This window comes from Amblyomma americanum, chromosome 4 (genome assembly GCF_052857255.1).
Source record: "Amblyomma americanum isolate KBUSLIRL-KWMA chromosome 4, ASM5285725v1, whole genome shotgun sequence".
NCBI classification, from domain to species: Eukaryota; Metazoa; Arthropoda; class Arachnida; order Ixodida; family Ixodidae; genus Amblyomma; species Amblyomma americanum.
In genome coordinates, this window is record NC_135500.1 from 5,059,552 (window position 1) to 5,131,640 (window position 72,089).

General features: G+C 46.3%; 1 protein-coding gene and 1 long non-coding RNA gene across 2 annotated transcripts; one reads left to right on the forward strand and one right to left on the reverse strand.

The window, feature by feature from the left end:
* Positions 1–5,440: 5,440 nt before the first annotated feature.
* Positions 5,441–9,914, reverse strand: LOC144127782 (uncharacterized). The gene is made up of 3 exons (XM_077660679.1): positions 8,845–9,914; positions 8,438–8,606; positions 5,441–8,161 (listed from the first exon to the last, which is right to left on the reverse strand). Exons 1-3 carry the CDS (start codon positions 8,996–8,998, stop codon positions 7,834–7,836), a joined length of 651 nt encoding a protein of 216 aa, XP_077516805.1. The 5' UTR covers positions 8,999–9,914; the 3' UTR covers positions 5,441–7,833.
* Positions 9,915–9,976: 62 nt separating this feature from the next.
* On the forward strand, positions 9,977–26,838 carry LOC144130035 (uncharacterized). The gene is made up of 7 exons (XR_013313937.1): positions 9,977–10,255; positions 10,663–10,733; positions 15,023–15,129; positions 17,732–17,846; positions 18,089–18,244; positions 25,178–25,285; positions 26,760–26,838. It is a non-coding gene; the product is annotated as an uncharacterized LOC144130035 (long non-coding RNA).
* The last annotated feature ends 45,251 nt before the right edge of the window (positions 26,839–72,089 follow it).

The window sequence follows — 72,089 nt, forward strand, 5'->3', positions numbered from 1 at the left end:
GGCAACAACTAGACACCAACTTTTTAAGCAACATCACAATAAGCAATGTGCCTTAGCTTTCCTTCTGTCCAAAAAGGAGTTTCATTTTCTATGTTCTGTGTACACACAACTGCTTGCATGTGCACATTTTGGCTTGCTGGGAGGTGCTTTCCTCTGTTAAACTACAGTTTTAACTCTGGCCTCAGTCTTCTGCGCCTTCTTAATTTTTTGCTAGCGTTCACCTTAAGTCGCGTACAAACTCACGCAGATCTCCACTTTTCTACGTTTCCAGCTGTCACATCTTCTCTGCCTTCGTCATGTCCACCACTGCATCTAATGCCTTCAAGTCTGCTGTGTATAATCATTTTAATTAATCTGCCTACACATGTATTTATGTTAGTTGCTCTCCTCTCTTCGATGCCAATTGGCCCTGAGAGTAAATAAGTGAAATGGTAGTCTAATCTAGGTCTGAGCAATCACGCATTATGTTGAGTTTATTTTACCACGTTGGCCAGTAGAGAGTGGAAGGAAAAAAAGCTGCTAAGTGGAGCTCGACATGCCTCTCGACCCCTACACTGGAAAGCAGCAGACACCAAGGCATACGTAATCACTAACGACCACAGAACATGACAAGTGTGAAGTAATTCAGTAACGTTGGTCGCATTTACCACAGTGCATACTCGCTGCTCAGTAATTTATTACCTCATTAGACATTCTTCAAAGAGAGTGTACAATTATGTTTTGTTTGAACATGGCACCACAGTACAATGACAATCATTAACCTTGTGCCAACACAACATAAAATAAACTTCTGCCCAGTAAATGCATTGCTTACAGTGCCACCATGGCACCTGTTTAGAAAATAAGCTCAAAATATTAGTGACATTAAATTTGAGCAGACGGTAATTCCCCTACCCCCTCCCTAAAAAAATGAAAAAGGGTGCTCTTCCGACGGTACGTTTGTACGCTGTAATATTTGCGAGTCCAACTACGTGTGAAATTCAGATATAGATAATTAACGCCAAAGCATTTGGTTGAATGCGAGGCGCCAGGGCGCGGGCAAACAGTAAAGCCTGGACTCCATGTACGCGAAAACTCACGCGAACGCGAAGGCGACGGCGGCGGCGACGGCTGGCGTTCGCTCCGTCGCCCACCGGCCAAGCTCCATGCGCAAAACAGACGCGAACGCGAAATGGCGACGACAATCAGTGTTGCTGGCATAATACACCACAACGCTGTTTGCGCCTATAACAAGAGTCACATTATGTGCAAGGTTTAAAATATTGCGCATGAAATTCAAAATAAAATGTGTTTACAGCTTTGTGCATTGAGTGTAGACTGTTTAACTGAACACTCACGTAACTTTTTGGCACTTGGTTGTGGAGTTTGTTTTCGGCTGTTTTCCCCGCGCGCTTTTCCCCGCGCGCTTTTCCGCGCGCTTTTCCCCGATCGAAATGGAGTGGCAGCAGAAAGTAGCAGCTCTACGTTTGCGCCTAATTTTGAAAAGAAAGAAGGCCCTTACACGCAAGTACTGGGTTCCACCAGTCTGGGAGCGGCGCGCTGAGGAAAGCGAATTCTTTACAGCGGTAAGTTGTTCCTGGCGAAGAAATCAAAGCAGCGCAACTGCATATGGTTCAATGCATTCTTGCAGATGAAGGTGATGCAAGACGGGGACCCATCGCTGTTCCACAAGTTTTACCGCATGTCCCCGGAGACATTTAACCTCCTCCACTCAATGGTTGCAAGTCGTCTAACAAAAGAGTGGCTGTGCAGAGAGCCCATATCGTCTGGCGAGCGCCTCGCCCTGACGCTGCGGTAAGGACGTACTGATTCTGAAGGGACGCTGTGCGACGAGCGCCTCTGAGCAGACGACGCTTGTTTGGGGACATTGTACAGGAGATTTCTTGCCTGTAATAATTCACAGAGTAGCACAGCGCGCGCGCGTGTGCGTGCGTTTTGGAACTTCATGGAATTCTTGTTATTGTCTATATTTTCAGGTACCTGTCATCAGGAATGTTGATTAAAGATGCCGCAATGGCGTTCAGGGTGGGGATCGAAACAGCCAGACGGGCAATCCATCTGACATGCACAGTGCTCTGGGAGGTGCTTGCTCCAATTTACATGAAGGTGTGTCAATTAATTTTGCCCTCTAGTACAGTACAGCTACGATATAGGCATTTCAGTTTTCATTAACCACTAGTCCTCCGTATTGCAGGCTCCAACAGAGAACGAGTGGAGGGAAATTGCCGCAGACTTCTGGAGTCTGTGGCAATTTCCAAACTGCCTGGGAGCCGTTGATGGGAAGCACATTGAAATCAAGTGCCCCAAGAATGCTGGAAGCCTTTATTTCAACTACAAGGTATGAAAGCAAAGTATTTGTATGTTGTGATGTAAAAAAGGGAGTAATCCACTTGTTGCACTGCTGTCAAGGCCCAAAGAGCATTGTGGAAAGGGTCACATCTGACTGTGAAACAGTCACACTGAGCTGGTGTTTTGTGTAGCGTGATTGCAAGTGTGTATTCTGAGGAGGCAAAGTCTTTTTTTTTGCGAAAACTACTGCATTGCAATAGTAATTGTAACGCACTGCAAGAAACAAAGTTCATGACGTTCCAGCAGTAAACTCAGTACGAGGGGAGGGTCAACTGCTGTGGGTGCAGAGCGAGCATCAGGACGTGGTAGAGGGTGGGATGACATGCCAGGTCACCGCACTTGCTACTGCTCACTCTGGTGAAACCTGTGGACCCCCTTTAGTGTTTGTATTCGCACTTATTCGCAGGGTACCCATTCCATTGTTCTGCTGGCCGTGGTGGACAGCAAGTATCTTTTTCGGCTGGTGGACGTGGGCGCACCTGGAAGACTCAGTGATGGGGGCATCTTTAAAGATTCCCTCATTGGGCAACATCTGCATGAGGGCAAGCTCAATCTGCCTCGTGCAGCTCGACTGCCAAAGTCGGAGAAGGTGTGCCCTCATGTTTTCGTTGGCGATGAGGCCTTCCAGTTGCGCCCAGATTTCATGCGGCCACTGCCAGGGAGCCGCACAGACGCCAAAGAGGTGGTGTTCAACTACCGCCTCAGCCGAGCACGGTATGTATCACTCAAGTGAGAACCTAACAGTAAATTTAACTGTGTTTCTGGCCTCACTCAGTCACCAGTTAGCATCGTAGACTTGCAGGCATGCGATATTTTATAAGTGCTAAAACCAGCCTATTGAGTCACAAAAAGGGCTTTGCTTGGTGTGAGAAAAGTGAGACGCATATTAGTTTTGCAAGCAAAATTGTGATTGTTTCTTTTACAGAAGATGTGTTGAAAATGCATTCGGCATCTTGGTGTCTCGGTGGCGCATCTTCGAAAGAAAAATCAACCTCGAGCCCAAAAATGTGGACAGTGTGGTAAAAGCAACTTGTGTGCTCCATAATTTTATTTGTATGGAGAGCAGTTCCGCAAGCTATTACTGCCCTCCTGGCTACGCTGACTGTACCGACACGTTCGGAAATGTTTACGAGGGCTCCTGGCGAGAGGCTGCGTCTACCTCTGCAATGTTCCAGTTGCAGAGAACGAGGGCACGCAACTGCACAGAGTGCCACTGTTGTGCGCAACACATTTTTGGAGTTCTTTGGTACTGAAGGCCAAGTGCCCTGGCAGTGGAGCCTGCCTGGTGTCAGCAAGCCGTAAGGCTTGGGCAGTGGCTCAGCCATGTGTGTGTCGAGTGCAGACTACTAATTGTAGTTGCATGTTTCCTTCTCATCCATTCTCTTAGATGACAGTCTATCATCATCTTGCATTAGCTTTATGCTTTTATGAGGGTTTAATGTCCCAAAGCGACTAGGGCTATGAGGGACGCCGTAGTGAAGGCCTCCGGAATTATTTCGACCACCTGGGGTTCTTTAACGTGCACTGACATCACACAGCACACGGGCGCCTTGTGCATTTGCCTCCATTGAAATGCGGCCGCTGCGGTCGGGTTCGAACCCGGATACTCCGGCTTAGTAGATGAGTGCCTTAACCACTAAGCCACTGCGAATGGTACCATTAATGATTTCATTGTTTGATCTGCCAAAATCTGGCATTTTTCTAGAAGGTGGTCTGCTTTTCATTGATAATGAAAAAGTGGTGTGATAGAAAAGGAATAGTGATAGAAAAAAAAGTGATACGTTGCTTAAACAATGTATCATATTTACATCCCTCAGCCGAGCTATTTAGTCAGCATCATATAATCAATATTCACTCCTTTTATAATTACCGTCTCCTCCACCAGTTTCATTTTGGTAATGCAAAGTATAAAGAATTCTTATTGACACTTTCAGGTGCAATGTTAGGCTGCAATATTTTTAAAACGCGTGCCTGAAAAATGGGAAATTGCACACCGCCGAACAAATTACCTTCTACAGTCATTAAGCTATACATGCCAGTGTTACTCAATAAGCTCAATGTACCCAGTTCTTTTAATCCTTTAATAACCCGAAAAGTTTTGCGTTCAATATTTCTAGAATGACTTGCACTTTCGTGCTATAAACATAATAATCTTAGCTTTATGTCTAACTTGAATGCAGTGATCGGGTTTGTTGCAAGCTTGTGTGCATGCATACGCTAGTCTTTGTATAATGGCTTCATGTCTTTTTTTACTCTTACTTCTGCTCTTATTTTTGTACATTTAAATGTGTCTTTTTCGAAGCAGCAGAACATGTAGAACTTTTCTTTTGTATGGCTGTCACTGTTGCCTGCCATATCAAAGGAGTAAAAGTAATATCCGATCTGCTGGGAGAGTTTTTTTTATGCTTGTTGATACGATAGGAAAGTTGCTGCTTTCAATGTTTTCCTTTATTTATGTTTTGACATGTGACCCTTACATATGTGTGCAAACCGCAATTAACTTCAGTTGACTGTTTGCGCACCAGTGCTTGTGTCGCCCCTGTTGTCCCCAGTCAGTTCAAAAGCGTAATTATGTTTGACCATCTGCATTCTCTGTATTACATTCTTTTTTCTTTTTCCCCAGCGAACTTTGTTGGATATCGATAATTTACAGCCTCAAGTGTGTGTGTGTGTAAATATTGGGAAATTATTTTGTTCCATTTGAAGACTTTCTTTTATTTTGCATGTGAGCCTCTGCATTCAGATTATGTACCTTTACATCTTATGAATATGTCCTTGTGTATTAAATTTTTGTACCATAAAAGCTCTGCACACTTCATTCTTTACATTGCCATGCAAAGAATCCATTATGCCATTATGTTTTCCAACCTCTTCAGTAATCAGGGAGTTCGAAAGCAGTAACTTGCTAGATGCCACGACTAGTCAAGCTGCTGCTGCAGCTTTTTGCTTCGCCCCGTATTTCTGATGGAAAGAAATGAATTTGTAAACACACTGTTCTCTTTGTGATTGTAATAGATCACTGTATCCACACAGTAAATTTAGAAACTTTAAAGACACCTTTTATTTCACAAAAATGCGGACATGTAAGCATTGAAAATGACCACTGCAACTGCAATGTCTACAGTGGCAAAGCTGACTATAAATAAAAAATGCATAGCAGAATGTAACCTTGATTGCACAAAAGTGTAAAAGCTGCTGCATTCACAGTTATTGCAGCATCACTGCAGTCAGATATCACTAAGCGCACAATAAAATAAGAAACTTTAAAGACACCTTTTACTTCACAGCAATGCAGACATGTAAGCATTCAAAATGACCACTGCAATGTCTACAGTGGCAAAGCTGACTATAAATAAAAAATGCATAGCAGAATGTAACCTTGATTGCACAAAAGTGTAAAAGCTGCTGCATTCACAGTTATTGCAGCATCACTGCAGTCAGATATCACTAAGCGCACAATAAAATGAGAAACTTTAAAGACTCCTTTTACTTCACAGCAATGCAGACATGTAAGCATTCAAAATGACCACTGCAATGTCTACAGTGGCAAAGCTGACTGTGAATAAAAATGCATACAGGAACATAACCTTGATTATTGCACAAAAGTGTAAAAGCTGCAGTATTCAGTTATCACATCACTATAGTCGGGTATGACTAATCATACACTAAAATGAGAAAACTTGAACTTCACAAAAATGGAGACTCCTAAGTAATCAAACCAATCATTGCAACTGCAATTACAGAGTTGACTTTAAAATAAGAAATAAGTACAGAAACATAACTGATTACTGTGCAAAAGTGTAAAAGCTGCAGTAATCAGAGTTGTCACAGCATCACTATAGTTGGGTATTACTAATCATACACTAAAATGAGAAAACTTCAACTTCACAAAAATGCAGACTCCTAAGTAATCAAACCAATCATTGCAACTGCAATTACAGAGTTGACTTTAAAATAACAAATAAGTACAGAAACGTAACTGATTACTGTGCAAAAGCTGCAGTAATCAGAGTTATCACAGCATCACTATAGTCGGGTATTACTAATCATACACTAAAATGAGAAAACTCGCACTTCACAAAAATGCAGACTCCTAAGTAATCAAACCAATCATTGCAACTGCAATTACAGAGTTGACTTTAAAATAACAAATAAGTACAGAAACATAACTGATTACTGCGCAAAAGTGTAAAAGCTGCAGTAATCAGAGTTGTCACAGCATCACTATAGTCGGGTATTACTAATCATACACTAAAATGAGAAAACTTGAAATTCACAAAAATGCAGACTCCTAAGTAATCAAACCAATCATTGCTACTGCAATTTAAGAGTTGACTTTAAAATAAAATAAAGAAACCATAAAGGAATATAATTTCAATTATTGCACAAATGTGTAAAAGCTACAGTCTTCAGAGTTATCACAGCATCACTATAGTACAGTTCAAAACGAGTGACACCAACAGTCACCGAAAGCAAGGAAAGCATAGTGAGTTTGTATACATATACTGTTCTCCATTTCTTCGTATTGTGGTACTGCTCGCTTGGAAATAAGTACTGTAATCTCGTTATGCCTGAAAGGTAACTGATTACAAGTCGGATCAAAAACATGAATATGCCAGCAATGGGAACCAAACTCGCGACCGTACACGACATGGAGGTCGTGGGTTCGGATCGCAATGGTGGCAATTGCTTGCCTTTGTTCCAATTTGTAATCCAGCCGCCACGGTGGCTGAGTGGTTATGACGCTCGGCTGCCGGCCCGAAAGATGCGGGTTCGATCCCGGACGCGGCGGTCGAATTTCAATGAAGGCGAAATTCTAGAGGCCCATGTACTGTGCAATGTCAATGCACTGCGCAGTGTCAATGCACGTTAAAGAACCCCTGGTGGTCCTTTTAGGGAGCCCTTCACTATGGCGTCTCTCATAGTCTGAATTGCTTTGGGACGTTAAACCCCCATAAACCAAACCAAACCAATTTGTAATCTGTTATCTTTCAGGCATAACCATATTACAGTAATAATTTCTCAATGAGCAATACCACAATATGAAGAAATGTATATGCATCTAATTCCCTATGCTTTCCTTGCTTTCAGTGACTCTTAGCTTCCTTCATATGATCTCCCATGCATGATGTATAGCTAGAAGCAATATAAGAGGGAACATGGGAGCGTGTGGCCTTCTTGCTTTGCAAAGTACTGTCAGGGACAGAAGGCGAGAATTGCCAGTGTAAAAGGCGCACGCAAAGTAAGCATGGCCGCCTATCCTTCCCGAGCATGACCCTGATGCCACCTGTTGTAGTCTGTTGGTGGCTGCACTTTGCAAAGTACGGAGGCCCCATGTTCCTGTGTTCCCCCTCATATTGCTTCCAGCAGTTCACAGGATAAATCAAGTAAATTACTGCTCCGGTATGAATTCAAATGCACACTGCAATAACTTCATCTGCATTTCATTGTGCAGCCTCTTGGGCACTTCCCTCATTTTGTCGACTAAGTATGCTCCGAAATGATCGAGGCTGTCCGGTTTTTTTTGAGCATTTCTCCAAGCATATCAATCTGACTATCATACTTCTCTATTCTGCTCCTTTTTTTACGTGAGCCTGTGCTGGGCATTTCAGCCACAAGCTCAACACTGGCACTTGGGGAATTTGGTGTTGGTGCTGCGCTTGTCCCAGGACTTGATGGCAAAGAGGCAGACTCGACAAACATTTGTTGAAAAATCGCCTCTGCACTTCCCTGTGGCGTGTCGCTGATGTTTTCTTCGGGCACAATATATACCGCTTCCGCATGCGGCAGCGGTTCCAAGTTGCCCGAGGTCCTACAGTAAGGTAAAAGATAAGTAAGTACCTCCAGTTTCAATCGGGAAAATGAGGCCCTTTAAAGTTTTATGCACTTGAAGACAATGGTCTGCTCGAATTATTTAAGAGGCAGCAAGTACAAATAATTTGCTACAATAATTTTCAACACGGCAGACAGGAAATAATATTGGGCCTTGGTTTTCTTGTTCTGTGCAAAACGGTAAATCAGCGGCGAAACTGCACATAAAACAGCATACATTCAGTGAAATGTAATGATAACCTCCAAATGGACTTACGGTCTGCTGAGCATCGTGTCCCGCAGGAAGAGCAGCCTGTCGAAGAAAGGCCAGGTTGTCTCTTCAACCTCGTCTGCCCCAGTCCCGCTCTTTTTTGATTGGCGGAGCCCTCTAAAAACCCTCCTGAATGTGTCGCGCAGATTTTTCCAACGGTGCTTCACGTCAGGAACTGCGAAGGCATGAAAAGCGCAATAATAATCGGCTATCAGGTGAAAGCCTGTATCGATTTGGCATGCAAATCTGCTGCCCGGCAGAGTGCATTTTCTAGCGAACGATAACGATCGCTCGACGTTACACAACTTGCCACGTCGTAAAACACGGCAATTGCGAAACGCGGCACTCGGCGTACGGTCAGCATTTCGTATAGTCAATGGCACCGACAGAGTGCTTTGTTTACAAAACCTCACCTGTTGCACCGACGGCTTCGGCTACTCGGCGCCACGCCGCTTCCGAAACGTTGCGGGCCTTATAGTTTTTTTGCTGCAGGTCCCAAAGGACCCGCTCGAACTCCACGGCGTCAATGAGTTTTTCATTGAAGGCTTGTGCTTGAGCGTGTGCCATGGTAGCGCAAATGTGATACACCTACGAGCACTCGAAAAAACTTGCCAACAATGCGGCACTTTCGAGAAAGCGCGCAAAATTACCGGCAGTGACGTACGCTGCCTTAGCTGCTATTGGCTAATCGCGTAAGCAACTTCCGGGCGATGAGCGAAATTTTCTGTGGGTGCAGATCCGAGCGACAAGGCAAGCGACACATGCATTTGCTTCGCGCGACGGCATCGCTCGTTCGCTTGCCGCCGTCGCCTTCGCGTTCGCGTGAGTTTTCGCGTACATGGAGTTCAGGCTTAATCGTCTTCAGGTATCCACTGGTGCCACGCCCTGAGGGCCACTGCTCGGCGAATACCATTCATGGCCACGTTCACATCCAACAAGCTTGTCACAAACATCACACAGGTGATGATGCAGCAGCAGTTCATCATTGCTGTTGGCCAGTGCTGAATTTTTTGCCGTGGTAAACGGAATCATCCACCGAAACGCGCGTCGACTGTTACTCGCCAGATTCTTGCAGTCCCACGAGGGAGAGCAGCTTTTCCGTCGGCTTCAAGTCTCCTCTTTCGTGCAGGGCCACTGGCATTGTAACGCACATTCTGCATGATCGTTTTACTACGCACCGATGCCGCACGGGACAGCGAGCTGTTGTATGTACACTCCAATGCAGCGTTCCGGCCACACACATACACACACACACATACTAAAGACACGCAACGCGCAGGACGCACGCAGCGAACACGGAAGAACAAAAACCCATTCCATAGCGCCTGTTCATTCAACTCCACACTGCGCTAACTGCGCACATGTTTCCGACTGCGGGCTCGGCTAGCGCTTCGACTTCGCCATGGCTAGCCATGGCCAAGCTGCGCTGCCGCTGGTGGTAATAACGTTCATGCAACGAAAAGAAAAAACAATATATCAAACGATTCAGGTTGTCAGCTAAAAAAGCTATCGTAAAAATAAATACATCTTATATGTTTTTGCCGTTGTGCGCCTTTGCGACATCAGCGACGTGAGCTTGAGCGCGAATACGCGAATGGCGCTATGAATTTCCCGTGTTGCTCCGTAAATTGCAAATGGCGCGGCTGCGCCGCTAACTTTTAGACATGCTTGCAGAGGTAGTCGGTGCGAGCAGTTGGAAGTTCAGTCGACTAGAATTGCTCAAGAAAAGTCAGCGGCACTGCATTTTTATTGTTTCTGTGCATTGCGAGTGACTTTGGCGGCAGCCACTCGGCAACGTCTCCGGTTTGGCGAACTTGTGAGAAGGTGAGCCTTTTGTTCTCAAATTTTGAAAGCGGTTTTTTGTTTGTATTGTAACCCTGCGTCTCGTCGCATGTTATGTTCACGATAACATCAGTACAACGTGCATGCGCTTTCTGTCTCTATTTAGAGTAATATTGGTCGATCAGCGTAAACTTTTGGATTCAATTAAGCATGAACTGTCCATGTTGGTACTGCGTGTCGAATGTGTTTTGAGATGATTCTGAGCGGGAGATGGTGTTCTGATAATTTGTGTACTACCAGATATAGTCTAGACATTTGAAACCATTTATCACACTGAAACAAAGTTGGAAAACTGCTTTGTGTTCATGCATCTGCTGTCCTTAAACTTGACTTTTCGGCAATCATTCGCATGGCTGCTTTGGATCTGGAAAATTGACTACTGTTGCCAGGGGTGCCTGGTAGCAGAGCTCCTGGGGACGCCCAGTGGGTCATTTGTTTGTCCAAGTGCCCAGTACCGAAGGTACCATTCCTGACATTTTTTCCCAGTCCGTTAACCTCATATTCCTTGCAAAGATTACAGTATGTAATCATGTAGTAAAAAAATTGGTAACTTCTGCATATTTCAGAACAGTTCAGAGAAATGCACATGCAGCATCAGTATTCTCTCGGTAGAATTTCTGAGACCTGGATTCATTTCTTCTAGGACTGTGGCAAGCAGTAGGTCAACTGTACATAAGTTTATTTTCCTCTGGTGCAAAGTAAAGAGTGCAAACGTCATAAGACAAGTCTCTAGTCTGTTTCATTCTCACTGCATTTGGCCAAAGCATAATATGAAATGCTGTATGTTTTATGCCCTAGTTTCCTTTACATTGAGCAGTAGATATTGACAGTGAATAGCAAGGCAACTCCACTCGCTGACGGTTTTGCCTTCGGCAGCAAAACAGGGAATACCTTATCCCATGTGTTATCTTGACAGACTGAAAACTGCGATGGACAGCTGCGTCCACAGCTGCTATCACCTCCCAAGTGCATGCGCTCGTAAGACACATAATAACTCTGGATTGCCATTAACATAGCCTTGCTCATTGCAGTTGCCGATAAACACCTCATAAGTGGTACTATTATGCACTCTTTTCTTTGGCACTATGTATGAGCTTCTGTTTTCGCGCTTTCTAGAAATAATGCATGCAGTTTTGAACTGCGAAAAGAGAATTTATGTTTAACTAGATTGTCATGTCAGTATGTTACAGCCAAATTGTACTGTCACGATCACAATATTGCGGGACGTGGGAGAGCGTGGCAAAACTGCGTTCTGCGCCTTCTAACGGCGCCCGTCCGCTCCAGTTACCCTCGCAGGCTTCTCTGTACCCTTACTCCTACCTTGCGCTCAGCAGACGCAGATCGAAACCGGCACCAGGTGACGCTTTGATATCTAGCGATAGCATGTGCCCCAGCCACTGTGATGAGTGAAGCAGATTGCACGCCGTGTTTCGCGGCTTTTTTCACGCTGCAAATAAATCTCGTGTTTCCTTTCCATACATGTTTTGTGTTACTACATTTATCCTAGGTGGCTTGGCATTCGAACGTTCATCGTGACGAGCTGCAGTTGCTCATGTGAACATTCTAATCTTTGTTCTCCGTTCGTTCTGCTTGCATATGGTGAAACCTGAGGAGAACGCTTGTGAAGAGCACAGGAATAAAAACAAAGCATAATTGGACGCCCCTTCACACAGATGTGTTTCGCCGCGAAACACGGCGCGCAATCTGCTTCACTCATCACAGCGGCTGGGGCACATGCTACATGCTATCGCTAGATATCAAAGCGTCACCTGGCGCCGGTTTCGATCTGCGTCTGCTGAGCGCAAGGTAGGAGTAAGGGTACAGAGAAGTCTGCGAGGGTAACTGGAGCGGACGGGCGCCGTTAGAAGGCGCAGAACGCAGTTTTGCCACGCTCTCCCACGTCCCGCAATATTGTGATCGTGACAGTACATTGATGTCAGTGCTGGTGGTTTATTTTCATTATTTTAGGAGAATGTTATAATTTTACCTATAGCAAATAATAGCCCTCACTAATTAGCTGATTTTGTCATGTCCAGTATTCTGATATGCTAAGCCACCAAAGCATGATTCAGAATGTTGTCAGAACTAAAGGCACTGAGTCTTTCGTGTCAGTAAAAAATGTGCTTTATACCCCTGTCACATGGCATTCCTCGAAGGCCTTTCCAGCAAAGGCACCATTTTTCACCAAAGGAGCGAAAGCTTAAAGGAGCAGCGATGCAGCTACACGGTGCAGCCCAAAGGTGAAAGTCGTTCAGGCTTAGCACCCGCTGCTATACTCGAGGTGGCTGAAGTGAGTGTTCTAAAATTAAAGTGGTGTATTCTGTTCATTCGTTGAGCTTTGACAATTTTTTATTCTGATTGCTTCCTTAAAAGTACTGCAACAGCTACTCTCATCAGCAGGAGCAGGTTTTGTACGTGTATTGCCTTGGCCACCATGGGCGCTCGGTGTTGCCGCAACACTTTCACTGTCTTGAAATTTGAACATAAAACATAAACACCCGTACAAAAACCAAAGCCAGACACACCTTTCGTATTTGAAAAAAATGTTTTCAAACATTATTAGCTTATGTATTTTTTTATTGCTTTTACTTTTTGACTTTGGATGGTACTGCGATCACAGCTTCTCGAATGCCGCGTCTTCGGGCTCCGAAGGTCTCGGTTGAGCGCCTTCGCCTCCAAGGCCCTTAGCGACAAAGGCGCAACATTTGTACCGGGTAGCTGCACTCCTTACGCCTTTGGAGATGATTCTCAAAGGCCTTTGCGGTGCCCGTGTGACAGGGGTATTAGTGTGGTATGGCTGCTTGAACACCTGTCCCTGGTATCTCACAAACTGAATAAGGAAGGGAAAAACCCCTTAAGGTGCTTGCCGACGTTTCGACAAGAGGACTTGTCTTTGTCTGGCAAAGTGTTCATCATTGGTGGGGTTTAAATAAGGTTTTCACTTCGAGGCGAAAGGCCTGTTGTATGGGACGAGGGTGCGATATGGGAAGGGCGTTACGATGGGGAGCATGAACCTTGACCAGGCATGATAGCTGCTAAAGAAGATTAACCGGTTGACCTGCAAAACTGTGAAAACAAAAAAGCCCAATTCAGTAGAAACGAATCTCGGGGTATGGAGTGTGGATAGTGGGCTTGAATGGCTTTATGTCCAGCCACAACAGGTGGCTTGGTATGGCTGGCTGCCTTTTCCTGAAAAACTAGGATAAAGGAATTAAGGAGCATGGCAGAATAAAATACCAGGGGGGGTGGGGGGGGCAAAATAATTTGAAGTAAAAAGAGAAAATGAGGGCAGGTTCGGAGAAAAGGCAAAAAGAAGGGGGAGGGGGAGGAGTATGGCAGCCAAGGTTCCGAGAAGTGATGTCAGGAGGTGCAGGGCGTAAGGTTAAAGTATAACGATAAATTAAAGAAAGCAGGAAAGGAGGGGGAAAATGTGGGTTGGGAAACCTCTGACCATGTGCAAGGCCTTTTCAAATAATTATGCCAATTCCGGAATGTACAGAGCTGGCCACATTTAGTGCAAACATGTGAGCGCATGGCCGCACTCTTTAGAGGTCCACTGTGTGCGGCGCAGCCACTCATCGCTGCAAAATGGCGCAAGAGGAGATGCACCTGGATGTGGTGCTTCGTGTCATGTTACACTTCGATGTGTGGCAATGTCAGACACAGTGGCCCAAAGAGCACAGCCATGTGCTCGCGTGTTCGCACTAAGAGTGGACAACCCTGTACTTGATTCTAAGTTTCCTCTGTATATGTTGACCCCAGACGAAAACAAGTTGTCTTGTCGAAACGGCAAGCACCCTGAGATTTTTCCTTCCCTTGTTCCCTTTTTGAGTGTCAAGAAACCATCTGCCTACTCTCTCTGTACCATGCACTCCACATCTTGTACGGTTATCTTTGTATGTATACACCAGTGATAAATCATGAAGGAAATCAAGGGATTTGTATTTGTATTGCTTAACACTTACTTTAAAGCTATATCATGAGGGTATAGTTGAAAATGTGCTACGGGGGCTTGGTTGTGTGTCGTGACTGGTTTCTCTTTATCAGGGCTACTTGACAGCCACCATGAAACGCAGGCTTTTGAAAAGTCGTTCCTCATATAAAAGAGCGTTTCCACTGTTACAATGGAAATGTTATTTGCTAAAAACTTCAATCATTGCAGTTCAGGGATTGATATTTTTCAAATAACTAACCTGAAGTTCAAAACCTGCAGAAGGAACTATGTAACTTTTTTCCTGCCTTAAAAACCCAGTACTTATTTGCCAGTTTCAGCAAGCAGAGGTCTGTTTCATGGCACATACTTTCCACTACCTTGCATGAAAATTGTGCAGTACAGGCCCACCATAAAACTAGGGGCATAGTATACTGCTTGTATGCAACTACTTTGGCGTTAGAGCATGCATAGCATGGTCTTAAAGTTATTCTTTTCATTTGCAACTGGTTCATAAAAGGCCTATTCTGGCAAAAGGCATTTAGCAAAATTATCTTCCTCTGAATGCTTCTAAGGATAACTTTAGTTCATTCAGGAAAATATATATTGACAATATCTCTTAAAGGCATGATTGTCCATATTAGCTCTTGTTACCTCACAGTATTTAGTTTTGTGCCTCCAGCATCACTGACTTGCATCATATGATAAATAGAGTAGTAAAAAGCTCGCTGTTAGTTTAAACCACAACTCATGATGGGGCTGTGCACTTTTTGTTGTGTTACATGAAATATACTTAAGTATGAAACAATTTCTTTCAGCTGCACCTCACATGATTCAAATTCCACCAGAAGAAAGGCTGCAACACAACATTGCTCACTAGCTGTTGCTTTCCCAGCACATAACATGCCATAACAGCACATAGCAGGTAAGATGTGAACAAAAACAGTGCATGTATATGTTCCACACATGCATTTTGTCTACTACCAACACTATGATATGATTAACTATGTCATGTAAGAGAGAACACACAAATCATTTTTTGTATATATTGCAGCATGGTTATTTCAAGTTTTAAACTGGCCATTGAAACGACCCATTGTATCACCGCTGATTACCCGGTGGCACTGGGGATCGAACTCCGCACCTCCTGCTTGCGAGGCAGATGCTCGGACCACTAGGCCACTCCTGCGGTCCCCCCACTGATGTTGCTTACACCAGGTGCTGTTAAAGCCCCGGAATGTATGTTAAATGCATTTTAGAAAGCCATTCACTTCCAAAGTACCATTTCATCTTTATAGCAAAACCACAGTTCGCCTAGCTAGACAAACCTGCTGCATACAAGCCAGCAGAAGGGTTGCACATACATGCTTCGTTAGGAAAACATAAAAATCAAGCAGAGCCTGCCCTTCATGGTGCATTATACCCTGATTTTGAGCAATGATCAAGATAGGCAGATGGTCATTTCATTGAACACTTGCATGATACATTCGTAGAATCGAAAAGACAAGTACTATTGCAAAATCTTCAGTGTTTATTCTCAGAGAAAACATATCATGAAAAAAGTGTTGGATTAGTTATGGTGCACCTTGTATGGGGAAAGGGGCTCCCACTTTGTGAAAGGCTTAATTTTGGAATAGCGACAGCGTTTAAACTAGTTGGGTTACCATGTTTAGATAGTGGATGTGCTCAAAAAGACACTGGAAGTAAGCGCACTGTGTGGAAATCTCTTTCTGTATCCTTGTCTTTTCGAGCGCTTTCACGATCTAAACTTAATTTTGCAAGAGAGCAAGGAAAACAAATATTTAAATTCTGATAATTAAGGATAAAAGATCATGTTTCATTGTGTTGCTTAAAGTGTACATTGTATCACTATTGCTGTATTGCAGCACTTCTGTCGTGGCCTTGCATTGCAGCCTCTTGACTTTTGTTTATATAATAGGCAGTCCTTTTTTTCATTCGATTGCAACACTTTAGGAGTTACTACAGAGTTGCGTGGTAGCGAACTCTCAGATTAACGGTTTGCATTATTACGCCCGCATAACTTGCTAAGTGTTTCACTGCAGTCTTGTTACTAGAACAGCCTCTTGAAAGTATTCAGCCTGGTGGTCATTGAGGGTTACTGTTCACATATCAAAATGCCGGATCAGCTGTATACTCTTTACAGCTACCAGAACTATGGTACATTTCATGACATGCTGGCTGAAGAGTGCTGGAGCACCAGACTGGGGATTTGGATGAAACAATTTTCAAATGTGTGCTCGGTATCACGCTGTTTTGTTCCAGTTGTGGAGAGGTTTTCTTTTCATATTTGTTCTGTCAAACATTTAAATTTTGGGCAATATGTTGTTGCCTTTATCTTGTGTTCTCTTTGTTGTTGAGGTTTAGTATTTTTGGCACAAGCACTCCACTCTATTACTTTTCAGTATAATTTAAAATTTGTAGGGCACGTCATGAAAAATAATACTTCTACTTGAATAATCTGCATGTGTTTATGTTCTCATTGTTGATATAAAAACTTAGTTGAGACAGCTTGTATTTTAGCTCTGGCTAGAATTTTTAGGAGAGCCTCAGTAACATAATCACATGACCAACACAAACTTGGTATTATTGTTTGTGCAATGAAAAACAGTTTTAAAATAGTTATTAACAGCTGTCAGTGTATGACTGGCCTAAAATGTTTTGTGCTCTATGTAGCTCTTCTCTGAGGCAGGATTAATTCATCTGCACCTGCAGCCTGATACCGCCAAGATACCAATTCTTGGGTGAACTTATGATTTTTTTTCACTGAGCAAACTTGCATCATCTTGAAGCATGGAACTTGAGCTGATTCTTAACAGCTCTAGTGTAGCGAATTTCATTATCCTCATTGCTTAGTTTACATTCACCTCAGGACAATGGCCTTTTCCAGTTTAATTATCTGTGTCTTGCACCAGCTACATGCCACACTATCAGAAATCACCTAATCTTATCTAGTGAGCTTATAATCAGCTATCTCCTGCTATATTTTCCTTAGGGTGAAATTCATTTTGTTGGCGTGGTGCTCAACTTATCTGGAATGAAATGCTTGGGAAATGGGTCTCTGATTTCACCTTGAGTAGACGAAATTAACTTGTGCTAAGGCACTCTTTGGCCACAGATGCCCTTGTGCCATTAAAATCCATCAAATTCATTATGTTGCCCTAAGATACCATTGGTGATTCATTCTCTGCATTGTATGCCCTGGCCAGATCCATTTTCTTCTTTTAATTTCTGCCAGAATATTAACAGCTTCCTTGTTCATCCCTGTTATGGTTTCACTCGGTCAGTTGTTCTATTAATAATTATAATCACTTTATTGAAAACATATTTGGGGCTAAATGGCATCAAGTTTGCCACTCTGCATAATGATATATATGTTTGGTCTTGTATGTCTTTACTTGTGTGGTAATGTTTATTTTGTGCTCACTGTCTAAACAACCTTATTTGCCTATGATATCCTAAGCCCTTCTATACCTATTTTCCTTCCCCCTGGCTCTTTTTCTTTTCAGTCATTCCTCCTCTTTCCTTTACGCCAGCCATTGGTCACAAGGCTGCTGTGGGAACGACAGTCAGCACTGGGCCCTTTTTTGTTCATGGAACCTGCACTGCTACTATTAGCACATAGTACGTTATCAGTTTTTTTGTGATACTGCATTTATTGTTATTTATGAAGTAGTTGGCTAAGGCAATGGTAGCAGTGTTGGATATTGCAATATATTAAGCATATATCTCACTTGCAATATATCAGTGTGTTCACTATTACACTACCCTCTATTTCTTTCAGCTCAGTTATTTGGCTATAGATATATTGTGCTGCTTTCCTAGTTTAGTCCACTCAAACTAAAACTTTGCTCTTTGTGTCACAGGTAGAATCTACAATGATTGCTGCTCTGTGTCTTGTAAGCAGGAGGCAGTGTTCAATGGAGCCATGAACTTTCCTTGGAATTGAAAAGCCTTTGCCGTATTATGCGCTGAACCACGAGTGTGAAGAGGAAAATGTCATGCCTTGGATTTCTGCAGAGGTGAGCCATTGCGGTGAATCCACCAGCGCGAAAGACAGGGATGAGAAAGGAGACAAGACAGGTGCTGACTCGCGACTATAGTTTATTGGCGTGAACAGGGAATATATAAAAAGCCAAGCAATACCATAAACCATGTAGTTACAGATAAGCATACAGGACAACATGAGTCAAAAATCGCCCTCAACATTTCCTTGATCGAGGTAGTCCAACTCATTGTGTCTTAACACGATAGACAAAACACACATTCTTCACGGAGTCATAAGATGTGTCTAGCCTCGATAATCTCCCATTTAATCTCTCTGAATTTACTGCCAAAATGCGTGTTGCCAAAAGGAAAGGGTAGCAGACTTCACATCCCGTGCAGTGTACAGCAGAGTTACCCCAACCACCTAGCCAAGCCCCTACCCTCTTGTGTTCCTGTAGTCTTACATTCATACACCTTCCAGTTGCACCTACGTAAACCAGACTACAAGATAATAATATTTGATACCACATTCATTTTACAAGGTACATATACATTTCACTCTACACGTGTACTTTTCTCGAGCCACATTCACAGAATTATTCTTAAAATTTTACATGCTTTAGACAACGTATTAGGGGCCGAGAAAGCCTTTTACATCATACCTTCTGGCCACATTTTTCAAATTTTGCGACAATTTATGTACATACGGTAACACAACTGGTCTTTTGGCATCTCGCTGGCTGGCCCCAGCCAGATTGTGCCGGTCGCCGCAAAACTGTCTCAGCTTCTTTAACAATTTATCATATGCTCTTGCAGTAACAAGGTTTGGAAATCCTGCGTTCGTTAACCTTAAAATCTGCTCTTGGAAACTAGTCGTCATGCTGTGAAAGCATAATTTCATCAATTCTGAGCCCGCGCTAGAAAGTGCAATGCTATCTTTCACTAGCTTGGAATAGTCGACATGTAGCCAGGTAGCAGCTTAACACTCGCCAGCACACATGAAGTGTGCTGAACATCAAGGTAAGGTCCAGAAACCACAGCTGTTTTTCTTGGGACATTTGCTCCAAGGTAAACCTGAGATAAAGGCCTTGCTCCTTAAACAACTTGAGAAGATGTACAGGTCCCGAACTATCACAACCTTTATAAAAGACCAGAAAATCATCGACATAGCAAAAGATTTTTCCCCCAGCCCATGCACATTCTAGACAATTATTCTATCCACCCTACTCAAGAAAATATTGCTTAGCACAAGGTCAACCTTTGAACCACTACATATTCGAGACTTTAGAACACATACCGCACTGCACTACTCTACAAACATGCTCTTCAAATAAATGCTATTCAATAACATGCTCTTCAGATAAATTTCAGAAAAGGATTCATGCAAAATTATCTCTGGTTATTTGCAAAAGCATCTGTCTACTTCGCATCTTGAAGATCCATTTCTTCTACTCGATTCGCAGTGTGGTTGAGTATCTTAAGAATGACAATCCAGCGGATTGTCTTGTGATTCGTGTCAATGTCATCATCATCATCAGCCCTACTACACCCACTGCAGGGCAAAGGCCTCTCCCATGTCTCTCCAATTAACCCTATCCTTTGCCAGCTGCATCCACCCTTTGCCTGCAAACTTCTTAATCTCATCCGCCCATCTAACCTTCTGCCGCCCCCTGCTACGCTTACTTTCTCTTGGAACCCACTCCGTTACCCTTAAAGACCAGCGGTTATCTTGCCTTCGCATTACATGCCCTGCCCAAGCCCATTTCTTTCTCTTGATTTCGACTAGGATGTCATTAACCCGTGTTTGTTCCCTCACCCACTCTGCCCGCTTCCGATCTCTTAACGTTACACCTATCATTTTTCTTTCCATGGCTCGCTGCGTTGTCCTTAACTTAAGCTGAACTCTTTTCGTTAGCCTCCACGTTTCTGCCCCGTAGGTGAGTACCGGTAAGATTATGCTGTTGTACACTTTCCTCTTGAGGGAAATTGGTAAGCTGCCACTCATGATGTGCGAGAATTTGCCATATGCGCTCCACCCCATTCTTATCCTAGTTATCTCCCTCTCATGATCCGGATCAGCTGTCACTACCTGCCCTAAGTAGACGTATTCCGGCACAATTTCTAGGCTCTCGCTGCCAATTGTGAACTGTTGTTCCCTTGCTAGGCTGTTGAACATTACCTTGGTTTTCTGCATGTTAATTTTTAGACCCATCGATCTGCTCTGCCTGTCTAACTCGTTGATCATGATTTGCAGTTCACCTCCTGAGTGACTCAGCAAGGCAATGTCATCAGCAAATCTCAGATTATTTAGGTATTCTCCATTTATTCTTATTCCCAACTGTTCCCAATTCAGGCCTCGAAATACCTCCTGCAAACATGCGGTGAACAGCATTGGCGAGATCGTGTCTCCTTGCCTGACGCCCTTCCTTATTGGAATTTTATTGCTGACTTTATGAAGGACTATAGTAGCTGTGCAGTTGCTATATATATCTTCCAGTATTTTGACATAAGGCTCTTCTACCCCCTGATTACGCAATGCCTGTGTGACTGCTGAGGTTTCCACTGAGTCGAATGCTTTCTCGTAATCAATGAAAGCTATATATAGAGGTTGGTTATATTCTGCGCATTTCTCTATCACCTGATTGATGGTGTGAATATGATCTATTGTAGAATATCCTTTACGAAAGCCTGCCTGATCATTTGGTTGATTAAAGTCTAACGTTGCCCTGACTCTATTAGCGATTACTTTAGTAAATAATTTGTAGGCAACGGATAGTAAGCTGATCGGCCTGTAATTTTTCAAGTCCTTGGCGTCTCCCTTCTTATGAATTAAGATAATGTTTGCATTCTTCCAAGCTTCTGGTACAGTCGAGGTCATAAGGCATTGCGTATACAGGGTGGCTAGTTTTTCTAGCACGATGTCCCCTCCATCCTTCAACAGATCTGCTGTTACCTGATCCTCCCCAGCTGCTTTTCCCCTTTTCATTGCTTCTAAGGCTTTTTTTACTTCATCTTTCGTTACTGGCGGGATGACGCATTGCTGTGCACTGCTGTCTTTCTCATTAGCGTTCTGATTACATTGGCTACTGTACAGGTCTGTGTAGAACTCTTCGGCTACGTTAACTATCTTATCCATATTGCTAATGACATTGCCCTGCTTGTCTCTTAATGCATACATCTGGTTTTTACCTATGCCTAGTTTCCTCTTCACTGTTTTTAGGCTATCTCCGTTCTTTAGAGCATGCTCGATTCTCTCCATATTAAACTTCCTTATGTCGGCTACCTTGCGCTTATTTATTAACTTTGATAGCTCCGTTAGTTCTATTCTATCGGTAGTGTTAGATGCCTTCATGTTTTGGCGCCTCTTAATCAGATCTTTCGTCACCTGAGATAGCTTCCCGGTATCTTTTCGAACTGTCCTGCCGCCTACTTCTACTGCGCACTCCGTAATTATTGATGTCAGGTTATCGTGCATTGAATGAACATCAAGATCATCTTCCTCAGTTAAAGCCGAGTATCTGTTTTGCAGCGCTATCCTAAACTCCTGTGCTTTCCCTCTTACGGCTAATTCGTTAATGGTCTTCTTTTTCGCTAGCTTCTTCCGTTCCCTCTTCAAGTCTAGGCTAATTCTAGACCTTACCATTCTATGGTCGCTGCAACGCACCCTTCCGAGGACGGCCACATCCTGAATGATGCCAGGTTTAGCGCATAGTATGAAGTCTATTTCATTTTTAATCTCACCATTGGGGCTCTTCCAGGTCCACTTCCTGTTTTCTCGTTTGCGGAAGAAGGTATTCATGATCCGTAAATTATTTCTATCCGCGAATTCGACTAATAACTCTCCCCTGCTATTTCTAGAGCCTATCCCATAGTCACCTACCGCGTGGTCGTCAGCCTGCTTCTTGCCCACCTTCGCATTGAAGTCGCCCATCAGTACAGTGTACTGCGATTTTACTCTATTCATTGCTGATTCTACGTCCTCATAGAAGCTTTCAACGGTCTGGTCATCATGGCTGGATGTGGGTGCGTAGGCCTGCACCACTTTCAGCTTGTACCTCCTATTCAGCCTAATTACTATAGCTGCTACCCTCTCGTTAATACTGTAGAACTCCTCTACGTTGCCAGCTATATCCTTATTAATGAGGAATCCCACACCTAGTTCTCGTCTACCCTCTAACCCGCGATAGCACAGTATGTGTCCGTCCTTTAGTACTGTATACGCCTCACCTGTCCTCCTAACTTCGCTAAGCCCTATCACATCCCATTTAATTCCCGCTAGTTCCTCGAACAGCACTGCTAGGCTAGCCTCACTAGCTAAAGTTCTAGCGTTAAACGTTGCCAGGTTCAGATTCCAATGGCGGCCTGTCCGGAGCCAGAGATTCTTAGCACCCTCCGCTGCGTCACAGGTCTGACCGCCGCCGTGGTCAGTTGCTCTGCAGCCGCTGGGGACTGAGGGCCGAGGGTTAATTGGTTTGATCATAGAAGGTTGTGGCCAAGTACTACACCAGGGTGGCCAAATCCTGCTCTGGTGAGAGAGTGCGTTGTCGGTTCTGGTCACCGAGATAAGGCCGCACTCCAGGCCTGGTTATGCAATTCCATCGACACGCGGATTTTTTTTTTTTTTAAACCCGGTGGAGAATTGCGCGGCACCAGGATTTGAACCCCGGTCCTCTTGCACGCGAGGCGGATGTTCTACCTCTACGCCATCGCTGCAACCCGTGTCAATGTAGAACTATTTTATTCTATCCCGTATGAAGATCTTGTGAAAAGCTTATGAATGTGTATATCGGAGCACAACGATGAGCTCGTGTTTAGGAATGGGTGTGTAACATAAGTCTTTTTTGGCACTTGCCTCCTTTTATTTGAAGTGAAGAGCATGTTTGTGGAGTATGGCAGTGCGGCATATGTTCAAAAGTCTGCTAAATGTATCGATTCGAAGGTTGCCCCTGTGCTAAGCAATATTCTCTTAAGCAGGTTGGAAGGAATGATTGCCAAGAAATTGCATGGGCTGGGGGAAATCTTTCCCTACGTCTATGATTTTCTGGTCTTTTACAAAGGTTGTGATAGTGTGGGACCTGTACATATTGTGAACTTGTTTAAGGAGCAAGGCCTTTGTCTTAAGTTTACCTTGGAGAAAATGTCCCAACAAAAAGAGCTGCGGTTTCTGAACCTTACCTTGATGTTCTGCACACGCCATGTGTGCTAGCGATATTCACCCAGGAGTGTTAAGCAGCTACTTGACTGTTGGTCGAACGATTCTAAGCTAGTGAAAGATAGCATTGCGTCGTCAAGTCTAGGCTCGGTATTGGTGAAGCCATGCTTTTACAGCGTGACAACTGGTTTCCAAGAGAAGATTTTAAGGCTAATGAAAGCATGATTTCCCAACCATGCTATTGCATAAGCGTGCGATAAATTGTTAAAGCTGAACATATAAGATTGGGCAAGTTGGTCTGACATGCTAAAGATAAGAATGGCGCAGCATCAAGTAACGAGGACAACAGGAGAGCACACCCACGCACAAGTGCCATCCTTGGAGCGGATGCAGAATCTAAGAGCGTGTACTTGACATTCAGCGTTGGCAGCCAAGGATCGGGCTCGTTCAATCTTTAGCGTTCAAATCCGTGTTTCCTCGTTTCCTTGACGTTCAACGCTGAATGTCAAGCACGCGCTCTTGGATTTTGTATCTGCTCCAGGGTTGGCACTTGTGTGTGGGTGTGCTGTCCTGCTTTCCTCGTTACTTGATGCTGTGCCATTCTTCCCTTTAGCATGTTAAAAGCTGAAACCCCTTCGCAGGGACTGGCATGATCAGGCTGGGGCCAGCCAGTGAGATGCCAAAAGACTGACTGTGTTGTTGCAGATTGTTGCAAAATTTGAAAACTGTGGCCAGAAGGTATGACGTAAAAATGGTGTGTTCGGCCCCTAATAAGTTGTCTACAATCTGTAAAATTGTTAATAATTTTGTGAATTTCGTTAGGGAAAAGCATATGTGTCGAGTGAAACGTGGCAACATATATGTGCCTTGCAACCATTGCATGCATTGCATACCATTATCATGTGGTTGGGTTTATGTTGGTGAAACTGGAATGTGTATCAATGTAAGACTACAGGAGCATGAGAGGTATTTGGATATTGGTAGGGGTTGTAACTTATCTGCATATTACAAGGGATGTGAAGGCTGCTAGCCATTCCTTTCGGCAACACGCATTTTGGCACTGCGTTCACAGCAGATTAACCAGAAAATTATCGAGGCTAGACACATCTTATGACTCGGTGACGAATGTGTGAGTGGGCTACCCATAGCGTTAACATGCAGCGGGTTGGACTGTCTAGATGAGAGGAATGTTAAGGGCAATCTTTTACTTATGTTGTGATGTAGCTTATGTGTAATTGTGTAGTTTGTGGCGTGTGGCTTTTCTGTATATACTCTGTTCACTTCAATAAACTTCAGTTGCGAGTCAGTGCCTGTTTTGTTTCTTTTCTCGTCCCTGTCTCGTGCTGATAGATTCAAGTACTTGTAGAGTAGATTCACTGAATTGTGTACTTGCAGAGGCTTGTGAAAAAACGAGAGGAATTTTCTTTCCTTTATGCGGAATGGAAGGTTGAAATTTTTGTACTTAAATGCTTGCAGCATTAAATTCTATTCGGAAAGGTAAAACCCACTTTATTGTACATTTTGTGTGCAATGGTGCCGGTGGCTGCATGCAACTGAAAACATTCGTCCAGGTTATCTAGCTAGCGTCCTTCTTCCTTGTGCCACATTTTCTGAAATAATATTTTGTCAGATTTATTTCAATCAGAATTTCTAAGAACATATTGGTGATCACATAATTTGGTGATCACATATGACATAATTCAAAGCGTGATCATTGGTATTTTTTAGTCTGATGCAGTACAATGAGAAGTACATAGTATATAGTAAAATTAAATATGACCAGTCTAACATAAACAAAACTACTTTTTTTTTAAAGGAAAATTTTGCTACCGAAGTGCTGGAGTGACATGGCATTATGAAGACGTGGACAGTGTGCTGTATTCATGATGGCACGAGAACTTGCGTACAGTGCTTCAGGTAACTGGTGAGTACCTTGGTGCTGTGCTTCTGCTAATGTAGCCAAATTATGTTCTTAATCTAAGAGCGTATCTGAAAACTTAAGCAAAAATTGAGTAGTATTTAGATATTCTTGCACCAGATACCACTGTGAGAATTAGTTATTAATGATGTGTCTCACATGTACCCTTGTCTGCTGAATATAGTAAGCATGGCTTTCGAGCTGAGTGCCTCTGACGTATGAAAAACAAATGGCCACTGGGCTGCTCCACAACGCGTGGAGCAGCCCAGTGTAGCACATTCAGGCTTCATGGAGTGGAGAATGAAGGCAGTAAATAATTTAAGAGTAGAAAACACAGCACAAACCACAGGACCAGGAAACTGACAGGACACACCAACCCTGATGACACTCTTTGCATGAAGGGTGTTATAAAGTTGCCTGTCATGTAGAGCAAGATGGAGGTCGCACAGGACGGGTGTTATATAAATATGAGTTGATGCAGACACCTGTCATTATGTAGTACTCACTGTAGAACTCGAGCAAGAAGCAAAGGTAACAGCTGAGCATGGCCACTCTTGTGCTTTCCTCCGCAAGCAATCTAGAATTGCACTTAGAAATCATTTATGCTTTCTCTTGACATATACATCATTGCTGCATGTGGCGAGGAAAAGTACATACCCTTGAGGTCAAGTGACAGTGAACTCACAGGGCTGGTAACAGCTCACTGAGGTGTTGTGGTATATCTACAGGGCACCTCATGAAAACAAAGAGCCCTTGAAGAAATTCTCTCAAAGTTTGTTGCCACATGGACCTCTTCGTAATCAATGACTCTAAAAGGCAAGCCTTCCTTTAGTGTCACAAAAAAAGGCCTAGGACATGGGTCTTTTTGCTTCTCCATTAGTGCCAAAATGTTTGCTAGCGAGATCTTTCGCAGATATATAATTATTTCACAAAATGTCAAGAAGGAGAAGGCACACTGCAGAGATATTGGAATGCCATAATAAAAAGCGTCATAATCTGCCGCAACGGGCATGCCTGGGGACTTTCACTTCTTCTTGTCTTGCCTATAACAAATTGGATGGACGATAAATTCGGCAAGCGTCTCCCACCTTTTTCAGATGTTACCAATGTTCCTTTCTCACTAAGTTGTGCATTTAGTACTATGTACAGAAAGGCACCTGCATTGAATTGCATCTGGCCCCCATCCTGAGCTACTTTCTATTTGCACAAAATGATAAGCAACTGTAAAGACTTTCATGCGCACAGTGCCGCCCGGGAAAGCGCATTTTGTCTGCTTCTTTCTGGACCTGTGGTTTTTACTGTTTACTGTTATGAGAAATGAATTTTGGGCAATAAATTATAATGGGTTGGTTCTGGGTGAATGGCTTTGAAAGCTTCTACGAAAGCCGATTGTTCAATAGCGGATGGTTGAAATGTATTTGTGAAATTTATATTTGGTGTTGTGTGACCACTAAATGAGGATTTTTTTTATGTTTTTCAGATGGATCCGACAGCAATGTGCAGATGTACAATGTGTGTAGTTTGCCATGAAAATAAAACGTATGTACTTGTACTCACCCAAACACTTACCACTCTTTCATTCTAAGCTGCATTCTTTGTACATATGCACTACATAATATGCGTAAAGGAAAGCCTTGTACATAATACTTATTTCTTCGGCACCTGGACGGCTATATCTGCAGTGAACATTGCGGGCAGAAGCTATACGAAGACGCATGTTCATGTACTACAGAAAGTACATAATTACAATACAGATAATTTCCGTTCTAGATGAAATGACTTCCGAGTAAACGGAGGACGTATGCATACACATTGCGGAAACTTCAATAAGAACAAAACATAAGCATTCGTTGTGAAAAAACGATTTCAGTCTCGTGCATAGCATGGCGTAACTTTCCGTTACCAAGAATGTGACAGTCGTCATACGGAGTCTCTGTTTCTGACATTTAGTCCGTACCTCATGTTGCGGAAAACCCTCCGGCAACGCATTACCAGCGGGTTTCTCTGTACTGCGGAGCATTTTTTTTTACAGTGCACCTGAAAACTACTAAGAGCCAAAAGGTTCTAAAATCGCTGAAAATCAAAACCGAATGAAGAAATCACCTAGATGACATCTGGCTCAAAAAATCTACTTCTCGTTTCGTCAGGGCGATCGAGGGAGAGCTGACACAGTCCTCTCCTAGTTTCAAGATGTGCAATGCCTCCATGATTTCGCGAGTGCTTTGATGGGCATTTTTATCTAGAACAGTGCGATCTTGAAACAACGGCTTGCAAGGGCGAGACGGACACTTCAAGCAATGCACTCCCAGGTTCCTCTTTGCTGTGTTGCTGACGTCATTAGAGTGCTCCATCAGTCGCTCATTAAGGCACCGACCAGTTTGGCCTATGTAAGCCCTGCCACAACTCAAAGGAATTTTATACACGACACCGACTTTGCAGGATACAAACGGTGAACGGTGTTTGACCGGGCAGGCTGGTTTACGCTCTGCAGGGGCGTTTACTCTGTGGCAGAGCTTGGAGAGCTTGTCGGGAGCAGAAAACACCACTCTAACATCAGCCCGGTGGCCTACTTCAACCGGTGAGACACCGCGTGCAAGTAAGGAATCACAACAACCTTGTTGTGCTTGTCTGGAACCGCCACTTCGCGTATTCCTCCCTTAAGCTTCTTCAGGAGGCCTTCTGCTACCGAGATGAGAAGTGTCTTAGGGTAGCCTGCTCTTTCCAGCCTAGAAGACTGTTAGTTAAAGCTGTCACCCATAGAGTGCAGACAAGATTTCTTTAGAGCATTAGCATTTTCCCCTACCAAATTGTTAGTGCTCTCCTTTTTGCTCAATAGTTTCATTCCTCGCCTTGTACTGCGGTTTAGGCCCTTTGGCTCTTGTTTTGTGTTTTTGTTGCAAAATGCCGGTGCCTTGTCTTATCGTTCATCATTGACTTGCACTGCGTTGTTGTTATTAGCAGTCACCCTTGTGCGCTGTTGCAGCCTCTTCTTTTCGCCTTTAAATATCTTATCCCGCGTATCAATTCCAGCAGTAGCGGCATCATGCGTTCTCTTCCATTTCCTGTATAAATATCCCCTTTCCGCAATAAAAATTCAGTTGAAGTCAGCGCTGTGGTGTCTTGTCTCGCTTCGTCCCCGTCTTTATGCGCGCTGTATCGCATTATGGAAAATTACCAACTAGCCCGATCTGCCACTCTTGCAATAATCTTCTGAGCCGCGTTCGGAAGACGCGGCGCTTGAGACGCCACCGACTGCTCGGCGACCTTTCGCACCGCTTTATACGAGCATCTCCCACTGATGCCGTACTTTTTGCCACTGTAGCCGACTGGCGTCTCACTTCCGGCTTCCCCTCCTCCACCGCTGAGCGTCACTTTCTTAGCGGCGCCATTTGTGCGTTCTCGTTGTTGGCGCTCTTGAACCTCCGCGACACGTATCGACACGTTCGTCACCCAGTCCGAGCTTTGTAGTTCTGCCGGATCTGCATCCGTATCCTCAACGCTCACTTCCATCGTCATGGTGACTCCACAGTCTCTACGTGAAGAGCAAAACCGCAAAACAGGACGGGACTGATGCAGACGACAACACAGGGCGGTTGTTGTCGCCCTGTATTGTCGACTGCCTCAGTCCCGTCCTGTTTTGCGGTTTTTCTCTTCACGATGTCATGGAATATCACCCCACTCTTCGGCCTTTATAAGGTGTGGCCTTCCGCCAATAAAGCCAGTTGACAGTTTGCGCTTGTGTGTGTGTGTGTGTCGCCTTTCTCGTGTGTCGTTTTATTTGCGCAAAAGAACATTTCTAGATCAAGATGAACAACCAACTCGCCCAACAGGAAGTTTTAACGATGTCATACCAACTGGCCTACACCAAAGTCCTTCTAAGTTACAGTCTCTACGACCTGACGCCGGGGGCCCTTGGCCACTGCTCATAACGCCTCGGCACTAGACCATACTTTTGGCTGAGCAAGGCGTTCGGCGTGGTTGAACACACAATACGCGATAAAAACCTTCAAACTTCGCTTACAGTCTTGATAATAGTATCCACAGGATCTTTTTACGTCCGCGACACACACACACAGCACTTTTTCAGCAATCCATTCTCGTTTTCCGACAGAAAAGATGGTCATTCCACGGAGCCGACGTGCCACACGTCGCGCCCTTGGTGGTCGCCTCTCTGCCAGTCCTGCGCAAAGGAAAATGACGCGGTATCAGTCTCACATCTCGGCGGACAGCTGAAGCGTGACGTAAGAGAAGGGATAAAGAATGGACTGAGAGAAGGAAAGGAAGAAAGAGGTGCCGTATAGTGTAGGCGCTGGGCTACTGATCCAGAATACCCGTGTTCGAACCGGACTGCGGCGGCCGCGATTCGGCTGAGGCGAAACACAAAGGCGCCCGTGTGCTATGCGATGTCAGTGTACGTTATTGATCCCCAGGTGGCCGAAATAATTCCGGAGCCCTCCACTACGGTACCTCTTTATTCGTTTCTTCACTCAGTGCATCCTTTATCACTTTCCTTACAGCGCGGTTCAGGTGTCTGCCGAGATGTGAGACAGTCAAAATCAAATTTATTTCTCTCCGAGATGAACGGCATGACGGAAGAAAGCAGCACATGCGCAGCTTGACGAAGCCCGGCCCCCTTGGGTACAGTTCAGCAGAATTAAAAAATATACAAAGAACACTCAATGCGGCAACAAGTATTGTACGAGATACACACATATAGACGGCAATGTCGGGGTTTTATACATGAGATGCAAAAAGTAAGCGGCTAACAATACAACGCACGCGATACAGGCCGTAGTTAATAAATAGGTAAGCAAGAACTGCTGTTAGCTGTACAATATAAAGAAAAAGTAAAGGTATATGAATCAGACAGTTGGGAATAGCGCAGCGAAAGATAAAAAATGAAAGCAGAGACAATGGTGCAGAAACTAACAGAAAGAGAATGCACTACGATCTAATTTTGTGAAAACTGAGCGTGTAGATTCTTTGTTTGCATCAACACCATCGCGACTAAAAGTGTTCAGGAGGACGGCGATGTGAAACGATAAAGATTGATTGCTATATGTTGTGCGGCAGAAACCTTCGACCCACGAATTATTTTGTCTGGTGTTGTGGCTATGACTGCGGGTGGCAAGGTTGAATAGTTGAAGAAAATAGTGATTCTCAGTGCGAACAGGAGTCTTGTACTGGCAGATAAGGCGGAATGAGTACAAGGTTTCAATTGGAAGTATGCAAGAGGATGCGAAGTATGCGGACGCATGATCCCGGTATGAAATATTCGCAATGGCTATAATTGCTTGTATTTTGACATGTTGTTAGGTTATGAATATTTTCTTTAGATGTGGTGGCCCATACAAGATGACAATAAGTGTGGATAAAAATAAGGCGTTGTATACTATACGACTCTTTTTACTTTTGTAGGTTGTATATGCCGGTTCCTGCTTAATATTCTCGCGATTCTATTTAGTTTTAGTTTGCAGCAAACGTGCTCAACATGCTTATGCCAGGTTAGGTTCTCTGAAAAAAAAGAAACCAAGTGATTTAAGGTGCGTTCGTATGTCAATTCCATCTTTTGCTAGGAATAGCTTTTCTGCGAGAGTGACAGTGGGGTTTCTTGCGCTAAAAAGTATTGCTTGCGTCTTTTTTTCATTATTTCTCAGGAGGTGATTACCAGACCAATGGTTAACAAACTATAATGCTATATTTGCTGTGCGTTTCAAATTATTTGGCTTATCTCCCGTAATGAAGAGCGCGGTATCATCCGCATATTGCAACGGGACGACGGCCCCGCCCAAAGGACACCACACCAAGTCAGAGAGAGCCAAAGGAACACCGCCCGCGGCCCCCAATCTTCGTCTGCGCGCGCTCGCTCCCCCGCGCGCTCCCCGCGCCTCATCTTCCTCGCAGGGCACAGGTCAGCTTACGCCCTGCCCTGAGCGTTTATTCCCGTAACAGCTTTTCACCGGGGGGGGGGGGGGGGGGGAAGAAAGAAAGTCTAGTGCGACGCAGTGCGACGGTCCAGGTGTTCGAGTCCAGGGAGGCCAGCCGGGGAGTACGGCAGCCTCATGTGATGCCGTCCCACGGCAATGGCCACAGACTCCGGTGCAGCGGGGCTTCAGCGCTTCGCGCTGCACTCCTTGAGAAACTCCTAGTGGCGCTGCACCTCTTGAGACGGGCATCGAGCACTTCCAGATGAGCCACTCGGCATCCCGGGCGAAGGTTTCAAAGAGCATCGATTGATTCGCAGTAGGCATCACCACGCGGTGATGGCGTTGAGGTCCCGTTTGGCACCAAACTGTCCAGTTAGATGGCGGAGCTGCTTGTAGGTGGTTCTTCCGCGTACGACAATGGTGAGGGTTCATTTCGCCTTCAGACAGCGGTACCATTAGGCCGTTCACCTCATGCTTAGCGAGCTTTTCGACATCGATGGCACTGTTGGCCTCCGCCTCTTCTATCTCCTCCTGATGCTCTGTGTTCGCTTCTGGAGGCGCATCTCCAGGCTTGCCCTCTTCTAGATTTACCGTGGCAGACGAGGCCGCTTCCATGTCTACAGTTTTGGACCGACACACTTCGGAACTTGTCATCGCACCATTCTTCTTCGGGTAAAGACGGCATATTGGCATTTGATTCAGGTTTACTTGGAGTGACGCAACGTTGGCTCGGAGAAAGGAAGCCGTCAACTGTTCGTTGACTTCAAAGTTCGTGAGCTTGGTGAAGGCGCCTGCAGTCGCCGAAGAATGTCCCACACCGGTTACGTTCACTCCGGTGAGCAAGGCGGCAAGCATCACATGGGGCGGGACAACCGACCCCACGCAGACCTTCAAGCAGGCTGCATCGAGACTACGGGCGTTTGCGTGACAACTCGGCGCGGCAGGGGAACAGTCACAGGCGTCCAATTTGCCTCCACCTCCCGGCCGACGCATCATCCTCTTCCGCTCCCGCTCACGCTCGTCGCCACCTGCAGCCAGCTTGGTCCTTGCCACTCGCTCACCCATTGCCCTAACCGGTCGGTCCGGCGCTGCCGCATTGCCACAGACGCCAACTTCTTGCTCCACCGTCTCCAGCCGCCCGAGCAGCCAGTCCAGTCGCCCATTGAGGCGCTCAAATGCGGCATCCAGCGCCAAGGAAAAGGGCAGCCGTCGAATTGCCCGAGATCAGCGGTCCCGTCCGCCACGCCCTGTGCCGTGTCAGCCGGAGGTTGCTCGCCGTCCTCGGCCCCTTCCGCAGCCTGTTTCCGAGCGCGGCTGAGCGCCATCTCACCGCTGCCACCAAAATATGCACCCGGACGACGGTCCCGCCCAAAGAAAACCGCACAAAGTCAGAGAGAGCCAAAGGAACACCGCCGGCGGCCCCCAATCTTTTATCTTCGTCTTTGCGCGCTCCCCACGCCTCATCCGCGCAGGGCACTTGTTCGGCGTACGACGTGCCCTGGGCGTTGATTCCCCTAACAATATCCAAATCCATTGTGCCTGGATAATTGTGGAAAAGATGTCATTTATGTAAGGAAGAAATAGGAGGGGACCGAGAATACTGCCTTGAGGGACACCGGAAGTAAGTTTTTTTGCGCTGGAAGTTTTATTCTTGTGGCTAAAATACTTAGAACGGTGTTGAAGGTACGATAATCCCTGCATGCCATAATGCTGAAGTTTGGTTCGTAACGTTTTGTGTTGTACGCAGTGAAATGCCTTTGAAAAATCTATATATCTGCTAAAGCTAGTTGCTTATTCTCTAGGGAGTCAATAATGATTTCTTTTTGCTTTCAAAAAAGCTAATTCTGTAGATTTACATTTCAGAAAACCGCGTTGACGGGGCGAAATGAGTGAATGCTTTTCTAAGAATGAATAAAGATGAATGTGAATATTTTTTTTCTAATCCTTTAGATAATGCTGAGAGAATTGAAATGGGCCTAAAGTTATTTATATTAATTTTCGCACCTCCTTTATGTATTCCAATCACCTTGACTATTTGCATTAGTTCGGGAATTGTATTTTGTTCAAAGGCTAATTTGTACATACAAGTCAACACTGGAGGGATGATATCAATAACGTACTTAATAGGGGCAATTTGCAGGTAATTCGCATCACGATATTTATAATTTTTCTGGTTATTACAGACATAAATCACTTCACTTTCAATAGTGGGAAAAAATAAAATTCTTCCACAGATATTAGGGATGCAATCTGTAGTGGGAGAGTAAGCTGTACCTGCGCGGTCACTTTCCCGAACGGAGACGAAATGCGTATTGAAAGCATTAGAGAGATCTGTGCCGCTTATATCTTCACCTGATTTTTATGCTGGTAGTGGTGGAATGACTGATTGGTTTAATAATGCTTTTTAGGCGTTTCCACAAGACTTGGACGTTTCGGGATGCCTCATGCAGATAGTTACCAAAGCGTTCTTCGTTGCCAACTCTGAATTCCTTATTTACCTTATTTCTGTATATTTTGTACTCTTGTAATACATTTATGTCCTTGATTTTTTAAAAATTTTCAGTAAAGACGGTTTTTTATGTTAATTTTATGGACCAGATCTGCGCCATCTCCTTTCCCCCCAAAAAAGGAAACTAAACCGTACTGGAGGTGGTCGAAATTATTCCGGAGCTCTCCACTACGGCACCCCTTTCTTCTTTAAATCCCTCCTTTATCTCTTCCCTTACCGCGCGGTTCAGGTGTCCGTCGGTATATGAGACATACTGCGCCATTTTTCCGCAATAAACTAATTATTATTATTAATAAGCGTACTGGAGGGCTGCGGATAATTTCGACCACCTGGGGATCTTTAACGTGCACTGACATCGCACAGCACGTGGGTGCCTTTGCGCTTGCCGGCGCTCTGTCGGGTTCGAACCCGGGTACTCTGGATCAGTAGACGAGCGCCCTAATCACTGAGCAACCGCGGCGGGTCAGTGCCGCGTCACTGCCACAACGTTGTCAATGCCAGCGCATGCAGCGCACATCTGTCTCTACCGCCACGTAGCTTAAAGCGCGACTGAGGTGTCCAGTGGTGGTGGAAACTTTATTACATACAAGGAGTTTAGGACGCGCAGGTCCTTGGGCCCCCGCACGGCCCCACTGCACTCAAAAGTTCATGTCCCGGAGGCTCATAACTCTGTCAGCCCGGCCTGTGGCGATGGCTTGCTTGGCCGGGTCCTCGGAGCGCAGTAGGGTCTCCCAAGCCTCCAAGTGGTAAGGTGCTCCAGGCCCCGCGGGGGAGGATCCGCCGGGCAGAGGAAAAGGACATGATCGAGAGTGACTTTGGGGGTGGTGGAAGAGGGTACAGGAGGGGTTTGTGTGGACTTGGTGATAGCGCAAGGTAGCCGACATAAGGAAGTTTAATAGGGAGAGAATCGAGCATGCTATAAAGAACGGAGGTAGCCTAAAAACAGTGAAGAGGAAACTAGGCATAGGTAAAAACCAGATGTATGCATTAAGAGACAAGCAGGGCAATGTCATTAGCAATATGGATAAGATAGTTAACGTAGCCGAAGAGTTCTACACAGAGCTGTACAGTAGCCAATGTAATCAGAGCGCCAATGAGAAAGACAGCAGTGCACAGCAATGCGTCATCCCGCCAGTAACGAAAGATGAAGTAAAGAAAGCCTTAGAAGCAATGAAAAGGGGAAAAGCAGCTGGGGAGGATCAGGTAACAGCAGATCTGTTGAAGGATGGAGGGGACGTCGTGCTAGAAAAACTAGCCACCCTGTATACGCAATGCCTTATGACCTCGACTGTACCAGAAGCTTGGAAGAATGCAAACATTATCTTAATTCATAAGAAGGGAGACGCCAAGGACTTGAAAAATTACAGGCCGATCAGCTTACTATCCGTTGCCTACAAAGTATTCACTAAGGTAATCGCTAATAGAGTCAGGGCAACGTTAGACTTTAATCAACCAAATGATCAGGCAGGCTTTCGTAAAGGATATTCCACAATAGATCATATTCACACTATCAATCAGGTGATAGAGAAATGCGCAGAATATAACCAACCTCTATATATAGCTTTCATTGATTACGAGAAAGCATTCGACTCAGTGGAAACCTCAGCAGTCATACAGGCATTGCGTAATCAGGGGGTAGAAGAGCCTTATGTCAAAATACTGGAAGATATATATAGCAACTGCACAGCTACTATAGTCCTCCATAAAGTCAGCAATAAAATTCCAATAAGGAAGGGCGTCAGGCAAGGAGACACGATATCGCCAATGCTGTTCACCGCATGTTTGCAGGAGGTATTTCGAGGCCTGAATTGGGAACAGTTGGGAATAAGAATAAATGAAGAATACCTAAATAATCTGAGATTTGCTGATGACATCGCCTTGCTGAGTCACTCAGGAGGTGAACTGCAAATCATGATCAACGAGTTAGACAGGCAGAGCAGATCGATGGGTCTAAAAATTAACATGCAGAAAACCAAGGTAATGTTCAACAGTCTAGCAAGGGAACAACAGTTCACAATTGGCAGCGAGAGCCTAGAAATTGTGCCGGAATACGTCTACTTAGGGCAGGTAGTGACAGCTGATCCGGATCATGAGAGGGAGATAACTAGAAGGATAAGAATGGGGTGGAGCGCATATGGCAAATTCTCGCAGATCATGAGTGGCAGTTTACCAATTTCCCTCAAGAGGAAAGTGTACAACAGCATAATCTTACCGGTACTCACCTACGGGGCAGAAACGTGGAGGCTAACGAAAAGAGTTCAGCTTAAGTTAAGGACAACGCAGCGAGCCATGGAAAGAAAAATGATAGGTGTAACGTTAAGAGATCGGAAGCGGGCAGAGTGGGTGAGGGAACAAACACGGGTTAATGACATCCTAGTTGAAATCAAGAGAAAGAAATGGGCTTGGGCAGGGCATGTGATGCGAAGGCAAGATAACCGCTGGTCTTTAAGGGTAACGGAGTGGGTTCCAAGAGAAAGTAAGCGTAGCAGGGGGCGGCAGAAGGTTAGATGGGCGGATGAGATTAAGAAGTTTGCAGGCAAAGGGTGGATGCAGCTGGCAAAGGATAGGGTTCATTGGAGAGACATGGGAGAGGCCTTTGCCCTGCAGTGGGTGTAGTAAGGCTGATGATGATGATGATGGTGATAGCGCGAGCGTATATAATGGGAGGATAAGGTGCGTGTTTGGAGCCGCCACCAAAGTGTCTGATAATAATTGTCGAGGGAGGGATGGGGTGGGGGGTACAGCCGACGCTCGGCTTTGCAGGCCTGCGTCAGTTCACTGAAAGAATTCATGCGCTCCCGTAAGAACCCCAGATCGGAGGCCACCGGTGCCCGGTTGAGAGAACCTCGGGCTAAAGCGTTGGCAGCGAAAGCATGTGTTCTAAGGAAAGGAAGGGTTTTCGAGGGAAGGAAAGAGCGCCGTAGCTTTCAGTTCTCGACATCTCTGTGGACACCTCAACTGCGCCTTAAACCATGCAACTGAAGTTGCATGAGTCACCAGTCCGAACCCCAGTCGCAAACTAGGCTCCAGCTTGACTGAAATATGTAAGAGAAACGCTGACACCACCCGGAATGCTGCGCGACGAATGGTTGCTCAAAATTTTAGTGAATGTGTCTGGAATACCGCCCCCACACTGAGGTCAAGCAGTGATGGGATCGCTAGGGTTTCTTCTGCTCCTTCGATGTATCTTTTTCGAACAAGCGTCGTAGCTTGAAAATATAATAATAATAATAATAATGAAAATTTAATAATAATAATAATAATAATAATAATAATAATAATAATAATAATAATAATAATAATAATAATAATAATAATAATGAAAAACTGAAAATTGCGCAGTGTATGTCTCGCATCTCGGCGGACACCTGAACTGCGCCGTAAGGGAAGGGATAAAGAAGGGACTGGGAGAATAAAAGAAGAACGAGGTGCCGTAGTGCAGGGCTCCGGAATAATTTCGACCACCTGGGGATCTTTAACCTGTCACCACCATGATACCTGATACGTGATTTAATATCTGCTGCGGGTCTTTGGACCCAAGATTTTAACTTATTTTTCGAATATGGCGGAGAGCTCGGCTTGAAGCACTCTGGCATGGGTCGGCCCGGTACTGCACTGCCTCCGGGATCGGCCTGGGGGTGTGGGGGGGATATTAGCGCGCGCCTTTTCTTTCTATCTTTGCTTTCCTCTCCTTTAATTCTCCTACTTTCAGCACGCGACAGCGAGCGTGGCTCGGCTTGAGCCAGTAGGCAGGCCCGTGCACTTTCCTTTTCTTCCATCCTATCAGCATCAGCAACAGCAACAGCATCTTTAACCTGCACTGACAGCGCACAGCACACGGTCGCCGTTGCGTTTAAAATTTAATTGCTTATAAATGTTTTTCACCACCACCACCGCCTGAATCGAAACACAGCCGCAGCAATCGGGTTCTCACTCGGGTACTTGTCGGTTCGGCGGACGCGATTTTGCGCCGTGGGTCTCTTCCGTCTCTCGCCTCTGCCCTCTGCACGTGGAAAAGGTTGTGACTCAGCTCAGGTGTGACGTCCTCATCCTGTTGCGGTGGCCTTGTGGTAGAGCATTCGCCTCGCGATCAGAAGGTGCTGGCTTCGATTTCCAGTGCCGCCGGGAACCCACCTGTTTTTTATGGGTAGATGCGTCCCTTGGCTTGGTGCTCGGCAGTATGGTGGTCACGTCTCAAAATGGGGCATACAGCGGCTCTGTGCAACGTTGCCAAAGGGGTTACTGCGCGCCCCTTCCCAACCACGGGCGGAATCATCTTGGAGTGTTCGCCGAGGCCTTGGGAAACTCCTGCCATGGGCGTCGCGGGTACCTACCGGTAAAATAGGTACGAGCGAAATCCCCGGCCTGGCGCTCGGCCCTTCGCTTGGGGCTGCAACGCACGGAACCCTTTCAAGCCATACCACAGGAGGTCGGCAATTCTCGGAGCATCCGGCCTCGTCTGTGTGAGGACCCGGTGGGCCATCGACGGAAACCCACCGGAGTATACGGGTAAAGATTACCTGCGGCCAGGTGCTCGGCCATCAAGGGATCACAACCCTCAGTAATTAGACCCAGCTCCGTCTTGGAAAAACGCCCCGTTGGCAGGGGTGGCCAAAGAATATTTCTTCCGGCCAGTGCTTGGCTCTTCTGGTTTGAGATGCTTGGGAAAATGGTCTCGCACCAAACCGTTTCGTTGCCGAATCAGTGATTCGTTCCGCCGTCAAGCAACCCGAAATCCTCCTCGTGCGGTAAAAGCCCACTTGTGGCCTTTTTTTTTCTTCAAACCCACAGTGACGGGATTTGAAGACGCAGGCTCCTTTGCCAAGCCAAGCAAACCTAGCAAGCCGCACAAAAGGCCGGGGCGTAGCTTGTACCAATTTTGAGGAAACAAACTGGTGGGTAACCGGCTGTCAGCGGGAGTCGAACCCACCTCCTCCCGAAGCCGAGGCGCTGCTGATGCTGATGCCAGCGGGTCAAAATTCGGTGAGACTTCTGCGTTCGGCAGAACCATTCGAGGTGCCAAAAGGCAAAAAGCAGCTTTGGCGTACAGGACGCTTTCAGGTCATATGAGGCATGCAAAAACAGCGATGTAATCTCTGATTTTTCATTTTTTGTCATAACTCTTGAACAGGCTTGCGTAATAGTTGATGTGAATTCAAATGATGAAAGCAGTGACCACAATAGTTTTTCTATGCCTCACGTGGCTCGGCCAACCTTGCATATCACAGCCATTTGTTTGGCCGTTGAAACCGACACCTAAATGGCACGAAGAAAGAAATTCAATTACAAATTATTCCCCACTTGTTGGAGCAATCCACGTCACTGTCTATGCTTTCTAACGTGTTGCACATCATTCCAAAGAGATAAAACTCAACTAAAACATGAAGTCTCTACTTCTTCAAAGGGCCCCTTCAGGTAGTTTTCCAACATTTTAACTGAATGAGCGCATCCCATTCCTTGGACTCACCTGTCTTTGGCACAAAAACCCATTTTCAAAACCCCAAGTGGCACATTTAAAGCAGCAAACCAAACGTCGGTTCATGGGCGGGCACGATGATGCAGTTAGTATCGTGGATATTATCCTGAAAAAATCCGGTGCGTACTGAATCGCTCAAATAGCGACTGGCAATGACCCTGTTCATAACATGGCTAAGAAAGCCTAACAGAAGTCTGAAAATTGGTTCATGCTGGGAGCATGAATGCTCGAATACCCACAAAGAGCACTTATACAGACCTGTTTTACTATAAAATGTTCATTGAAATAATATCAGAGTTCCTTTAAAGTTCGCCGTTTCCGTGGTCTCAGTTCCGGTGATTTCTGTGGGAAAAAATATGTGACACCACAAACATTAACGGCAAGTTATTACCCGCTCCCAGCATGAGACTAATAATATAGGGTTTTTGGGGCAAGGAATTGGCGCAGTATCTGTCTCGTATATCGTTACACACCTGACCCGCCCCGTAAGGGAAGGGATAAAGGAGGCAGTGAAGGAAGAAAGGAAGGAAGAGGCGCTGTAGTGGTGGCTCCGGAATGATTCTGACCACCTAGGAATCTCACCGTGTACTAATATCGCACAGCACGTGGGCGCCTTAGCGTTTTGCCTCCGTAAAAACGCAGCCGACGCGGTCTGGTTCGAACCCGGGAACTCGGCTAGTGATCCGGAGTTCCCGGGCTCGATCCCGACCGCCGCGGCTGCGTTTTTATGGAGGCATTTATGCATTATTTGTGCATTTCTGTGTGTGCGGAAACAAACACAGGATGTTGTACAAACTCGAGCACAGGAAGGACGAGAGACCGGTACGCCAGTAGCTTGGTGTCGGGAGATGCAGATGGCATAGATCGTTTAAGAGAAAAGAGTGCGGAAAGTGCTTTTGATGATATATATTCTACAGATTTATGCCATTTGAGGACAAATAAGATGACAACATCGAGACATCAGTATTTTTGGACTGATTTTAAAGGTTCATTTTCTACTTCATAAGAGGAAACGAGCGGGTTCCTTTTTCTTGATAAAGCTAAGCACACTGATTTCTCCAGATTCAGGGTCATCTTCCACTCTCGAGACACCATTTTGCTATTCAACCAATTGCATTGTTTAATGTGAATTGATCGTCGTGTGACTTAGTTTCTTTATAAATAATGCAATCGCCTGCGCACATTTCAACTATTGCGTTCAGTTTTAATGTTAGGTCGTTAGTGTAATGTACAAATAGTATGGGTGCTAATACCGTTCCTTGAGGTACACCAGGCATTACTTTGACATGGTGCGATGCGTGGTCGTCATATTGCACAAACTGGTAGCGGTCTGAAAGATAATTTTGTATCCAGCATGAAATTTAATTAAAGCCAAGGAAGTGTTGAAGATGAAACATCAATTTTGGGTGTGATACACGATCGAACGCTTTTGAGAAATCAAGAAATAAGACATCAACCTGGCTGCGTTTGTCCAGTGCGGATGCGAGATCAGGGATCGTTTCCAGCAGTTGAGCTGTATAGTTGACAGCCCTTTCCTACAGCCACGTTGTTTAGAACTCAGTAGATTATTTTCTTCAAGGAATCTTAGGAAGTGATTAAGAACGATGTGTTCAAATATCTTGGATGCAACACACTTGAGTGAAACAGAAAGATAATTAGATACATTTGTAGTGTCTCCGGATTTATGAACAGGGACAACCTTAGCGATTTTCTAGTCTTTCGGCACTTCTGCGTTTTATAGGGATTTCTTATAAACAAGGAGATAATATTTTATTACCCACTTTGCGTATCTCTTGTGGATCGCATTCGGAATATTATCTCGGCCACTAAGTATATTCTCGTCAAGACTAAGTAAAAGAGCAAAAATTCGTGATTCATTTAGTGTTAGTTGGGGCAGGCGTAGGCTGCAGTCAACTATTTAGCTATCTAGGAGAGGCACAGAATTGTCGTCAAGCCCGAAAATGGATTGAAAAAGTTGGAGGACGCTTAAGCTTCGCCTTTAAGAGTGGAACGCCAGAGCGTCATCGCACCCCGTTCGCACAGCCCACTCATTCGCTCGGCATGCTGATGGGTCATACAATGACATAGTTTTCATAATACAACACTTCCACAAGTCCACAGCACAATTAAATCCGGAGCACAACTTCATCTATAGAGCAAGCGGAACGAAACAAAGAAATCGGTCCCTCGGAGGGAGAAACGATCTACGCGAGCCAAACGTCGTGATCGGCACGGATAGCCGGGCCGTGGCGCGCCTAGAAGACGGACGCGATCACAGGGCTCACAACACGCAGACGCATGACTCCTCGCCAGCAGCACGGCACACGATATGATAATAATAATAATAATAATTGGCTTTTGGGGAAAGGAAACGGAGCAGTATCTGTCTCATATATCGTTGGACACCTGAACCGCGCCGTAAGGGAAGGGATAAAGGAGGGACTAAAAGTACAAAGGAAGAGAATTCGTAGTGGAGGGCTCCGGAATAATTTCGACCACCTGGGGATCTTTAACGTGCACTGACATCGCACAGCGCACGGGCACCTTAGCGCTTTGCCTCGATAAAAACGCATCCGCCGCGGTTGGGTTAATAATAATAATAATAATTGGTTTTTGGGGAAAGGAAATGGCGCAGTATCTGTCTCATATATCTTTGGACACCTGAACCGCGCCGTAAGGGATGGGACAAAGGAGGGAGTGAAAGAAGAAAGGAAGAATAGGTGCCGTAGTGGAGGACTCCGGAATAATTTCGACCACCTGGGGATCTTTAACGTGCACTGACATCGCAGGGGACGCTTTCCCACCAGAAGCGCTACGGCGCAGCGATCGCGTCAAAGGCGTCCCGCATCGGACGCTGCACCTAGGAATCGCGCTTTGAGTGGAAAGAGCAGCCGCGTCGCCTAAACTCTGCGGTTCGATTGACGCACGCTGGAAGATAGAAGGGGAGAGAGCTAGAAAACTTATTAAACGCAAGGGTATTGGGGCATCCTCGCACCGGTCCCCGCAGGGCCCCATTGCGCTCAAACGAGAGGAAGGGGATAAGCGAACGAGTGGCGCGCCATCTGTCGGGGCAGCGCCGTACATTACGAGGAGAGATCCTTCTGTGTTTGCCGCATGATGACAATGCGTGCGCGCCATTTATATTTATGAACTTGCTTCTGGTATTTTTCGCTCACGGCCGACGCCGACCACACCGCTTTTCTGTGACACGGGGCCCTTAACGCTGTAGCATTAAAATAGAGATTGAAGTCATTAGCTATCATTAAATCCTCATGCGGAGGTACATGGTTTCGTTTGTGCTTTCGATAGTTCAGGTACCTCGAAAATGTTTGGGGACGGGTTTTGATAAAGTTGCTAAGGGTAACATTTGCATATTTGTGTTTTGAGGTCCTAATTGCTGCTTTAGATCATTGGAGAGTTTGCGATCGTATTCAGTGTGTGTTGTCAATGATTTCCGTCGTTTAAGTTTCCTCAGTCGTGACAGTTTGCGCTTCATATGTCCCGAGTTAAAAAGGATTAAACTTGTTTACAGTTTTTACTCGCGCGGGAACATAAAGTATGAAGCAGTGTTCCACTTAATGCTTAAACGTCAACCATTGGTCATCACATGATACTAATGGATCGGCGTACATTGTAGCAAATTCTGAATAAAAGGGATCAAAGACATCAAGAACGCCAGCATCATCAGCATATTTCCAGTCATATATTTGTGTTATTTTTCTCGCGCGTGCTGGGGCAATTACGGACAGCGAACAAATGGTTTGCCCGGTGGTCAGACATACCACCAAGTATCTCGAATGAAGAGGCACCCTGAGTGAAACAATTATTTATAAAAGTTAAATCAAGAACACTGTGGCTTGTGTCTGTAAGACGGGTAGATCCCTGCACAATTTGTTTGAGGCCGAAAGCAAATACGACGTCAAGAAGCGCGTCGGCACAGGTTTGGCCAATAAATCCTCTATGCCGAGTTTGCCACGCTATGCCTTGGAGATTAGAATACCCTGCAAGAATAATTTTTCTAGATTGGCTAAGGTGACGCTGCATGCATTCTGATAAGGACTGTATGGTTTCTGCACTGTTATTTGGTGGACGATACATTGTGCCAATATAAATCGGAGCATCATTTACAAGGATCTTACACCAAAGTGCCTCTGCGCTATCGACGTCCGGTAAGGATGTAGTATATTTGTCCTCCCTATTCAATATCATGACGCCACCGCCACGAGGCCTGTATTTGCGCAAAATAAGATAGCCCGGTGAAAACATATCGTTAGATATGTGCGAGGACAGCCACGCTTCACTGATGGTTACTACATCTGGAAGGTATTTATGAAGAATTGTTTCCAGCTCTACTAACTTATTCACGATACATCCAGCGCTTAAGTTTGTTATGACTAGTCGTCTGAATCGATCCTTTCTCGGTTCCTGCTGTGATCGAGCGTGTTTTTTGAAACTGCTACTTTTTCTTCTTTCGTAGCATCCCACGAGAACAGTTGGCCATTCACCTTTATCCTATCGTACACGAGAAAGACTTTATCGTGCTTGTCTCTTGACTAGCCTTGTCTCTTGACTTGTCTCTTGACTAGCCGTGCTTGACTAGCCTTGCAGCTATCCCAATGTCTTCGCTAACCGAAAGAGACGAACCCTTTAGCTTCGAACGGTTTCTCGGAATCTTTGGTTTATCTCTGGAGTCGAGCAGTTTGAAGATGACAGGACGTTTTGTGTTCCTTTCTTGCGCCCAAGCGATGTATTCTTTCAATCCGAGAGGTTGTCACGCCAAGTTTGCCTTGAAGGATTCTGTCAGCTACTACTTCTTTTTCTAGGCTTTCGGTTGTCTCATCTTCATGTTCAGTTAAGCCATAAATGATCAAGTTCGACCGCCTGCTTCTGAATTCAAGATAATCTACTTACGTTCAAGAGTGTTCAAGCTGTTTTGAAGGTGTGTAATTTTTTCGTCAGCATCTTTAACCCTCACCTCAAACTGCGCTAGCGTATCCAGTTTATCATGGATGGCCTCCAAAGATTCATGTGTTTCCTTACTTTCGATCTTTAGAGCTTTTATGTCAACAGTCATATTTCGAACTTCAGTAAGTACCTCCTGTATGTTAGGGTCATGGTTGGTTTCTACAACCTCGGCAAGTAACAACAGATGTTTCAAAGAAGCCGCATAGCTCTCAAGATTTAAACACTCTTGCCATGGGCACGACAGCACCAGAAGAAACATGTCGTTACTACGGAAGCATTTGCCAAATCGTTTGCTCACCTGCAGCAAATAAATAAATAAATATAAATATATATATATATATATATATATATATATATATATATATATATATATATATATATATATATAAGGAATGAAAGAAATGTAAAGACGCAAATCAAAGAAGAAATGTCGACGGCCAGAATCTTTGTTGGCACACCGCAGCTCAGTAGTCAAGCGTTCGTGGGCGCCAAACTCAACTGCGTCAGCATCGTTATCCGTCTGCTTTTTCTCCTTTGTCGGCACTGGCCGCCGGGGCATCAAAGCCAAATTGTGTGCCTTACAATACCCCAAGGTTTAAAAGGTGCCACCCTGGCGGCCTAAGGGCGCGAGATGATAGCGGGGTCGTTGTAGTGCTCCAGGCGCTCGAAGTGGACAATTTTACAGCCGCGGAGGCGATGATCAGGCGAAGGCGTGAGGTGCTCGACGAGATAGGTAACTGGAGATGTCTACGCGATAGGAGCCCTGGTATTTGCTCAGCAGTTTTGTAGACTGGCCCGGTCAGGAGGAGGGCATCCAAAGCCAAACCGAGGATTAAGGAAGGTAAGCCGGGGGCAGACAGGTAGAAGTGGCGCGGGAATTTTTCTGACGGTGCTGGTCGTGCGAAGTAAAAGAACGGGCGAGTTGACGGCATTATTTGGCATGCGCAGCGGCTTGAGAGACCGTTGTTAATTCGGAGGAGTCTGGATGGTGTCGATAATGCAAGATGGCTCCCGGGCGTAGAAAAGTAAATATGGGGAAAAACCAGTAGTTGCTTGCGTTGCAGAATTGCAAGCGTAGGTAACGAAGGATAGAATGCGGTCCCAGTTTAAGTGATGTGATGAAGTGTACTTGGCCATCTTGTCGCTGAGGGTCCGGTTAAAGCGCTCGGTCAAGCCGTTCGTCAGGAGATGTTATGAAGACGTTGTAGGGAGAACGATGTGACACTTTCAAAAGAGGGGCCTCCAAGATGGCAGACAGGAAGACGCGGCCTCGATCGCTGAGCCTTCCCTGAGACGTACTGCGGCGAAGAACGATGTTCTGAAGTATGAAACCGGCTACGTCGGAGGGCGGGGCAGCTGGTAACGGGGAGGTTTCCACATAGCGCGTGAGATAATCTATGGCGACAATAATCCAACGGTGCCCAGCAGAAGTGCTTGGAAGAAGACCATATAGGTCGATTCCTAAACGGTCGAATGGCCGGCCTGGACAGGGTAAATGTTGCAGAGGAGCAGGCGAGTGCTGTGGTGGATCCTTGCGACACTGACATGCCAAGCAAGAGAAGACGTATTGACGGACAAAGCGGTACATGCCTCGCCAATAATACCGAAGACCTAGGCGAGTAAATGTTTTCAGCAGACAGGCATGAGCGCATTGCGGGTCGTCGTGGTAACTGGCAGAAATGGCGGAGCGGAGATGGCGTGGAATCACGAGCAGCCATTTGCGACCATCTGGTAGGTAGTTTCGACGGTACAGCAGCTGATCACGCACGACAAAGTTATGGGCCTGACGACGGATTGCTCTAGAAGAGGGTGCGCTGAGCAGTTGGATAAGACATCCGGAACAGGTGCTATCCAAGGATTCTTGCGCTGCTCAGAAGCCATATCAATAATATTAAGAGAAGGTGTGAGGCAGGAAATAGAGGTTTGGTCATGATCAGAGGACACACGGAGCGTTAGAGGGCGTCAGCAGCGGAGTGTTTACGTCCGGAGCGGTAAATGACGTGAATGTAGTAATCTTGTAAACGTAGAGCCTGACGAGCAAAGTGCCCGGAAGGATCCTTGAGTGAAGACAGCCAGCAAAGGGCATGGTGATCTGTTATGACAGCGAACGGGCGCCCATATAAGTAAGGACGAAATTTTATGATCGCCCAAATAATCGCCAAACATTTTTTCCCGTGACTTTTGAAAAATTATTCTCCGCTTTTGTGAGTGCACGGCTTGCATAAGCAACAACGTACTCAGTTAAGCCAGGTTTCCGCTGAGCGAGAACGGCAACCCAGACATATGCCGCTGGCTTCCGTGTGGAGTTCTGTACGGGCAGAAGGGTAAAAATGGTGGAAAATCGGAGGAGAGGTGAGAATATGGCGCAGCGTTTCAGAAGCTTCGTCGCATGCTGTGGACCAGGTCGGTAGGTCGTGGCGCCGGCGAGCATTTGTGTCAGTGGGGCGATAATAGCAGCCAAATTCTTGACGAACCGACGGAAGTACAAGCAAAGTCCAATAAAACTTCTAAGTTCTTTCAGGGAGGTCGGCTTCGGGAAATCAGCAACTGCTCGGAGTTTGGCAGGATCCGGGAGGACACCGTCCTTGGACACGACGTGGCCTAAGATAGTCAGCTGTCGGGCGCCAAAGCGACACTTCTTCAAATTAAGCTGCAGGTCAGCGTCGCTGAGACATCGAAGGACACTCTCAAGACGAAGACGATAAGACGGAAAATCCTGGGAGAAGAGGACAACATCTGTCCAAGTAGCAGAGGCATGTCTGCCATTTCAGCCCGCCTAGGATGTGGTCCACCATGCGCTCAGAAGTGGCAGGCGTGTTGCAGAGACCGAAGGGCATCACATTATGTTCATACAGCCCATCAGGCGTGGTGAAAGCTGTTTTCGGGTGATCAGCTGCGGCCATCGGCACCTGCCAGTACCCGGAACGCAGATCCAACGAAGAAAACTACTCCGCTCCCTGAAGGCAGTCAGGCGCGCCATCTATACGAGGCAGAGGTAGACGTCTTTCCGAGTAATTTTGTTTAGCCGGCGGTAGTATACGCAGAATCTAATGGAACCGTCCTTTTCCTTTGTATCGTACATGATACGCATGCGCTGTGCGTGCCAGCCCATCCCGAACCGACCGCTGCCGTTGACGCGAACACGTGTCTACATCGACCTGCCCTATAAAACCGAGCAGCTGCTATCAATAAACGTTCATTCTGTTCTTGCGTGACTTGGTCGTTACATGGTGTCAGAAGTGGGGTCACTGTCTGCCTCTCAAGCAGTGGCTTGAATAAGAAACGCGAAGGCGTCGCCTACAAGCCAGGAAAAATGGAGCAACTCAAGCCGCCCGACCAGCTACTTCTGACCGGGAACATCGCGAAGAAGTGGGCGTTGTTTAAGCAGAAGTTCGAGCTCTTTTTAGACGCAACAGCATCGACCAAGGAGCCAAGGACGGAAGCTGCTAAGACTGCGCTGCTGCTAAGTGTTGCCGGCGATGACGCTCTTGAGGTATTTAATAACTTCACTTTTTCGGCGGAAGAAAGCAAGAATGACTATGCAACGGTTGTGAGCAAGTTTGAAGCGTACTGTCAGGAGCAGCAGAATGAGGTCTACGAGAGGTACGTGTTTCGCTCAAGGATTCAAGCGGAAGGCGAACCTTTTGAACAATTTCTACGCGACCTGCGAAAGCTAGCCCAGAGTTGCAACTTCTCAACACTGAGCGACGGAATGATCCGTGACCAGATTGTGTTCGGCACAAATAATCCGAAGCTACGGGAGAAACTGCTCAAAGTTGAAAACCTAACGCTGCTTAAAGCAGAACAGAGCTGCTGCCGAAGTGTCGGCTCACCAAAATGAGACCTGGGGCCAAATGGAAAGGCAAGTGGCGCCGGTAAAACGGCGTGAACGGTTCAGATGCAGCCGATGCAACCGATTGCACGAGCGGAACAAGTGTCCGGCGTTCGGGAAGACATGTTTTGCGTGCAAAGGGGCCAATCATTTCGCGGCCTGCTGCCAGAAAGAGCCTGCAGTCAGTGCAGTCGTTCACGACGAGGACAACTTCGACATCCTCAATGTAAGGGTATGTACAGTCGATAGGACCGCTGACTGGACAGTTGAAGCCAAGGTGTCGAACCAGAATGTTGTTTTTAAAGTAGACACTGGGTCCCAGGCAAACTTGCTGCCTTATTCAGTCTTTCGCAAGTTCAAAGCTACGCCATGCCTGACTCCAAGCAGCTCCGTTCTTCGGTCTTACAGTGGTGACGTAATTAAGCACTTCGGCGTGGCGACCTTACCAGTGGTCATTAGCGACAAGTCCGGCACCTTCACCTTCTTCATAGTGAAGAAAAGCAAACAGGCGATACTTGGACTACATGCAACGGAGGCGCTGGGACTCGTAGTTCGTTCAGTCAACGCAGTGGATACAGCAGAGTCTGACAAAATATTGCAAGAATTCTCGCCGCTTTTTCAAGGTACCGGCTGTGTAGCCCGCCCATACCGGATGGTCCTGCGCGAAGACGCCATACCAGTGATACAGCCGGCGCGACGCGTCCCCTTGGCACTGCGAGAACCACTGCGAGAGGAGCTGCAGCGCATGGAAGAGGCCCATATCATTGAAAGGGTCAATGAACCAACAGAATGGGTGAGTCCGCTGGTCATTGTCAGGAAAAAGGATGGCAAACTTCGGGTCTGCATGGATCCCAGAAACATTAACGAATGCCTGAAACGGGAGCACTATCAGATGCCTAAACGTGACAATATTGAGGCAGAGCTGGCAGGCGCTAAATACTTCTCGCGCCTAGATGCAAACTCAGGGTTTCATCAGATTCCATTGGATCAGGCCACATCAACCATTTGCACGTGCGCGACACCCTTTGGGCGTTATCGTTTTTTGAGACTGCCGTTTGGGATTGCGTCAACGCCTGAAGTGTTTCAAAGAACGTTGAGCTCAATTTTTGATCGAGCACCAGGCGTGCGCGTGTATGTCGATGACGTCCTGATATGGGGTGCTACCCGGGAAGAACACGACAAGCGCCTTCGTAGAGCGCTGGAACTAGCAAAGCAAGCCTGCTTGACGTTCAATCCAGCCAAATGCAAGTTCGCGTGCACCGAGGTTGAGTTCTTGGGCGACCTCATCAGCCAATACGGGATAAAGCCGAATCTTTCATTCAGTGCATCGATTGCTGAAATGCCGCAACCGGCTGATAAGACCGCGGTTCAGCGAATGCTTGGTGTGGCCAATTATTTTGGGAAGTATATCCCGCATCTTTCTGTAAAGACCAAGTTCTTACGAGGTATTATAAAAAAAGAAACAGTCTTCGAGTGGACAGACAAGCATGCCGCTGAGTGGGCAGCTATTTGCGCACTTCTAAGCAGCGCACTGGTGCTGGCAATTTTTGATCCAGCAAGAGAGACAAAAATTAGCTCTGATGCATCAAAAAATGGGCTAGGAGCCCCACTGTTGCAGCGACACGGAGGTAGCTGGCGACCTGTCGCCTACGCATCACGCGTCATGAGTGAGACTGATCAAAGGGACTCACAAATAGAGAAAGAAACAATGGGAATAACTTTTGGGTCTGAAAAATTTCACTATTTAGTTTACGGCTGAAGAATTGTTATCGAGACGGACCACCGCCCCCTCCTAGCAATTGCGTCGAAAGGAATCGGCGATATGCCACCACGGCTTCAGCGGTTTTTCTTGCGCTTGTGCAAGTACGATTATTCCCTTCAATTCGTACCAGGGAAAGAGCTGCTGCTGGCCGATATGCTGTTAAGGGCGTCACCCAAGAAACCACTGGACATCACAGCCCCCGAAGACGAAGTAGAAGTTCATGCGGTTGGAGCGGTCACGGACATGGTGAGCAGAAAAACACTTACACGACTTGTGGAGGCCACGGCAAACGATCCGGATCTACAGTCGGTTATACGGTACATAACAGCCGGCGGTAACCTGGATGGCAGCATGAAATCATTTGTGGCGGAATTGTCCCTGATTGAAGGCATTGTGTTTAAAGGCACTAAAGTAGTCATCCCAAAGTGTATGAGGGCGGAAATGCTTCAACGAATACATGAGGGACATTTGGGCCTGAATAAGTGTAAAGCAAGAGCTCGACAGCTAGTGTTCTGGCCCGGACTCAACTCCGATATCGAAACGATGTTAAAAGGTTGCACAGTCTGCCGGAAATATGCGTACCAACTTCAACGCGAGCCATTTCTGATGCGCCCAACACCACATTACGCGTGGTACAGAGTCGGCGTCGACATCTTCCAGCACGGCGGTAGTTCCTACTTGTGCGTGTATGATGCCCTATCGAACTTCCCAGAGGTTGAACGACTCAGCGACACAACAGCCCGCACTGTCATTGCAAATTGAGTGGGATCTTTGCCCGTTACGGGATCCCTGTGGAAGTTTGCAGCGACAACGGTCCCCAGTTCTCCTCTCACGAATTTGCTGTTTTTGCATCCAGGTACGAGTTCCAGCACATTACGTCGAGCCCTGCATTTCCACAGTCTAATGGACTTGCCGAGAAGGGTGTTCAAATCGTAAAGAAAATCCTGAAAAAAAACGCAAGAGACACGGGAAGACTTCTGGCTTGGACTGCTTTCCTACCGTTCGACTCCGTTGGAGGATGGTCGTTCGCCGGGTGAGCTCCTGCAAGGCAGAAGACTGCGTACGCGACTTCCCGACTTCAGCCAACAGCCAAAAACAACAGTCTTCAAACACCAGCCGCTCGACACCGGCGCAAAATCCCTACCGGCCCTCCGGAAAGGAGAAGTGGTTAGGATGCGTCACAAACAGTGGACTCGCAAAGCGCAAGTACTGGGGCCGGTAGCGCCGCGGTCATACCAGGTGCTTACCGAAGATAACAAGCTGCTTCGCCGCAACCGCAAGCATCTAAGTGCGACGTTGGAACCCTTCGAGAGCAACGCACTCGGAAGTGACGAGTCCGAGAGTGAGTGCGAGCTCGTCGACGAGCAGGGGCCCAGTCCAAGAAGAGTAGCTGCTGCGCCATCTACGGACGGACACACTACACCAGCGGTGAGGCGGTCCACCAGAAACAGGAGGCCGCCAAACAGGCTTTACTACGATCGCAACTTTAACCAAGTGAATTCGTGACGCAATCCCAAGATTCAATAAACAAAGGAAGATGTATCGTACATGATACGCATGCGCTGTGCGTGCCAGCCCATCCCGAACCGACCGCTGCCGTTGACGCGAACACGTGCCTACATCGACCTGCCCTATAAAACCGAGCAGCTGCTATCAATAAACGTTCATTCTGTTCTTGCGTGACTTGGTCGTTACACTTGACGAGTACAACCGGAGAAGCCCACGGGCTAGATCACTCCACGGTGTAGCATGTCGCTCAACTGTTCATCATTGATGCGGCGCTAAGTGGAGGAGATGCGGTGAGGGCGATGACGCAAGGGTCTATGTGATCAAGTTTCTATATGGTGACGAACAGCTGTTGCACGACCCAAGGTGTCTTGATGAGAATCGATGGACGCACGGAAGCGCTGAAGTATGGCGACAAGCTGGGCACGTTGGAGAGGTGCAAGAGTGGCATCGACGGAATGGGCAAGCCGGTCGGGTGAGGTCTGGTCGGCAACCTCGATGGGACGAGTGAGGACGTTGATGTCATACGCGGCACGGTCATCTGGAACAGAAGCGTCGTCGAGACCGACGACATCAATCGCGCCAAGCGATTCTCTCCGAAGTAAAGTGGTGGGGATAGACAATGGATTCGCAATGTATGAGGTGCTTAACCAACAAAAATTGTGAGCACAGCATACGGAAGCATGTCAGATTTGCGGTGCGCACAAAGGGGTGAGGGCAAATAAAGGACAGTAGCGTCAGAGGGTGCAGCACAAGTCAGGGGCACAAGAACAGAAGAGAAAGGCGGCACGGCGGTGTCGGCAGCGGCGAGAATATGCGCGGCGGTAGCAGGGGAGGCGTCCACAAGAGCATCACACAGTGGCGAGAAATCAATTTGAGCACGTGCACAGTGGATGATGGCATGATGCGCGGACAGAAAGTCCCACACTAGGATGATGCCGTGAGAGGAGCAGGCAAGACCGAAGAACCCAGTGGTGTAGGAGAGGCCCTGGATGATGAGGCGGGCGGTGCACGCTGCGAGAGGTCGAATCAGGTCAGTGGTAGCGATTCCAAGGGAAATTCTAGAAAGCAATGTCGTCACTTCTTTTGTTTGCGGCACAATGGACATGGCAGCCCCAGTGTCAATAAGGGCATGAACAGTAGCACCTTCAACCAACACTCCAACGGTCCATCCGGAGGACCGACGTACCGCGTTCCTTCCCCGGAGGCGACTCTTTTAAATTCACTTTGAGAAGTGAGGCCTCGGCTGACGACATCGTCGAAGGCACCGAGACGGTCGTTAGCCCTAAGGGGCTTGAGTCCCTCCAGCACCAGGGCAGTTTCAAGTTTTGTATCGCCGTAGCCGCGGCTGCGGCGGCACAGACTCTGTTAGCGGAGGGCGCCTTCGTGGCGACTGGCGCCTCAGGTCGGGTCACCTGCGTCAGTGCTGCGCCCATCACCATCATCGTGTTTCGGCTGCCCCTCTACGTGGGGGACGTTTCGTTGGCCTGGGCACTGAGCCCTTACGGCAAGGTGCTAAAGATGACCCGCCCGTTCCTGAAAGGCCGCTGCCACGCCGACAACGGGCAATGGCTGGTGCGCATGGATATGCGCAAGGCGGTGCCCAACATCGTCACCGTAATGAGCCTCCGCGCCATGTGCGATTATCGCGGGGGACGCAAGGTTTGCCCCCGCTGCGCACAGGAGGGCCACATCAGCGCAACGTGCCGCACGCCGCGGTGCTCGCGCTGCGAGGCCTTCGGCCACGACACGGCTGTGTGCCAGGCGGCATGCAGGCGATGCGGGGGACCTGGTTGCGTTCCTATGCGGACGCGGCTGCCGCCAGGAAGCCCGCTATCTTCCGACCCTAGCCACCCAAGGAAGCTGGCGGCGACCACCCGCAGCCCCCGGCCGACAGCCCCCAAGTGGACCAGGCCGAGAACCCCCCGGGAGGAGCAGGATGAGAACCACTCAACCGACAGCCCCCAGCATGACCGCGTCGGAGAACCTGCTGCACGCAGCCTGAGCAACACGGCCGCCGCCGTGCAGCCGGAGAGCTCCTTGGAGCTTTTCGCTTTCTGGTCCCCGACGTCGCCGGCCCTCACCGACACAACGGGAGCATTCTTCCCCGATCCGCTACCACCTTTGGATCGGCCGACGAGGGAAGCCGGGACTCAGAGTCGACCTCATCCCTAACTGAGGAGGGCGGACCCAACGAGAGCGGCTCCGTGCTGTGCCTGACGGGGGACCTCACTAGAGTCACTGGAAAAACCAGAGTACCGCAAAGGTCGGCATTTGACTGGCAACACTGAGCGGCCACCGCCATATACCTTCCAAGCCGACTGCGTCGCAGGAAGGCCGCCGTGTTGGAAGAGCTCGATATTCGGTGACACACCGGGTTGAGTGTTCACTCAAGTGCTTTGTGCACGAAGATAATGGTTGCTAAGAACGAAAAGAATGTTATTTTGTGCGAAGTAATGCAGCTGGTGGTTGTTTTGCACGCCGATCGTGTTTACTTCCGCAACTGTGCTACGATTGTGGGCAGCAGCTTAGCGCTGCTATCGGGAGCTTATGCACGCGTTTTTTTTCCCCCCTTCCGTGGAGCGAGCTATGAAGGAAACATTTCTTTACATCGAGCCTCAGTGAGACAAGCTTGTGCTTTTGGGCATGAACATCGTGGACCGCCGTCGGCTTCTGGTGAATGTTTCCAAGCAGGACGAAACTAACACCTGACAGTGTCACAGGTAAGTACGTGCGTTCACTGTATAATTTCACAAGCTAAATAGGATATATTTAATTTAGTTTATAATCGGATACCACTCGTTCTGGACTCTGCCTGGCGACTTCGTCCGCCGTATACGCACGACACACCGCGACTGCCATGTGCGTCGTGTGCGCACCGGTGTTTGGCCGTGATCGTAAGACGATCTGTGCACAGCAGGCCTAAAAACCAACTTCGATGGCCATTTTACGCACTAAATCTAGCGTGATTACAGCAACGTATATGTACAGAAGTACACTGATAATGAGCGAGCGTTTGCTACATTGCGATTTATGAACGCGGCTGTCTAGTGCGTTCATGAGTGGCTACTCTTCCCAACTTATTTACGACTGTTTTCTTATACTGCAAAGATTTGCTGCCTGTGTAAAAAAAAGGCAGGAACGCCCGCTTGTGACGCAGCACTTTGTTTTTCTAAGTTACATGGGTGATGTATAAAATTCTTGTGGTTTTAGAGCGCTAAGCGTAGACAGCTGGGCTAGTTGGTTCACAGTCGCATTATGATACATCGTTCTGGCGCACGAAAAACACGGACGAAGGAAGAACAGACACACAATCGCCAGACATCAACTGAAGTTTATTCACAGAAACCAGTCCTATATGTACACATGTGACCACCAGGTAACTGATATCAAAAGCACAAAATCGGGAAAACCAAAAGGCAATCAACCAGAGCCACAGGTTCCATATCGCACACGTGCCTTCATGCAAATCGCCCACAATTTCTGTGCCTAGCTGACACGATCAACACCGTTAGCCTTCAGATAATCTAGTTCCTTTCTTCTAAGCACAATAGAGGGAGTACTGACGCAGTGATCTTTATCATTGGCAATACAGAGGGCTTCAAAAATTTCCCGGCTTTTCTGAGTCCTGAAAAGCCTCAGAAGACTCAGAAAAGACTCAGAAAAGCCGGGAAATTTTTGAAGCCCTCTGTATTGCCAATGATAAAGATCACTGCGTCAGTACTCCCTCTATTGTGCTTAGAAGAAAGGAACTAGATTATCTGAAGGCTAACGGTGTTGATCGTGTCAGCTAGGCACAGAAATTGTGGGCGATTTGCATGAAGGCACGTGTGCGATATGGAACCTGTGGCTCTGGTTGATTGCCTTTTGGTTTTCCCGATTTTGTGCTTTTGATATCAGTTACCTGGTGGTCACATGTGTACATATAGGACTGGTTTCTGTGAATAAACTTCAGTTGATGTCCGGCGATTGTGTGTCTGTTCTTCCTTCGTCCGTGTTTTTCGTGCGCCAGAACGATGTATCATAATGTGAGTTTTAGAGCGGTTTATGCAACATGCCCTGCATTTGAATTGTATGTGGCCACATAGTGACAGAGTGAAACTAAAGCTACTGGGTGTTCTGTTGGTTTGTATTTCTTGTTATGGATCAAGCACAACATCATTTGGGTATGCACCGTAGCATTTCAACATAAAACATAAGTATGATGACTTCAGTTCGTTGTGTGTGCTCGGCTTACAAGCTCAAAATTTGAAGCATGTGTTGTGAATATCACCTGGCCGTCGGTTTCAAGCTCAAAATGCGTATGTATACATGAGCAAAGGATAAGTGGAAAAGAGGAAGTATTATGGGCCTCGTATTGACCATATTTTAAGAAAGGACTGCAATGTGTCAGATTCTGAAATCTTGTGTGTAGGTGTCCAAAGGAAAATAAATCAAAAGATGAGTTACTTGAATATTATATGCTTGCAGTGTTTGGTGATATTTTCTTGAATGTTATTTGTATAGGTCAGTTTCATTTGTAATAAAGATACAGGTACAAATTACACATTCAATGAAAGCAAGGCAGTAAACAATATGAACGCTTTTTGCGCGGTAAGCGATAGCCACTTTGCATCCATTTATTGATACCATATATAACATTACATTGCTTTCATTTTGCCGACCGCAAACCTACAGCTTTAGTCGTGAACAAAGTGGAACTTTGGGCTAGTTGGCAGTACTTTTTAGAGAGAGACTTGCCGAAGAAACAGAGGACGGAGAAAGAAGGATTGGAGAAGTGAAAACACTCAAAGAAGCTTTAATTGCAGAGACATACTCAAGGAGACCAACATGTCGGTGCTCACTGCTGTTGCAGAAAGCCTGTTTCAGAAATTGTGCAGAGAATATAGATGACCCACTGTCCTCAGTGCCACAAAGGAACAGCAGAAAAAAAAATTCAGATTTTGCCCTGCTTCCACCCTATCCCTGTTCTGAAATGGCAGCAGAACAGTTCAACACAGACGTAGTGTTCGTTGGCTCCCACTCCCCTCACAAGTAGTCAAGCCTTTATACACTTTTCAGCTTAATTATGGTGAAGAAACTGGTTTGAAATAGGAAGTATGCCACAAAGCTTGTTGAATGTGCAGCAGCTGTGGTTTGCAAGATAGCTGTAGGTCTGTTTATATAGGCAGACTGGTCGTTTACTAAACAACTGACCAAGAGAATATGGTGCTTAACTTAATAAAATAATGCTCAATATCTGCATATACACTGTATACCCTGTAGTTTTTATCTGCTGTACAGAAGCACAGAAGTCTTAGGACAATTAAAAGACAAGTTAGCTAGGGGGATTCTTGAGGCACCTCTCATTGATAGGTTGGGAAGGGACGCATGTCAATGATAGATCTGGTGTTGATTTTCTTCAAAGAGCACTTAGGTTGCTTAATTCTAGATAATATAGTTTTTTTGTCATAAGGTGAGTCTTTATTCTTGTTTTTAATTTCGCTACAGGTATGAAGCTTTCACCTTCTTTGCTTTTGATAGTTTTTGCTGTGATACAAATTTTTTCCCGTAATCACAAAGCTTTCACCATTTCTGTTTAAGTATTGTGGCTAGACACATTGGTTTCCCTAATGGGGTTATCAAATACAGCTCATCCCGTTCTTCCTTCATCATCCTGTGTTTCTGAGTAAAGCCTCTCCTTCAAATGTGATCATGAAGTAGGCACACCATGCAAACTTCAAAAATGGGTCGACTAAGACACTTTGTCACCTGCAAGAAAGTGCACGTAAATGAGTGACAGTGCCTTTTTTCTCTTTATGGCACATAAGCCAAACGTGCTTATGCTGAAGAAACTTGGAAGTGGAGGTACACCTGAAGTAGAAATTAAGAATGGCTTAGTTTTGCTCCTTCCGACTAGCAAACTGCCTGTAACATCCATCATGTACGGAAGCTACAAGTTCTGAAGCCTAATGAATTTTATGATTTCTTTTCTCGGATTTATAAAGACAGCTTTAACTAAGCTTCAATGCATGTGTTGCTTGGAACGTGTCATGATCTGTAATTACTGTGCTAGCAAACTAGTTTCAGTTGCAGCGCCAATCATCACAATGGCAGTGAGGTAAACCGAAGGCCCCTGCTGTTGCGCCCTTGGGTTAAGTGGAGTAATCACTGACTAAAGAATAAATAGTAGTAATAGTGGAAGCAACTGCATTTCTTTCATACATTAAATTTTGATGGCACTGCAGAGGATGCTTTGCTATCTGTGAAAAGCTTTCAAAAAGCCCATGGGATCAGCAGATACAGTTTGAGCTATGAAATTGTCTGCCTTGTCATAAACAAACTACTCTGCATTACTCTGCAGCTGAATGGCACCGACAGAGACATATTCAGCCAACGGAGGTCCTCATCTGTCACCACTGGGAAGGCACATCATTACACAAGAAAGGAACCCTCTTACATCTCACAACAGCGGGCGCTGGTGACTGGTGCCAGGACCTTCCCCGCAAGCCTTGTTTCTTAGAAAATATGCCGGTTAGCCAGTTCCTCTTCATCCGCATGTTCCAAGCAAACACTCATTCCAAAAGTATACATCACTGACCTCACCTCCAGAAGCAAACAAGTTTGCTTCACCTACGGAACACACTGGAGGCTAACACCACCAGTGTAAATAAACAAAGTAGAAGCACTGCAAACAGCACACGCAAGACTAGAAACACATATCACCCCTGCAGTCATCTTGAACAGCAAGTGGAGTTTGCTGTACAACATAACAATAACAGCTACCTAGTACTGGAAACACAATTTAAAAGTACCAACTCTCAAACAGCAACACCTTTGGTGCATACGAACAAAAATAAAATTTTGTACATATGACAATGAAACTGCAAGAGCATGAACACCAGAAAACACCGATTGCACAGTACCTCCTCAAAACCACAGCAAAGTCTGATTTCATCCTTCTGCAGAATACTGAAAATAGTTTTTGAAGCTACAAAGCCTTACATACAAGCCATAATAAGCAGAGTGAGCCAGTACTCTCATCTTAAGCACGGACCAGAACAGCTTCTCAAATACACTTAACATTTTGCCAAGATGACAGTATATAAAGCATCATCTACCACACAAATATGAATGTGTGCTTACAACCCACCTAAACAATGCAATCCAAGAACATTTCAAATGCATCAAACTGCTTGAATAAATTTTATAAATTCTATGCTATGCGCACAGCTTCTATACAAAAAAAAAATAACAGCAACAATGAACAGCACTAACTGGGTTCAGCTCACAAAACTCCTGCAGGCATTTTTTCCCACATAGTGCAGCAAATTAAGCATTAGTGGAATGGCTAACAAAGAGTAGACACAGAGGCAGTCATTCAATATCTGTGCCTTCCGACTCCCTTAACAAAGACTTGGTCAGGTTTAAAAAAAAAAACCAGAACCAGCTTGCAGTGATGAGCCACGAGTCAGAAATAAATAAATAAATATTGCAAACTGGAATAATTTCTTCTTTGCCTGACCCTGGAGGCTGAACTCAGCATGGAACATCATATGTGACCAAATTCAAAACACATTTCACACCAAACACACATGGCCATTGTTGTTAGAGGACTATAAACACCTAACTTTATTGCGTGTTTTCTTCTGTCAAACGATGCGTTAGACATTAGAATACATGGGTTAGTGGGTGGTATTTGCCTACAACTGCTAAATAATTTATAATTGAATTTCTTCTGTCATGTTGTTTTCGTTTCATTGACCAATTACGCCTGTCATTTCAAGTTAATGTTTTGGTCACGCGATCCATTAAAAATTATTATAATCGCTGATGTGTAGTTTCAATTCACTACAACATTTAATTCAGCCTCTTTCAAGACCTGCAATGACAAAAAATGACCTGTCAGGAATTATATCAGTTTTTCTAGTGGATCAAGTGACCATCAACTTGACGTCACAGTCGTCGTTTGGTGAAACTGGAACAGCATCAAGAAGAAATTCAATTATAAATTATTTAGCATTTGTACACGAATACCACAGGCTGCTCCATGTATACGAATGTCTAACGCATCGTTTGAAACAAGAAAACATGCAAGCAAAGATGTGGTGTCTATAGACGTTTAAGGGTACTAAAGACAGTGACAAGCCCATATTACAAAAACGCGTCATCCTTTTCAGCCTGAGACATACAAAACGTAGAATAATGGTACCCCGCTGTCGATTCTTAGCACAGTGCAACAACGTACTGATATGGACACAGAATTTATGCTTGAAGAGCTAGACCATTCTGAAAGTTACAGCTCACTTTACAGTTGAAACAGCTGCACGCATGCCAACACTTTTTGATCCGCACTTAGAGTTCTGTGCTGCTTTCCTTTGCAGCATTTCATTTTTTGCACGCAGTGAAAAGCGCAGCCTACACAACAAAAATTCACGCACAACTTTGTCTGCAACATTGTGACATACAGGAAAAACAGTGAACGTGGGCTCCACGGCTGCAATGAGGGTTCTGACTTGATCAATGTTGGCTTTTCCCATGACAAGAGACTCTTCATTCTCCCTGAAGTATGTCTCCACACACTCTATGAGGTGCGTAACATTTTCAGATGGTGTGCAAAGAGATTGCTTGTCTGGAACGTAGTTCTTGAGTGCCAAAAACCTGTTTTCATTCTTCGCCGGCTGAGCCAATAAAGCTGTGCAGCTCTCACAGAGCTTGTGCTTTTTCATAATGTTGCGTGCTACATAACCAGCGACATACTCTAGAGACTGCTGTTCTTCAGGCTCAAGGTCTCTACAGAAAAAGATTACATTTATGCATAGAAGCCAGAGAATTGCTACTCACAGAACAAGGCATGAAAAATTTACGAACATAATAGCAAGATTAAATGACAAGATCTACACATGACCATCTAACAAATCCAGTTCCTGCCCGCTGAGTTCGACCGACGAAGCGCTTATGCACGTCGGCCCACCTTTATGTATGTGAAATGATTCTCTAACTTCCCTTTCAACTCGCCCTCTGCCTCTGCCGATAAACTTTGCCTCTTCTAGCACCGGTCCGCAATCTTGACAATCTCTGCAGTGATCAGGGAGGTTTCTCCTTTCATTGTTTTTTATTGTCCGTTTGTGCTCAATCGCTCTCTCATTGAAACAACGGCCGGTCTGCCCAATGTAGACAGGCCCACACTTGACCGGCATCAAATACAGAAAGGTGGGCCCACGTGCATAAGCACTTCGTCGGTGAAACTCAGCGGGCAGGAACTACATTTTTAGATGCTCATGTGTAGATCTTCTCAATTAATCTTGCTATCATGTTCGTAAATTTCTGCTATCATGTTCGCTATCATTTGCTATTATGTTCGTAAAAGCGCCTTGGCAGATCATCAAAAGTGCACCGGTAACATTATTGCCTGGAACGCAGCCAGTATCGTATCCACCGAGAAATCATTGTTGTCCCGCGTACTCCTAGAGTCAATCCAACTCTCTCCCCGCGCACTTAATCGGACACGTGGCCCCATGCCTGCAGCATACGCATGCTGATTACAGCGACCTTTACTCGTATAAACACGGCCGATCCGTTTTTATTTTTCATAAGTTGACAAGGGACCGCAGGGGTCCCGAAACATAATTATTTTTACCCTAATTTACTTCCTTTTCATGGCGAATGTTAGGTTTTTTGAAAATGATATCAATTCCTCGCCAGACAAGTTTTCGTCGAAACCTGGACTACGTTTTTTTACGCGCCAAGTACGCACCGGCAGTGATAACAAGGATCCGCCAATTCGTTAGTCTGAAAACCAGACAGGCTTCATTCCAATGCCGCCTCCACTTACAATGTAAAACTGATAGCCTCATACCGAAGTCCCTGAAGCTCCCGCTCCTGATCCGGACACCATTCGGCAGGCAAGTGCTCGCGCAAGCCGAAAAACGCCGCCTCCAAGCATGCATCCTGGAGATAAAGGCTACCATAACGCGCCTGGAAAACGACGTGTTCGTCACCCAGCGCTACTTCGAGCATCATTTCCACTCCGACTACGCTGACTTGCTCCTGCGTACGAACAGTGTGGCGTGTTTTACTCGGCAGAAATGAAAAAAAAGTCAGGACGCCAAATTATCAGTGTTACTGCAAAGGAACGGTCATCCTCCTGGTTCTAATGGTGTCGTCAGCCTTTAATCACACAAGTTGACCCCAGGGGACCTGAGTGTCCTTAGCCACGGACTGAACTTTAACGCCGGACGAGCACCAGGTGTGGGTGCGATGGCATTCGCCGTCGAGCAAGCAGTCCGCAAAGTTGAGCACTGCCGCGAAAGTGAAGCGCGCACGCGCGCCATTGGAGCCCTTTCCAAACTTGGAGCCCTTTCCAAGCAAGTCTGTTTTACTGCAGGCATAAACAAAGGCCATCAGGAGCCTAAAAAACACTGAGGACATTGTGATCTTGCGGCTGTTAAAAGTAAAGCGACGGTTGTGCTGGACCGCAGGGACTACATCATGAAAATGGCTGAACTTCTTAAAGACGACACCACATATGCTCAAGTCAAACGAGATCCAACAAAGAAAATTGAGAGCGAACTGCAAAAACTGCTGACGGACGTATTCAAGCTTGTTTCGCCGCAAAGCAAGAATCTGCATTACGACTTTTATGTCAAAATGGCTCAGCTTCAACCATATGCGGTGTTCACAAGATACACGAGCCCGAGGTGCCGCTACAGCAAATAGTAGACTTTACCAGGTCCCCCCCGCACAACCTGTCTCGGTACCTGCACAGCATCCTGCGCCGCCTGGTTGGAACAAGAAAGACTTATGTGAAGGACTGTAGTCACTTCGTCAGGATGTTACAGGACGTCGACATCAAAGAAGACGACATCATGGTGTCTTTTGACGTCAAATATATGTTCACCTGTGTGCCAGTGGAATTCGCAGTCCAGTGCTGTAAGGACGTCCTTGAAAACGACGAGACGCTTCCCAACCGCACTCCGTTTGAAGCTGTGGACCTATGCTGCCTTTCCGGATTTTGCCTGCAAAGCACTTCGCTTTTAACAAGGAGTTCTACAGGTAGGTGTTTGGAACCGCCATAGTCGCTTCAATTCCGGTCACTTGCGCCAAACTTGCCTCGGGAACCTTCGAGGCTCTGGCCCTTGCTTCGTTTCTTCGTGACGCTAAAATATTTAGGCGCTATCTAGATGACTGTTTTTCGTGTTGAAGCGGGACGACGCGCCTGTAATACTACAGCACCTAAACTCTATCCAGCCAGCGATCCAATTCACTATGGAAGAATAGAGTTCCGGTCATATTGCCGTTCTCTATGTTTAATACAGCGCACAATGGCTTCGTGACGTCGGTCTACCGGAAAGCCACACATAAAGGCCAATACCTGAACTTTGCCTCTGCGTATCCGGTTGGCACAAGCGCTCCGTGGAATTAGCGCCTTTCATGCGCGCGCAACGCCTATAATAATAATAATAATAATTAGTTTTGGGGGAAAGGAAATGGCGCAGTATCTGTCTCATATATCTTTGGACACCTGAACCGCGCCGTAAGGGAAGGGATAAAGAAGGGAGTGAAAGAAATGAAGAATAGGTGCCGTAGTGGAGGGCTCCGGAATAATTTCGACCACCTGGGGATCTTTAACGTGCACTGACATCGCACAGCACACGGGCGCCTTAGCGTTTTTCCTCCATAAAAACGCAGCCGCCGCAACGCCTATGCTGTAGCCATTTCTACAGAGCCCTTCTTTTATCCTTTTTTCTTCTTTCTTTCGCACGTTTTTGGGGATCAGCGCAACGCCTATGCTGATCCCCAAAAACGCGCGAAAGAAAGAAGAAAAAAGGATAAAAGAAGGGCTCTGTAGAAATGGCTACCCAAGGCAATTTCTAATCTCGCAGCAACGCCGATCTTCAAATCCACCCATGGCACCGAAGAAAGAGTGGAAGGGAGCTGCCATTCCTTACGCCGTTGGTGTGAGCGAAACACGGGCAAGAACGTTCAGAGATTACGATGTTCAAATCTGCCACGTGCCTACAAACAAGCTCGGACAGGAACTTGTGGGAGTGAAAGACATGTTAGAAAGCACTAGATACCCCGAGGTTGTATACAAGGATTGCGACGCAGCCTACAGAGGCGACAATGTTGACTGCAGGAGACGGCTCAGGAAGCATGAAAATGACGTTGCCAAGGCTCGCACCGAGAAAAACGCCTTGAAAGATCACAAAAGTGCACCGGTCACATTATCGCCTGGGACGCAGCCAGTATCTTATTCACCGAGAAATCATTATCATCCGGCCTACTTCTAGTGTCATTCCATATCCAATCAACTCCCCACGCCCTTAATCGGACACGTGCGTCCATGCCTGCAGCATACGCATGCTCATTAAAGCGACCTTTACTCGTATAAACATGGCCGATCCGTTTTTCTTCTTAATAAGTGAACAAGGGACCCGTAGAGGTCCCGAAAGGTCATTTGTTTTTACCCTACTCTTCTTCCTTCTTGGCGCGTTAGGGTTTTGAGAATGACTCATCTTAGAAAGCCACAACTCTAAGAGACCCCCTCCCCACCCGTTCAACGTTGCCAGCGACGCTGCTACTGCGGTGAAACCTGGTCACATCCTCCTGCACTGTCCGGACAGAAAACTGGGCCTCCGGAGTCCAGGATTTCTCCTATGACTCACCACGACCCCAACGCGGCCAACAGCCACACGAGGTAGAAGGATACTGTGGTTGCGCCGACTACACACAAAGACGCCCGTCGAGGTCCCCGTTGCCTTCATCTACATATCTTGCGAGTATGTTTTTGCAGGCTACTTGGTGCCTAATTGGCGGTTATTCCGTACATTCACGGAATTTCGCATAATATTAAGAATATCGGTGCTAGGGCTGGTGTTAGAGTGGTTTTTAACGCTCCTGTAAAACTCTCCAGGATTTGCAAGAGAGTGAATGCGGAGGAAGCGGCCGTCGCTTGTTCGAAGCGGCACCAGCAGCGATTCGTGGCCTGTAAAAAGAGCGTTGTGTACTCGATACCACTTGCCTGTGGTAAGCAGTACATTGGCCAAACTGGCAGGTGCCTTAATGAAAGGCTGAGGGAGCACGCAAGAGATGTCAAGAACAAGTCAGGTAGCAAAATGATTGACCATATTCGGAATTGCCGCAACTGCACTCCCGCGCTCGAAAAAACGTCAGTACCGCGCCGGTGCAAGACACAACTTGGAAGAGAGATAATTGAGGCTAATAAGATAGGAAAATCGGGTAACTCGTGTGTCAGCAATCCTTCAATTGTACTCTCAAAAAAAGAAATCAGTTATCTTGCGCAGAATTAGAGCTCGACACATGCCTTCACTCGTGCGATGATGGGATCTGTGCTGATCTGATATGTATGTATGCGAAGGCTCTTCTTTCCCTCTTCTTGTTTGATAAGAGCAGCTGCTGTATTTAAGCAAATGTTCCATCAATAAACACCTGAGTTGTTAGTAAGCGCTTGTCCTGTCTACCTCGTTTCTTTTGTGTCGTGTCATTTGCGCAAAAAACCCAGAATACATATCTTGCATCGCCACGGCGCAGCTACGGAACCGCTTCGCACGAAAGTCCCCCAGCCGTCGAAGCGAGAAGTGAACAGAAAAACCTCTAGAAGGGGGGTTGCTTTACAACTAATCACCGATGGTCCTCTACCCACCATGACGCATGAAGAGGCCGCCCCCAATAAACCGACGCCGCACACAAACGTAAGCTCGGCTACGACAGGGTCTGATTTCAGAAAGACGCCGCCACGTACAAGAGCCATATGACACGCCCTACCCACCATTTACATACTCTACGAAGCCGTGACCCGACGGCAAAGACGATGTGCAGTGCAGCAACCGGGCCATCCGACTTAAGTATGGCTATCCACGGCCGGAAAGTTACCGGTCTAGTCGATACAGGAGCTGATTATTCGGTGAACATTCGGAACGCTGCTGAAGAAAGTCCCGAGCGCTTGCGAAGCAAGGTTTGTTGCTGGGCGAGTTGGTTGGGGTACATCTTGAGAACACAGCGCTTGCAGACAAAGGACCAGAACAAGAAGGACACACACCTGCGCTGACTAACAACTTTTATTTCGGAAGGGGGCCGATCCGCGCCTTTCCCTTCCGAAATAAAAGTTGTTAGTCAGCGCAGGTGTGTGTCCTTCTTGTTCTGGTCCTTTGTCTGCAAGCGCTGTGTTCTCAAGACGCTTGCGAAGGCCCACAAATCCGCACCACTGGAGGGCACCTAGTTTCATCGTGAAGACAATAGACCGCACGAGTAACGGTCAGCGGGCATACCTACCATAGGACCTTCGTAATGCTACAGCAATGTTCTCGAGACGTCATCATGGGCATCGATTTTTTAACCGAGCATCGAGCGATCACCTACACTCTAAGAACTGAAGGAGTGCTGTGAACGCCTTTCGATGGCGTATACGCTTGTCCCATATTCAACTCATTTTTTCAGAGTCGCCGCACTCCTTCAAAGGGTACGCCCTTCGCAGGAGTGGGTGCACTCCTTGCTTACGAAACTACCGGGGAAAAAAATTGCGCCGGAGCGAGGAAACGATCCTTGGAATTTCGCGTTGCGAGCCGCTTGTGCTACCCCGGGACTATTACTGGGATGAGTCAGCAAGTTCTAACATTTATAAATGCTTTCACTGCGAGTTCTGCGGCGGATTCCTGCATGCGTACGTCTCACGAGTTTCTGTCGTCCAACTTGACAGAGCGCTGCCGCGTCAGTTGGCGCAGCTCCGCACACGAAGAAACAGTCTAGACAGCAGCTGCGTGCCACGGATAATCTTCCCTCGGAGGCGATTTCATGGTGCACGGTATGTTGAAGACTCACCCTTCGTGAGCGAGGTCATGTATCATATTTCTTTGAATTAAAAATGCTTCCCTTGAGCGCTTGTCGAGCGTTTGCACCGTAGCAGCATTGCAATAGGAAGAATTTAGATTGATGTTTCGCGGCGAAACGCGAAGGTTTATGGGAGCTGACAAAAAGTGTATTTTTGAACTGAAGCGTCGCTCGTTTCTGCGAAGTGTTTTTCCTCAGAAGGTCGCTCTTTTCCAACAGATGTACCAAAATGTGAATAGCAGCTCGGAGGGCGTAAAATACTTAGCGATAGCGGTATGTTTCGAATAAATTGCGACAGTTACAAGACAGTCACTTCTCATACGCATGTACGTAAAAGTAGAGTTGAAATCTGGGTCAGTTGGTACATGTTTTCGAAAAAAACCAGGCAAAAGACGGAACACAGAGAAGAGACGAGTCACGCCCGAAGACCGGCATACACGAGGCACACAGTCGTCGTGTGTGGCTCGTCTCTTCGCTGTGTTCCGTCTATTGACTGTTTTTTTTTTCAATAGCATGCTTGCGCTGAATGGTACTTATTCAGAAGCTTTGCTCAGGCATATTGTTCTTTTCTGCAGCTGAAAAAGAGAGCTCGTTATTTACATTAGGCGGAATCAGGGGCGGACCTAGTTTGCATGAGATACGGAACGTAGGTGACTATATCACTCCGCTTCATTACAAAAGCAAAAACAATGGCCATCCCCCAACTCCTTCTGCTCATAGAGAGAGTGCAGTGACAGTTGTATTCTTTGCCAAAGGAGGTGCTTCACTTCATAGGCAATTTGGGCGGAGTAAACGGCTGCTAGAGAGAGTACAGTAGCCGGTATACGGTATCAGAGAGAGTAACAGTTCTTAGAGTGTACCATCACTCCGAGTTCATCACGTTCTAGACAGAGGAAGCCCTATCTTTCGAAGACAGTACCGCAGCATCCTGTCGCCTTGAGTGTGCTCGTTGAACAAGTGACCGTCTCACCCCGGTCAAGCGGCATCATCCCGGTGGTAGCCACAGTTATCTAGAACATCGAGTGCATTATAGAATGAAACAAGCAATTGCTCTTAGACCGAGGACCTCTTATCGCTCGAGGCACCGCCAGTTTCTGAAATGGATGAGCTGAGGTGCTGGTGAGAAACTTCAGTGAAGAATACCGACACCTCCACAATGGCATGATTGCCTTTTTTTAAAGAAGTATTCGACGTCAAAGTAGCCTTCGTCCTCGTCGACCTATCCGCAGTAGATTCGCCTGGCCAACAGAACTCGCCCATCTTCGACATCAACCCGACCCGGCCCCGAAAGAAACAAAACCAGACCCGCAGACTTCGATGGTACAGCGAGTGCTTTGTTTTCGTCGTCGACGAGGATACGGCAAACGCGCATTCCCAAACGTTGTAATGTAACCGATGAACATGCTTGACTTTTTCGTCAGATCCCCTGCCGCGTGTCTCTACGACAACGCTAAGTTAACCGGGACCAAGTGGAATAAATGCTTCGCGACGACGTCTCCCAGCCGTCGATCGGCCCCTGAGCAGCACCGGTTGTTTTCGTGAGGAAGATGCTACACTTCCAATCTGCGTCGATTACTGCCGCCTGAACAACATAACAAAGACGATGTCTAACCCATACTCCGCCTCGATGACACACCGGACCGCCTCTCCAAGGCCAAGTACTTCTCTTCGATGGACTTCGGGAGCGGCTACTGGCAAATCGAAGTCAAAGAAAGAGACCGAAAGAAGGACTCATTCATCACACTGGATGGCCTTTTCGAGTTCAAAATCATGCCAATTGAACTCTTCCGCTCGAGCGACGTTCCATCGGGTTATGAATAGAGTATTGGCAGGTCTGAAGTGGCTGATTTGCTTGGTATACATAGAGTCATCGTTTTCTTTGCCTCGAAGTTCGATGACCGCCTGAAAAGGCTTCGAACAGTGCTGGCAGCAATCATGTCGTCCGGGGTACACCCTTGAAAGCAGATGAAGTGGCACTTTGAGTATGAAGAGCACAGTTTTTACAACCGAATGATAAGAAAGCTGTGCGCAGGTTCTTCGGACTGCGCGTAGTACCAACGATTTGTCAAAAACTTCTCGCGCCTAGCGGGGCCTCTGACTGAGCTAACAAAGGCACATGTACCATTTAAACGCAAAGCTCCGCAAGCGGAAGCCATTAATTAAATTCAGCATCGTTTACATTCCCCCCCCCCCCCCCCCCCGGGCCATCGGGCACTGATCAAAACGGCGAGACTGAAACTCACGGCGATACAAGCAGCGTGAGCCTAGGCGTCGTCCTCGTTAAGATAAGCTACTAACTAGAGAAAGTAATCGCATATGCTAGCTGTCCCCAGTCCAAGGCCAAGGCTAACGATTCGACGACTTAGGAGTGCCTTGCGATCATCTGGGCTGTGTCGAAAGTCTGCTCCTACTTGTACGGACGCTTCGCGGTGGTTGTGTATCACCATGCACTGTGCTGGCCGGCCAGTTTGAAGAAGACTTCCGACCTCCTCTCTCGATGAAGCCTGCGCCTCCAGGTGTTCGGCATCACCGTCGTCTGCAAATCAGGAGGCAAGCATACCGATGCGGACGGCCTGTCTCGAGCTCCTGTCCACCAGCTGCCGGAAGAGAACGACGAGGACACCTTTTTGGGACCGATAAGCACCAGTGAGTTCGTTCAGCACCAACGCTCGGACTCCGACCTACAGCATCTCGTGCAGTATCTGGGAGGCAACGCTCATTCACTCCCAACAGCGTTCAAGCGTTGTTTCTTCTCTTTCTATCTGACGACCTTGCCCCCTCCCCCCCCCCCCTCCCAAGACCGCGTACCTCCTCGTCCTTCCGAACAGCTTACGAGACGAAATTCCAGAGGCTTCGAATAATCTTCGGTTATTCACCAAGGTTCGAGTAGCTAGAAAGAAATATTGCTTTTACGGTAAGTAAAGCAAAACATCGTTCAAGATTCGTTTGGATAAGGCACTCATCGGCAAAAAGCATTTCGTCTATCATGCAGATACGGATTCCGTAGTTGAGTTGAAACCATAGCGATTACTGCAAGTACCGCGGCACCCGCACTCTCGTCTTTGCATTCCTTCTCAGTACCAAGGCCCTATTGCACCGCATCATAAAAAATTGGTTTTGCAAACAAATATTCCAAGTTATATGCCTAAAAAGAAACAGTTGAAGCCCTTCTTGATGACCACAGCACAGACATCGCATCGCATTATTCACTGAATCTTGGCTTACACCCAATATTCAGGACTTCCGACTACTTCATGACAACCATTCATTTCACGTGTACCGGCGAGGCAGGGCAGACCGCAGGGGATGCGACATCCTTGCTCTGGTGAAATCAAGTCTTTCTTCCGCCCTATCTAGTATTACCAGCCACAGTGAAATATTGTGCATTAAATTCTCTTTCACTCTTGTACAAACGTTCTGGTTGAATGCTACAGAGCCCCTGATACCAATCCCTCGTTTCTTAATGACCTCCACTCTGTTCTTGATGACTTGCGGTCTCGATTCTCTTACGCCAAACTTAGTCTGTGGGCACTTCAATTTTCCTGACATCGATTGGAAAAACCTGAGTGCGTCATCTCGGCAATCCAGACACTTTTTAGAACTGGTCCTTACCTTTTCCTTTTCTCAAGCAATGTGTGTCCAACGCGAAGTTCAAACATTCTCGACATAGCACTTTTTTCTAACCCAGAATTGATCAATCGCTTTCGTGTACTAGTGGACTAAATGAGCGCTGCCTCATATCTTTCAACCTTTCCATTGAAACACTTATCCGCCAGCCGTGTATTAAATATATCCGAGATTATTCAAAAGCTGACTTCGCAAGCATCAGCGCCCATCTCGTTGATTTCTTTCGCGCTTTTGGAATTTCCAGACACGAAATCAGTGAATGAAAACTGGTGTCTTTAGAAAGAAAAAAATTTATCTCTTGTAGACGCTTATGTCGCGCTTATCTGTATCCGAGGGGACGCAGGTAAACGGTTCAACTCAAATGTGCTGAGGAAATTGTCTCGAAAGTAGAAACGCTTTTTCCGCAATGCCAAGAAATGATGCGCTGTGAGGTGGCAGAAATACGTCGATTGCCTACGCGAATACGCACAGCTGTTACGGTCATCGAAAAGAAAATTTTACTGACACGACCTAATGCTTATAATACGGGTGAACCCAAATTTTGGAACCTACTCATGCCCAATAAAAACGTTTCCTGCAATATTTCTTTGAAGGCGCGAGGCGGTTCTGAAGTTACAGATTTCCAGCGCTCCGACGTAATGAACAGGTATTTCCCCTCTGTTTTCACCCATGCGCCCACAGAAAGGAGGAGTTTTGCCCTGCCTAACCTTAATTATGCACCTATGCAACCTATTGTCATCAAATTGGAGGTAATCTTAAATCTCATTGACAATCTGAAACCAACCACTTCCCCTGGACCAGCCAACATCCCCCCAAGATCATCAAAGGAACAAAATACGTTATAAGCCAAATCCTGCGAAAGATTTTCGCTCAGTCTCTCAAAAGTAGCCAACTTCCAGAGGATTGGAAGATAAGCAGAACTGTGCCAATTTTCAAAGTTGGAGATCGCACCGACCCCTCGAATTACCGACCGATTTCATTGACATGTATCTCGTGTAAACTCTTCGAGCATATACTATACTCACGTATTGCATCTCGCCCCAATCAGAATTCCTTTTTCTTTCCCAATCACCATGGCATCAGGGCAGGCTTTTCGTGCGATACACAACTCAACTCTTTGAGCTCACTACAGAGCTTCAGTTATATTTAAACCCATTTCAAACCAATATCATATACTTAGATTTTGACAAAGCCTTCGATCGCGTCCTCCACCAATCCAAACTTTCCCGTCTGTCACTGGACCCTCTTCTTTGATCCTGGATCCACTGCTTCTTAACTAACCGCCAGCAGTTCAGTCAAAGCCGGTCATACATTCGAAACAACTAGAGCAATCACCGGGGTCCCCCAGGGATCGGTGCATGCTTTGTTTCTGTTTTTATTATTTGTAAACGACCTACCTTCTGGTATCTCATCAACCGTCTGTCTTTTTGCAGACGATTGCGTCATCTATCGCCGCATTAGCAGCAGCAGTGATCAGACAATATTACAGGAAGATCTCAGCAGAATCGAGACGTGGTGCTCCGACTGGCTAATGCAGCTCAAAGTTTCAAAATGCAAATTCATGCACATGTCACGCAAACGCTCCAATCTCTATTTTCCATACACCCTGAACACCATAGCTTTGTCTCAAACTAATTCACAAAGGTACCTCGGCATTGAAATAACGACCAGTCTAACATGGGGAGATCACATAACGAAATTATGCGCTAGTGCTTTCAGGACACTTGGATTCATTAGGAGATCACTTTCTATGTCTCCCCGAGCCATCAGAAAACTAGCATATGTCACATATATTCGCAGCAAACTAGAATACGCCTCAACAATATGGAAACCTCAACAGTCCTACCTGATTGACTCATTCGAGGCCATCCAAAACCGGGCAGCACGTTTCATCACCTCGCAGTTCAAACCTCGGCTCAGTGTTACTGTCATGAAATCATCTCTCGGTCTCAAATCATTAGCACTTCGCCGAAGATTTTCAATTCTCTGCCTCTTCCACAAACTGTACTTTAACTTGCCAGCACTTCGGGAAAAGCTTCTGCGCGCTCCGGTACGATCATCTCGCCGCTTATATAATTCCTTTAGCATACAGCGCTTGCACAGCTCCAACAATGCATTCAGTAAATCGTTTCTTCCTTGTGCGATCGAATTCTGGAATAACCTGCCCGAAAACGTTGTCGTTGGGACTAATCCTTCCAACTTTAGGCAGCCACTCCCGGAGCATTTACAATACAATCTTTATTCAACATCTCAAGGATGTTTGGAGTACAGACAAAAAGCCTGACATAGGCTTGACTAGGCCCGCACCCCAATACATGGCAAACAGAGGCAGCGCATGGTAAAAATATAAAGAGGAAAAAAAAAAGAGAAAAGAAAA

Excerpts from the sequence above, each read along its gene's own strand:
- LOC144127782 (XM_077660679.1), bottom strand. The coding sequence starts at position 8,998 with ATGGCACACGCTCAAGCACAAGCCTTCAATGAAAAACTCATTGACGCC. Across the intron at positions 8,607-8,844 it reads CGAAGCCGTCGGTGCAACAG|TTCCTGACGTGAAGCACCGT; the intron begins GTGAGGTTTTGT and ends ATGCCTTCGCAG. Across the intron at positions 8,162-8,437 it reads GACACGATGCTCAGCAGACC|GACCTCGGGCAACTTGGAAC; the intron begins GTAAGTCCATTT and ends ACCTTACTGTAG.